The following is a 72,089-nucleotide window of genomic DNA, read 5'->3' on the forward strand; positions in this document are numbered from 1 at the left end:
CCAGGATTCCACACGTGGGGGTGCTCTGGGGTCAGGCTCACTTGTCTAGGGTATGTGATAGGTATAGCACAGAAATAACATACCCAGACTTTGCCCAGGATTCTAAAACAAGCTACTCTTTCCTTGGATACTACTCGAAATTCTCATCTAGACATAATAATAAGTCCTACACACATTTCCATGCCTCAGTTTCCTCACCGCTTTGGAGCATTCTTTGGGCCAGCATCAGGGACCTCTGAGGTATCCACAGGGTGGCCATTCGTGCATTCTCAGAATATCAGACATTCCGGTACTTCCGGGAATGGCCTAGGCCCGCTCCCGCCAGTGTAAACCTGTTCCCACTGGTGTGACCTCACACACACGGTGAGTTTGCTGCCACACCACACAGGGGATGCCATTTTGAGGAGTGTGCTGTCCTGCATCTGTCAGTGTGACCACTCATGCACTGTGTATGCAAAGGCAGGCTGGCAGGGGGCAGAGGGGGCGTTTCTTACAATGGTGTTTCCCATCCGATACGGAACAAAACTAATTTTGGTTTTGTTTCAGTCCCTGGCAGGGGACAAACTACCCAAAAAGAGGGCTGTCTGGTTCAATAGCAGATGGGTGGCTGACCTCCCAAGGTATCTGGGATCCTTCTCCTGCAGCTCAAGGCTTGTCATCTGAATCACGGAGTCTCTCTCTCAGTCTTTATGCTCCAGGTCAGTTTGTTTTGACCTTGGCAGGTCCCATATTTAAGACACTCCTACATCACCCCCTGCTTTAAAAGCATCTCCTCTCTTCCTGCCTCCTGCCCACAGCACTTCCTGTGTGGCTCTCCGAGTCTTCCCCCTGACCCACCCAGCCTCTGTGGTTTTAAAGACTAGCATCAACACCTTGGTTTCTGTGTGCTGTGTTTGGGGATTTTCCACACTCCAAATGCCAGCCCCCAGCAGAGAGATAGGAGAAAACTGATTCTCCTCATTTTCAGCTGACCAATTGTCCCAGGATACTTCCATTAGACTAGGCAGCCATTAAGTTCTAACAATTGTCCCTTGTGCTTGTTTTGGGAGGGATCACTACTTCATAACATCAGCCATAATTCATAAGTTTTATAGACAGATTCCCCTAATCACCACATCCTCCCTGACTGGGTCCTCATATGCTGGAGCTGTGAGAGAGGGCAGTGTAGGAGCGAACAACTGTACACCACCGAAGCCCCTTACAACTGGGGTATTGCCGGGGGGAGGGGGGGGTTCCATTGGGTTTACAACCTCTCTAACCTATTGGAGCCAGTATACAGGGGCCACACAGCTTAGAATCAGGGTTTAGGATCATCATCCAAATGTATGAGTTTTCTGCACTGGGTTTTCTATGCCTGATTCAAAATTGCAAGCACCTTTGGGCAGGGTCTGTGCCATCCTTTCTGTTCATACAGAGCTGAGCACACTGATAGCACTAAGTAAGTAAATAAATAAAATAATAATAATAAACTTCAGTGAGTTATCAGGATTATACACCATATCCAGCATAAAGGCACCCTCCTTCTCTCCAGAAACTAAATACTCCAATTATTGTATTATAACTCAAAAATGAATAGCTCAGAAAGCTAAATCTGTCCCCCACCTTCATAAGCACTAAAAAGACAACCCCTTCCTCCCCCCAGATGTTAGCCTCTGAAAATGCATTTGATTTCAATTAAGCGAAGGACTGGTCATTTCCCTGAAATGTTCACATTTTTTCCAAATGTTTGTGTAAATCAAATCTGCAAGATATATTCTATCCATGCTGAACAGACTATCCGACCTGCTGGACAGAGACAGAACACTGCAACTTATGCACACAGACCCCTGCTCTAAAACAATCCCCCTGAATCAACCATGGTAGGGATCCCAATAGATTAGATGACATTTTAACAATACATTCTGGGCGGGAGAAGATTTTTCATTATCAGGATGACATTTACAAAGATTGTTATACTTTGGGGAGGGTATATTTTTAGCCTGTCAACCCAGCCAATATTACACTTGAGACAGCACTTTGTAATTCTATAGCGCCGTCTATCTGAGGATCTCAAGACGCTTGACAAAGAATCATGAATTAAGGTTCGCAACACCACTGTGCATTATGTAAGTATTATCCTCGAAGAGATCATGCAGTTAGTTCAAGAACATGCAGGAAGCCAGTGTTCGAGCTAGAAATAGACTCCAGGCTTCTTGACTCCTAGTCCCCTGCTTTAACCACAAGCCCATTCTTCTTCCCTTAAATATTTAAAAATATGAAACCACCACTAGTTGAAGATCTGAGCAGCATTTGTGTTGCCCTTTATATGAGGCACCTAAAATAGTAACACATAGATATGAAAAGATAAATTACCCTGAGCTGTCGCACTATATGGTACATGTAGTATACTTCTTGGCAAGTTAATTTTCCATCTCACAAAGCCTTAGTGGGACTTCCTGAGCTCAGTACTGTTCATTTTGTTTTAAGTTCTGTAGGCTGACTGCACCAGAGGAAGTGAAGTTGAAGGAGGATGTCATTAAGGCATGTTGGTTAACCTGCACTCTCCTTACTTCAATCAGTTAGATTTCTGGAGGAGAGACAATAAGTACACATGAGTACTTTACTGTAGATAATAGCAAAAAAAGAGACTGCAAGGAGAATGGCTACACTAAAGATGAACTTATTTGTTTGTAGACAGTCATACTTCTGCAGGGCTTAATAAAAATGTGTTACTTTATTGCAGAAAAAATATCAGAAAGATCATCCATTATAATTGTGTTTGAAGGTACCTACAGTAACAAAAGGTTGCCTTTTTTGAGCCCTAATTCCCCAATAATCTGTACTAAGAGCTACCCCTAAGGTCTCTGTTTTTAAGCTGAAAAGGAAACTTTCACAGTTGCACTGTGTAAGTTCTTTAAAATAAAACCTGTCTTCCATGTTTAAGTTGCCAACTTGGAGAATCAGTCATAAAAAGGAGGCAGTTTTGGACAAGTCTAACTTCCTTGCCCGAGCAGGGAAAAAAAGCATTCCATTCACATTTGTTTGTATTAAATAAATGTACTGGTTTCACAGAGAATCATAGAATTGTAGGACTGGAAGGGATCTCGGCAGGCCATCTAGTCCAGTACCTTGCACTCATGATCTAAGTATTAGTCCTGCCATGTGTGCAGGGGACTGGACTAGATGTGTGACTCTGGTTATTTACTAGTGCAGAGAAACTGTCTCAGGATCAAGGGCAGCCAGAAAACACATGCCTCTAGTGGGTTGCCAATTTAGGGCAGAGATCAAGACAAGTCATTAAAAAGGAAAAAATAAGTATCCATCTTTTTGCTTTTTCACTTTATCCTTGTTACAGTCTGGTGTTGGTTTTAATAAGCTTGTGCGCTGAGACACATATCCAAGCCTATGCAGAATCCTTATGACTAATTCCTGTCCTCACATTGACACTGCACATAGTAGAATTCTTTCAGTCACTAGAATACCCTTGCCGACGGCCTTCTGTCCCCATTAACAGGAATTCCCGATTAAACAGAAGGCAGGTTTAATAGCAATGCTGCTGTCCGGAGAGGTGTGGACAGGTCATGGAGCTGGAGACAGCACGCTGTACTGAGATGAGGACTGAGCCAGCTGTTTGCCTTGTACCAAAGGTAGGGGCAGCTGTGATTCATGTGGCATGAGGGCCCCTTTATGAGCACATTTTCTAGCTGGCAGTTTGTTCCTTCCACACGAATACAGTGGCGAAGCAATTCAGTTATTCGTTGTCTGTGTCAGAGTCACAAGAGGGTTTGAAAGACGATTTGGTGGATGAGACAGAACTTGGCTCAGTAGGACTAAGCCTCACAGAACACCATTAAATCATCCTTATTACCATCCCATTATGCAGCAGTCATTACTGTTAATTATAATTAGGTTTAAATTGGTTCCCTGGGATTTTCCAGTTGGACAGAGACCAATCATCTAAGGGAATTGCAGGGACAGTTTAGTGATATTTTTAAAAAGAAACTAATAAATGTTAGGTGGACAGGCAGTTGGGGACAGTTTATAGAAACCCAGCCAGCTATATCAGAGTAGCAGGCAGTGAACCTAAGGTCACATTTTCTGCGGGGAGAGACAGGACAGGGAATTTTTAAAGAGATAAAAAAAATTAAGTGATTTGGAACCATTAAGCTGTACATGTTGTAAAACAGTATAACCACATGATCTCATTACTTCTGCCCTGCGCCTTTCCCTCCCTCTGTTATTTCGTTATTTATAACAGTCACTGCATAATGTCCTATGTGAGACTGGCAGACCAGGGCCCAGCTCTTGCCAAGGCTTTAGGCTGAGCACTGACAAATTCATAGCTGGAAACCAGCTGTACGTTAGTATCGTTCAGGTTAGGTATTAGACTTATAAGAATGTATTTAGACTCTGTAGAATGCTTGTAAGTTGCTGCATGCATTGATTTCACTTGTAATGTCTGTATTCGGTGCTGTAAGGTGATATGTAATTTTGCTTTATAACTGTAAAAATGCTTGCTTTGAACCTGTGAACCTAGTATGGAGGAATGGTTCCTCCACCCATGAAGACTGACTATCAAAACTAAATGGATCACTGTGGAACATCACGATACAAAGTTTTAGTTAATGGCCCTCTTACACCCATCAAGAAAGCCAGTCCCATCAGCTTGAATGCTAGTAGAAAGGGATAAAACACCGATGCAAGAATTTTTTTCTCTCTCTTTTCCTGTTTGGACTCTCACGGGGCTAAAACGAAAAAACAGAAGCTGTGATCCCTATGGTCAACCTGGGTTATTCCTAAGAGATATTCATTGCTGACAGATTAGTACAACTCTGTCACTTTTTAGAACCATAGACTGTAACTCATTTGTGTAAATATGTTGCCTGCTGTAACCTGTAAATAACTCTCATTTCTTTTTCCTAGTTAATTAACACTTAATTAGTTTACTATAGGATTGGTACCAGTTTTGTCTTTTGTGTGGGATCTGAGGTAAAAATTGACCTGGGGTAAGTGACTGGTCTCTTGGGACTCTTGGGAAGCAACCTGAATGTTTTGTGAATTTTGGTGAATGGCGACCAAGTATCAGTAAGTTCAGCTTGCCTGTTGGACAAGATAGACTGGAGTACCAAAGGGGACTGTCTGTGACTCCATGGTAACACTCTTATAGTGCTTCAGGAGTTCACATTTCTTACTGGGTTGATGAAATCTAATTATAGAACATACAACGAGTTTGGGGTGTCTGCCCTGAGGTTGGCACTGATGGTTGTGAGCCACTCCAGACAGTGTGACATCCTAAATTACATTTTGGACCAGCTGGGGAAGGGATGAAGTCATTTTTTGTGTTTGTACAAAACCTTGCACAACAGAGCCCCCATCCTAGTTGCAGCTCTTGGATGCTACTGCAGAAAATAATAATAAAAATTCAGTGGAGTTTGTCATCTCACAGTTCCCAAGTGATTTGCATCTTTAAAGACAAACTGACTCGCTGCAAATGTCCACTATTTACAAAGGAACCCAACCCACCTGTCATAAATATAAAGGGAAGGGTAAACACCTTTAAAATCCCTCTTGGCCTTCACCTGTAAAGGGTTAAGAAGCTCGGATAAGGAGACAAGAAGACAAGGAGACCAATTAGGAGACAAGATACTTTCAAAGCTGGAGGGGGGGAGAAAGAATGGTTCTCTCTGTCAGTGTGATGCTTTTGCTGGGAACAGAAAAGGAATGGAGTCTTAGAACTTAGTAAGTAATCTAGCTAGATATGCATTAGATTCTGTTTTGTTTAAATGGCTGATAAAATAGCTGTGCCGAATGGAATGTATATTCCTGTTTTTGTGTCTTTTTGTAACGTAAGGTTTTGCCTAGAGGGATTCTCTGTGTTTTGAATCTGATTACCCTGTAAGGTATTTACCATCCTGATTTTACAGAGGTGATTCTTTTACTTTTTTTCTTCAATTAAAATTCTTCTTTTAAGAACCTGATTGCTTTTTCATTGTTCTTAAGATCCAAGGGTTTGGGTCTGTGTTCGCCTATGCAAATTGGTGAAGATTTTTATCAAGCCTTCCCCAGGAAAGGGGGTGTAGGGTTTGGGGAGGATTTTGGGGGGAAAGACGTTTCCAAGCGGGCTCTTTCCTGGTTATATATCTGTTAGACGCTTGGTGGTGGCAGCAATAAAGTCCAAGAGCAAAAGGTAAAATAGTTTGTACCTTGGGGAAGTTTTAACCTAAGCTGGTAAAAATAAGCTTAGGGGGTTTTCATGCAAGTCCCCACATCTGTACCCTAGAGTTCAGAGTGGGGAAGGAACCTTGACATGGTGGCAGAGTGGTGGGATTAACTTGAAATCATTTTGAGATCAATTTGAGATTTTTTGAACAAGAAGCACAGATTTTAAAAATGAAATTTTTTTTCCTTTGGACTGCTGGAAAGCAGGTTTTAAGCTGAAAGCAGTTAGAGGTTTGTTTTTTTTTTGTCTCTGCTTGGGGGCCAGAGTAGAGACAAAAGGGAATTGTCTTTTGTGAGCTGGATTTTTCTCTACCTAAAGGCAGGGGTAGTTAACCTCTTGCAGGGAAATTCACAAGTCTTCACACAAGTCTTCCTGAAGAAGTTTTTTTTTACCTAAGAGCAACTAGAGGGGTTTTCTGCCTATTTGCCTGGAGACAAAGGTGTTAGGTTGTTTTTTTTTTTTTAAGGATTTTTCTGTAGGCTGACAATCACTATCAGAGAACATAGGTATCCGGACAGCACAGCAAAATTTTACAAGCCAAGTTTTTTTGTTTGTTTTATTTCTAACTCTCGGGTGTAAAGTTAGTTAAAAACAGAGAGGCAAACATGACAGAGCCCCAGACAGAAACAGCCAACGAGGCTGCCCACAGGAGAGCTATGGAGGGAAAGGAAAAAGAAATGGAGGAACAGGAAAAAGACCAAGAGGATGCCCACAGGAGAGCTATGGAGACAGAGGAAAAAGAATGGAAGCATGTTGAGGAGGAAAGGGAGGCTGCCCACAGGAGAGCTATGGAGGCAAGGGAAAAAGAAATGGAGGAACAGGAAAAAGCCCAAGAGGATGCCCACAGGAGAGCTATGGAGACAAAGGAAAAAGAATGGAAGCATGCTGAGGAGGAAAGTGAGGCTGCCCACAGGAGAGCTATGGAGGCAAGGGAAAAAGAAATGGAGGCAAGGGACAAAGAACTGGAGGAGAAGGAAAAAGAGAGGAAGCATGCACTGGAGATGGAGAAGGCAAAAGCTCAGCAGAATATACCAACAAACTCTAGCAAACCTTCTCCAGGTACCACTTCCCATCCCAGAAAGTTCCCCACCTACAAGGCAGGCGATGATACAGAGGCCTTCTTAGAAAACTTCGAAAGGGCCTGCCTTGGGTACAGCATCTCTACAGACCAATACATGGTAGAGCTGAGGCCACAGCTCAGTGGACCCTTAGCTGAGGTGGTGGCTGAAATGCCTAAGGAACACATGAACCAGTATGAACTGTTTAAAACCAAGGCGAGAGTCAGAATAGGGCTAACACCCGAGCACTCCCGTCGGCGGTTCAAAGCCCTAAGGTGGAAACCAGATGTGTCATTTACCCGACATGCCTACCACATTGTGAAACATTGGGATGCCTGGATATCAGGAGCAAGTGTTAAATCTCCAGAAGGTTTGCCCTTCCTAATGCAAATGGAGCAGTTCTTAGAGGGTGTTCCTGAGGAAACAGAAAGATACATCCTAGATGGGAAGCCCAAAACTATAATCGAGGTGGGGGAGATTGGAGCCAAATAGGTGGAGGTGGCAGAAAAGAAAAAAACTGGTCGCAGTTGGAGCTGATACCAGAAGGGACAACCTCAGACCACACCCTACTACCGGGGGCCACCCAAGGAACCCTCCAGACACCTTATTGTCCCGCCACACCATTCTCCAGCAACCCACCTCGCCCCAGTGATCCGTCAGCTGGATGATGTTTTAAATGTAACGAGCTGGGGCATGTGAAGGCCAACTGCCCCAAGAATCCCAACAGATTACAGTTCATTGCACCGGAATCACACCAGAGGTCATCAGGCCCAGATACCTCCCAGATACCCTGGTAAAAATAAGCTTAGGGGGTTTTCATGCAGGTCCCCACATCTGTACCCTAGAGTTCAGAGTGGGGAAGGAACCTTGACACCACTTCAAGAAAGAATTTCTTCAGGACAAGATTCCCCAAGACCTGCCTACACATGATCAAACTGGCATCACTTGCCAAGACAAGCATTTCAGTCTCCACAGATTGATATCTATCAAACATTAGCTTCCATGGGGCGTCACTGGATACAAAGAAAAACAAGCCCCAATATATTTTATTTAGGGGCTCCTTCCCCACCTTTCTGTTTTCCGGTCACATAAAATACTTTCGGGAGCTGTTTGGTCAACACTTGTGGCTCGTGGTATTTGGTATGTGATTGCTGGTGTCTTCCAAACCATGAATGAAGGGGCTTTGTAACACCACAAACAGAACAACCCTTATGAGTATATTAAAGTATCACTGACTTTATGGGTGTTTTTTTAATTTAAAATTCAGAACACCACCACACCAAATAGTGACAAACAAACAGTGTGTTGGATTTTTCATTCCAAGATGTCAACTCATATAAAAGGGTAGAGTCTGACAGATAATCAAGGAGGATTGACTGGGCAGTTTTAGGAGTTTGATAACCTTGTGAGTATAGAGATGGCTCTATACTGTACCTTTGGCACATGTTCTGGTCATGGCTTGGTCAAAGCACAAGCTCAATGGCAAACTCCAAGATCTGTGAACGGTCTTCTGCAAGTGTTATCTTTTCTCTAGTAAGCCCACAAACCCTCGCTGTAGCTGGCTTAGTGGGTTAGCCTCCATAGCTTCTATAGCCTCAGTCTGTGAACCTAGTGAGATTTCTAGATTTGTTTTCTTTTTCCAAAGATTGTAACTGTGCTGTGGCCAACTTGGGTAAGGGTTTGAGCTTCTGAACTGGGGTTGAAGTTTTGGGATAGAAGGAATACAGGGCTGACTGTGACAGTGAAAATCAGGGAGAAGAATCTCCTTGGGAGGGAGCAGACAGGAATCATTCAAGTTAGGTAGAATGAAAGGTTTGGAGGATCATTCCCAGTGGGGATGCTTACCTGAACTTTCCAAATCTCTTGGGCCTACAAAATTGGAATCAGACTCCCATAAGAACAGGCTCACTCCAGTGAGAACCAGCATTCCCTATGTTCAGTGGCGTCACACATTTCTTTTGAAAATGCTTATTCTATTTTGGCATTCTCCTGCCCCCAATAGGTCCTGGCCAGAACTAGAATTTATTTTATGTAGTCCACAGTCCACTTTCCTAGAGCAATGTGAATAAAATGTCAAATCTTAAAGGATTTACAGTATTATGGTTTCTAAAGCTATATACGGAATTGTGGTTTGCTTTAAAAGTGGCTCATAAAAGTTCTTATAGTTTGCAAAAAGAACAGGAGGACTTGTGGCACCTTAGAGACTAACAAATTTATTTGAGCATAAGCTTTCGTGAGCTACAGCTCACTTCATTGTTTGGATAGTTTGAATAGTTTGGATTCTGCAAAATTCTGCATCATTCAAGGGTCATAGATCAATTGCCCTTATCATACAGTCTGTAGATGAGGGGGGAAAATGCTCTTTTTTTCTTGGCTTTCTCCTTACTGCACAAGCTTATTCATACCTTGGAGCTCTAGGTTCATTAGCGTTGTGCAGACGGATAATACACTGAAGCCAGGGTCCATTTTTGCATAATGGCAAACTGAGTTACTGTGTTTACTGAGATCTCTGCAGCAAATTAGTCCAGGCTGTTTGTCAGGACAGGGGGGGATTAGTCTGCCAAAAATTAAAACAGAGCTGAGCCTTTGCCCAGAATACACAGTAAACCTTGCGTGAACATGTATTTGCTTTTAATTTAAAACATTTCATTACCATTTTCCCAACTATCTAATAATGGTACATGCTTGTCTCTCCATATTATTAGTAAGAACATGTACCACAAAACTAGGCCAGGCTCTAACACACCCAAACAGAGCACAAAACAACAACAACAATACCCCCCCCCCCAAAAAAAAAAAAAAGCTAAAGAAATAAAGAATGGTCCTGGAATCACAGTAGTTGGAAGCATTAAGGGACAGGCCTTTCTCTGTGCTGGGGATTGAGTCACTGACATGCCAAACTCTCTAGTGCTGCTTTGGTCTGTACTTTCACAGGGGAGACTGAGGGCATCTCCAAGTGACAGTAAGGTACATCAGAGCCAATATACAGCAGTGAGTAAAGGTCCCACTGTATCTGATTGAAAACAATACCAACAGGAGCCCCATTGTACTTAATGGAACTCGGCTGAGTGGATAGGTGGTAGGGAAGAGAACTCCCAACTTGAGCAATTCACAGTCAGACACAAAGACCTGTTAATTTTTTTTGCCACTGTCTAGTATTCCAGTAGAAAAGCATCAAGCACTGTGAACCAGTTCACATGGAATTCTTCTTCTTTATCCCTAGTATATCCTGAGACAGCAAGGGGACAAATGGGCAAACATGTCCTGAGGAAAAGGGAAGCATGTGCAAAGGGAGAAGAGAAGGGGACAGGAAACTCTCAGGTCTGGTAAAGGCAGCTGATGGAGGCAGAGAGGAACAGAGGAGATCAGACACTCTTTTCCAAAAAAGACAAGATGCTTATCTCATTAGCGAGAAGTAAAGCCATGTACTTTGCAGTAGCCGTAGTTCCCCCATGGGTAATAGTGTGTGAACGTGCATCAAAGGGAGGCCTCCAGGAGAACCTCTACTGAGAAGTGTGCCATGCTGTGAAGGAGTTTGAGACCTTCAGTAGGTTCTCCTTCAGGAAAAAGAACAATTGCTGAAGAGAGAGGCACTCTCTGCAACAAGTAATCCTCACTGATAACTATGGGAGTGAGGCTTGCGGGATTTGACCCTGAGCATATAACTACAGAGCTGGAATCTTTACACTTAGGGCAAAATTTATGACTCCCCCCAACAAAAAGTCAGTCGATGACTAAGTGGAAGGAAGGTGCAGTATATGCCATGTTGGATCATTAAACTCTGCTTGTTCTGTTTCCCTGAGTGGTTTTGTTTCTCTTCCTGATGTTTCCCATCCTATTTCATTGCAGAGTGTACCCATGTCAGCCCCACATCTGGAAGATGAGTTGGTGGAGCTTTGTTTTTCCTACATATATTAGTGATTACCTTGCTTCAATAAATGCCGGCCTCTTTAACAATAAGTGCTGTTTAAAAGGGGCATCTGTTTTCCTCGGCGAGAGCAGGACAATGAGTCTAACTCACCCCTAGTGTAGCTACACTGAATTCAGTATATATTATCATAATGCCCTTACCTGTGTGTATATATGTTAGAGTCAACATGGTTTTTGTAAAGGGAAATTATGCCTCACCAATCTGCAAGAATTCTTTGAGGGTGTCAACAAGCATGTGGACAAGGGGGATCCAGTGGATATAGTGTACTTAAATTTTCAGAAAGCCTTTGACAAGGTCCCTCACCAAAGGCTCTTAAGCAAAGTAAGCTGTCATGGGATAAGAGGAAAGGTCCTCTCATGGATTGGTAATTTATTAAGACAGGAAACAAGGGGTAGGAATAAATGGTCAGTTTTCAGAATGGAGAGTGGTAAATAGTGGTGTCCACCTGGGGTCTGTACTGGGCCCAGTCCTATTTAACATATTCATAAATGACCTGGAAAAAGGGGTAAACAGTGAGGTGGTAAAATTTGCAGATGATACAAAACTACTCAAGATAGTTAAGTCCCAGGCAGACTGTGAAGAGCTACAAAAGGATCTCTCAAAACTGGGTGGCTGGGCAACAAAATGGCAGATGAAATTCAGTGTTGATAAATGCAAAGTAATGCACATTGGAAAACATAATCCCAACTATACATATAAAATGATGGGGGCTAAAGTAGCTGTTACCACTCAAGAAAGAGATCTTGGAGTCATTGTGGATAGTTCTCTGAAAACATCCACGCAATGTGCAGTGGTAGTCAAAAAGGTGAACAGAATATTGGGAATCATTAAAAAAGGGACAGATAATAAGACAGAAAATATCATATTGTCTCTATATAAATCCATAGTATGCCCACATCTTGAATGCTACGTGCATATGTGGTCGCCCCATCTCAAAAAAGATATATTGGAATTGGAAAAGGTTCAGAAAAGTTCAACAAAAATTATTAGGGGTATGGAACAGCTTCCGTACGAAGAGAGATTAATAAGATTGGGACTTTTCCGCTTGGAAAAGAGATGACTAAGGGGGGATATGATAGCGATCTATAAAATCATGACTGGTGTGGATAAAGTAAATAAGCAAGTGTTATTTACTCCTTCTTATAACACAAGAACTAGGGATCACCAAATGAAATTAATAGGCAGCAGGTTTAAAACAAATAAAAGGAAGTATTTCTTCACACAACACACAGTCAACCTGTGGAACTCTTTGCCAGAGGATGTTGTGAAGGCCAAGACTATAACAGGGTTCAAAAAAGAACTAGATAGATCCATGGAGGATAGGTTCATCAATCGCTATTAGCCAGGATGGGCTGGGATGGTGTCCCTAGCCTCTGTTTGCCAGAAGCTGGGCATGAGCAACAGGGAATGGATCACTTGATGATTACCTGTTCTGTTAATTTCCTCTGGGGCACCTGGAATTGGCCACCGTTGGAAGACAGGATACTGGGCTAGGTGGACCTTTGGTCTGATCCAGTGTGGCTTGTTCTTATGTTCTCACTTCTGCGCTCTTCTGTACACTTCCTAATTTCAGCCTGAGCTGTGAGCACAAGTACCAAAATACCACAAGCACAGCTGTGGTCATTGGTTTTAGGCCACTATACACCAGAAGTACTGGAAATCACGGAATAAAGGATATTCCCTTAAGACTTCCATATGAAAATGCCCTGGGTATATTTGAACAAACAGCATTAGGCTATTTAGTCAAACCTTTTGGTGTTTGCCCATTACTATTTAATTTACAATAAGTATGTAGTAACTCACTGAATACCATGGTAACTAATGAAAATGCTATTGCATCACTTTGTGGTCAGGCTCTCAATAATTTCATGGGGAAGCAGTAATTAACTTCTTTTACCACTGACTCAGCACATGTTAAAGTTTCCCTCCCACATTCTTTGTGATGATTGACCTGCACCTTCTCACCACCAGATATCTGACTTTTTTAATAGTTAGTATCAAACTGACAAAAGCAGCAGCTAACATACTCTGCGTTTCGGATATCTTATTCCTGAACACCTCCAAGTAAGATCTAGTATGGTACCTAGTAGATATCCACTCTTGATCACAAAAGATAGGGCAGATGTCACTCTTCATCAGAGGTTTCCCAGATGTGAAAAAGAGCTCTGTGTAAGTTCAAAAGCTTGTCTTTCCCATCAACAGAAGTTGGTCCAATCAGAGATATTATCTCAGCCACCTTGTCTCTCTAGTCTTCATCAAAACATTCCAGCCTCTGGTGGGCCCTACCTTATAGTCATTGTATATGATGAAAAGTAGCATTTTTAATGTTATCTGTCACTTGAGTAATTTGGAGTGCATGATCTATGGACTGTCAAAGGAAAATCTATTATTTGGTTCCTCCTTGGGCAGGATTCTGCCCATACCGCTATTTGAAGGTTACTTTTTAAGTAACAGCATTCAAAATACAACAGTGACGGAAGTATACTTTACCCATAAAAGAATTGCAGACATGCCCATCACTATGTTTGATCTTTTTAACAGTGGTGCCCACTTGTGAACCAATCTATCATCTATTGTACCCGAAAATCATTACTACCTAAAAAAAAAGAATATGAATATGTAATTGGAACACCACCACAAAACCTCTCCAGAACATAGTCATCTCTACCTGGCCTGGGATAACACATTTTCTGTTATTTATCTCTTTATCAAGCTAAACTTCCCTGTTGGTCTGTCTGCATCCATCTGTTGTCTCTTGTTTTATACTTAGATTGTAAGCTCTTTGGGGCAGAGACTATGTTTTTTTGTTCTACGTTTGTACAGCACCTAGCATAGTGAGGTCCTGGTGCATGACTAGAGCTCCTACGTGCTACGATAATACAAATAATAATAAGGAGAAGAGGAGCCAGGCTTATAGCCTTGAAGAGGTGACTCCTCAAGCCCAATCATTTCTGGTTTTGCCAATGCTGAGAAAAGAGAGATCAAAGGAAACATCACATCATTATAGGACTCTGGCCCTAGAAAAGGGAGGGGGGTGAGTGAGTTGCCCTAGGCTGCCCAGGGCGTCATGCTGGCAAGGAAACACGCAGACAGACAGCGTGCTGCAAGGACAGTCAGTTTCTCCCAGCCGGAGATGGTAGTTAGCTGAGCTGTGGGGAACTTACAAAAGCAAGCAAGGAAAGATCAAAGTGTAGGACCCATGGATAAAGGCCTTTTATTGCTTTTACCCTTTGCTCTATGTGCTTTGTACCTCTGGGGGAATGAATAAAGAATGATTTGGTTGGAAGATTTTGAGTCCCTTTAACCACCTCACTGGTCACAGGTCCTTGGAGTGAACGGACTCACACATAACAAATGCAGCTGGGTTACCATGGTTGGGAAACAGGGATTGCAGCCCAGCCACCCAGTCCCAGAGCTGTTGGACTGCATGCTTCTGCCCAGAGGCAGGTACAGGGAGCCAGGCCTGTCCCATAAGAGGTGGTCTTAAGAAGGACTATATGGGGGTCTAAAGTGCAGTTCGTCCTGTAACTGTGACATTTGGTATTTAGCATCACCTCTTGAAAAATTTAGCAGCCAGGCAAGAGGTGTCGTGTTTTATTGTAGACCCGCTCTACATAGCTGGGAGTGGTTCTCATGTCACTGTAGTTAATCCGCCTCCCCGAGAGGCAGTAGCAGGCAGCTGCTATTTGCATATGTGCAACACAAGCACGTCTTTCTGAAAGTTTAGTCCGTCTGAGCACAGCTGTGCTTAATAGCAAAGAAAGCATTCAAAATGTAAACAACAAGACAGGAGACGTGAATTTCTGTGTATGTAAAAAGCAAGGGTGAGCCAGCTGTGACAGAATAAGAAGTCACCAGTTTCTAAAACCAAACTCAGCCCTTTTTTAAGTTTCTGAATTGTGTGGATTGGAAATTGATCAAACTTTGCAGCTTGCTTCTACCTTCATAATAGGTCAAATCCAAACCCTGGAAATTATCAAAATTCAGTCAGTGAATCATGTCTTCATTTAACTACGAGGCCAAATGGAACAACCGCAAGTAAAAAAAGTACCAACAAAATAATCATCTACAACTACACCCTTCCTAAAAGGAGCTGCTGTCACTGCACGCATTCACCACTGTTCTTAAACCTGTATGCATTGCACTGGGCCTGGACACCCACAAACTTTGGAGAAGTACAGATCCAAATCTAAAATTATGCAGCTCTGATTTATCTTTGGCATCAATATGTTTATTATTTTGCTTCCATTGTCTATCTAGGACTGGAACCAAGATTAGCTAAATGAAATAAGGAAAGAAGACTATGTAGTTTTTCTGGCTAGGATTGACTATGGCAGTGAAGGTAATCTCAAGAGAGATTTTCTTCTCATGTGATTCCCAGTCAAATGTGTCATAGAGGTAGATGCTCCTCTGAATTCCTGACTGTAATTCTCAGTAAGCAAGAAATGAACTACACACATTCATTGATGAGAAAATAGGTCCCTAGTTTGTTTAGTATGACAGGGTAGGTCTCTTGGCAGATGAATGCAGCACTGTGGTTTACCAGACCCCAAATAAACCTGGCCCTCAGTGTCTGAATACCAAACTGTTTGCACACTTCCACCTAGTTAGCCAAGGGCTATTTAAGCCTTACAGAGATAGGCTTAAGGCAAAACCTGGATCTAAACTCACCCCAGGTGAGCCGGATCTAGATTGAGAAATTCTAATTCTTTTCATGTACTGGAAATGTTATTTCTGGAGAAGCCTTTAGTATTTTTTTAAATCCAGACACTTTTTACCCTCTGATTTTAATTCTTCGAACTGCCCCACCCTGCTCTGCACTCTGATGTCTTGCTTCATGCACACAAGACGTGCTTGTACTGCACATATGCAAAAAGCAGCTGCCTGCTACTGCCTCTCGGGGAGGCGGATCAACTACAGTGACATGAGAACCACTCCCAGCTATGTAGAGCGGGTCTACAATAAAACACGATACCTCTTGCCTGGCTGCTAAATTTTTCAAGAGGTGATGCTAAATACCAAATGTCACAGTTACAGGACGAACTGCACTTTAGACCCCCATATAGTCCCTCTTAAGACCACCTCTTATGGGACAGATTATTATTCTTTACACTTCCTGGCCCAGCTATGCTTATTGCTAAGTGGCAGAGAGAATCCAGGCACATCTAACCCCTTTCCTTCTATTGGCAAGTTGATGGGATTCTGTTTCTCCAGTCCTGATGCTGGACCCTTCCCCCTGACATTAGTTTGGGCTCAACAATAGTTTTAAAGAAAATAAATGTGGAAACACAAGAAAACCAAAATGTAACATATGCTCAGGGCTAAAAAGAAAAGCCAAAAGCGGAAGTGAAAATATCAAAGAAAAAGACTCCAGTTAAAAACTGGAAATATTAGAAAAGAAGGATTGTACTTTCACTTGATACAGGTCAAGGAAGACACTAAATACTTATTCCCCTTTCTTTTAATGCAGAGCTACTAGAGGTTTTGTTTTACCACATGGCTGTCACAGAGAGACTCGAAGATATCGGAGTCATTGATCCAGGGTTGCCTTCCTCACTCTCTTCTCTTGCTATTGAGAAGAAGAGGGATGTGTTATAGTCATCTTTGTAGTGGATTATATTTTCCGTATATACCTCTGTTTGCCAGAGTGGGTTGAATTATTGGTTAATCAGACTAATTTATCCCACTTTTTCTACTCATGAATTGATCATAGCTCCAATTCCCACTGTCTCTTGCAGACAAAAGGATGCCAACGACAACACCCAAATTCATCCTGATTTCTAGGAGTTAATCATGAGAATTCACCAAACAGCTTATACACATACACCTCAACTGATGGGCTGTTCATAAACTGTTGTCTTTGCAAATACCCTTGTTTGTTTATTTTCCCCAATGGTATGTAGCGGGTCGCCTAATTCACATGCTATTGTTTCTGCTCTCTGATTGAATGGCTGAAACTTTTAAAACAGGAGTATAATGTATGAAGCATATTAGCTAATGAGCAGCTGCTAATGCATCTCTGTTATGAGTTACCAGATGAATAATAATTTGTGTTAAAATTTACAAAATGCTTAGAATTCATAAATAGACTGGCAATCAAAATCCTAAAATAAACATGACCCCAGAACACCAGCAAAGACCTCTAATCATGAACATAGTCATGAATCACTTTCTTCAATTATTAAACCAGTGCTGCTGCTTACTAATTTGTCTCACCTCTGCAAGGTTACTTTGAAAAAAAAATTAAGATTTTAATTGATTAGAACACATAATACAAACTCCATAGGCAACTAACCATGGACATTTGACAAAAGCTTAATCCGAGAATTTGACATAACAAGGGCAAATAATATGGGTTAGCTGGTGTTTAGAAACGGGACACTTAATTTTTTTAAACATTATAAGGAGGCAGCGTTGCCTAGAATGGAAGACTGAGGGCTTGTTTACACTTACAGGGCTGCAATGGTGCAGCTCTAGTGTTTAGTGAAGACGCTACCTACACCGACGGGCAAGCTTCCCTGAGAGGTGGTAGCTATGTCAACGGGAGAAGCCCTCCCATCAACATAGTGCTGTTTATACTGGGGATTAGGTTGATATAACTATGTTGCTTAAGGGTGTGAATTTCCACATCCCTGAGTGCATAGTTACACCAGCATACGTTAGTAGTGTAGACCAAGCCTGGGAATCAGGAGACCTGGGTTTCTCTTCCTAACAATGTCTTGCCACCTCTTAGAGGTGTTGTGAACCTACTTATCTGTCTTGGTAATTCTATTATGCACATTCACATGGCATCTGGGTATTAATTAAAGCATGTGAAATGCTTTGAGCTCCTTGAAAGGAAGGCACTTTTAAAACGGTGTATGTGATGCTTTTAAAAAAACTAGTATGGATTCTCCAAACCATCCAGATTTCTCAGGGTGGTAGGGTTTATTTTTGTACACTCTCCTCTAAGGAATATTTTGAAAGAAATATTTACATGGTGAGTTAAGGCAGGATTCATTTTTCTAAGAAGCATCCAGCTTAAAATTAAGAAGGACTTCTCAGAATTTTGGTTGCTGGTTCCCGAGTGGAAATGTTTGAAGCTGTTGCTAGCATATTTATGGTGTTTAATATTCCATCCCAGAAAACATTTCTAATTTACTATGACTCAGTATTTTTCTTTTTTTTTTTGCAACAGAAAAACAATAAAACTTCTGTTTCTCATCGAATTTTGGCAGAGAATGACACTGCAGGCTGGCTTTGGCAGAACCACAGTCTGAGAAAAGGTCACTCTTTTGGCAGAAAGTTGTTGAATTTGGACATCATCTAGGTTTGCCCAGGCCTTTGGAAGCCACTGTCTTCAGGTAAAGAACTCATGTGAAAGTGCTTATTCTACAAGTTACTCTTTATTAGTGTCAACCAAAATAATCACTTCCTGTGAGGGACACTCAGCATGAGGTAATCCCAAGGACAATGTTCCACTGTATTATCAGGCTGGGCTGTTTACCAGCTCCACAGATATTTCTTTAAAGGGGACAATAATTGTATTGCACAACAAATTCTGACTTCATAAAGAGAACTGTTTGTTCCTGAGTTTGTAAACAGGGGGAGAGCTGTATAGGGAAGGTATGTCAGATGGGTGCTGTATATATTAAAAAAAAAACAACCCTAAAAAAATTCAGGAAACCCAAGAGATAAGAAGGCACATGATTCTCCTAGCCTGGGGTGCCATTTGGTCTAGGGCTGGCCCTGACTGAAGCCAATGGAGCTCTGACAGTTCACACCAGCTGAGGCTCTGCCCCTGTATTTATGCAGTGTGGCTAATTCAGGACTACTATAAAACCTTAACCTTGACATAACCTGAGAACGGGTCAGATTTTCAAAAGTGCCTGCATGACTCAGGAGCCTAAAGTCCATTTTCAAAAGTAACAGGCACCGTGGAGTCTACCTGTCATTGCGAGCCAGTGGGATTTAAGGTCATGAATACTTAAATTGCTTCTGAAAATTTTACCCTTGATGTCAATGGGTATTGGACAGCTACATTCCTTTGAGGTACATTTCAAAGGTGTTTTAATATATTTCCAATTTTCCTCTCTTTGAAGGCTCTATATAGATAGAAGAATGCAAAGATAACCCCAATACATTTCAGGACTTTGAAACATTTAGTAACATTTTTTTCTGTAAAATATGTGTGTACACAATATATTTACAGAGGTGTGCTACAATGGTTTTATTGGAAGCCAGTGTAGCTCATGGAGAGGGGAATGGGCCGGAACACAGGAGATCAATTCTATTCTTGGCTTTACCATCAGGGAGGTGACTTGTCCATGGTCACTCTGCCTGTCTCCCACTCTGTAAAATGGGAGAATTATATGTACTCCTCTTTGTAAAATGCTTCTGAGACCACCAGATGAAAAGTGCTCCGTAAGCACAAGCTTGCATAGTGAGTGGACATTTTGGCGGGAGGACTTGTATAGTTCATACAGTGCCTCATGAATAATGTGACCCTTCATCAAACCCTTTATATCACACCATATTACTATGCATTTTCTCTCTCTCAAAAAGTGCGTGGTTACATTCACACACTCCTTCTACTGAGGATTTTTAGGCAAAAGAAAGGTGCACTCTAGCACTATTCATACCAAATAGCTCTTTAGAGTTGCTTAGAAAGAATGAAGTTGTTTTGAGCTCTTTAGGTGGTGTAATGAGCCCATCTACTTGATCAGTGGAGCACTAGCCAACTAAACAAAATAAACAGAATAAGGTCCATATGAACAACAGTTCAGACACATATGATCCATATCATGATATGGTGGAAGTGGATTCCATAAGACAATATTAAATAGATTCTTTGCAGAGTATTATAGTTTAGTTCAGTAACTGAAAAGTCAATGATTTCACAGTGTATGCTCACAAGTTATATGGGCATCTGGATGACCTGCTGTTTTCCTATTGGATTGACCTGGGTAGGACAAGCTAATGCTAATATAATGTCACAACTAATGTTCTAGGAAGCCCCTGTGTTTTTATTAGTCTGAGAACAGAGCGTGTAGAAGTGCATGTTGAGAGCTGCTAGGGTGCAGGGCAATTCCCATGGAAGTCAAGGGGAACCTCTCCATTTACAGTTTAGACTCCAGCCTTACAGATTAGGCTCCTAGTTTGTTCTCTCCATTTTTTGAGTTTGTTTTCTGTGCTTTATAGAAGTTGAACATTGGAGGAGACCCCAAGTCAGTGCTTCCTGATTCTTCTTCACACAACGGGTAAAGTGATCCTCTGGCTAGGACTTACGAGGAGAGGCTGAGGGAACTAGGATTATTTAGTCTACAGAAGAGAAGAGTGAGAGGAGATTTGATAGCAGCCGTCAACTACCTGAAGGGGGGTTCCAAAGAGGATGGAGCTAGGTTGTTCTCAGTAGTGGCAGATGACAGAACAAGGAGCACTGGTCTCAAGTTGCAGTGGGAGAGGTCTAGGTTGGATATCAGGAAAAACTATTTCACTAGGAGGGTGGTGAAGCACTGGAATGGGTTACCTAGGGAGGTGGTGGAATCTCCATCTTTAGAGGTTTTTAAGGCCCACTTTGACAAAGCCCTGGCTGGGATGATTTAGTGGGTGTTGGTCCTGCTTTGAGCAGGGGATGGGACTAGATGACCTCCTGAGGTCTCTTCCAAACCTAATATTCTATGATTCTATGATTTCTTGGGATTGTTTAAAAGGTGCCTGATTTAGTCTCAGAGGAATCACAGTGGATCACATCCACAAGAGAGGAAATTCAGAAAGTTGCCAAAAAACCCAGTCCCAGCCATTATTGGTGTAGCAGGGGACTTTTCTGATGAAAATGAACAGCATTTTCAGCTTTGTGCTGAAAATCTGGAGTGGTATTTTATGTCTCATGGAGTTACTCAAAGAAAAAGACAGTGGCCCCTGAAGTCAACAGCAAAATTCCCATTTATTTTAGTGGGACCAGGACATTATACTGCAGAGGAGAGGAAACATTCACCTCTCCCAATACAGGACCAAACGACACTCTCATTTCCAGCAGTGCAAATGTGGAGTAGCCCCACTGAAACTAGCAAAATGACTCCAGATTTGCACTGATGTGACTCCAAACAGAATTTGCCAGACAGAGTCCAGACGGCCTAATCAGATGGAAATCTGAGTTAAAAATGGGTTTAGGACATAAAATTAACTTTATTGTAGAATACTACCAGCTATGTTTTCGCTATTGCTTAACAAGGGGAACACTGTCTGAATACCTGGGAAAATTAAAGAAAGAGACTTGTCATTCTGGGCCATTTCTAGATGTTTTCTGACAGGCTTTTCTGTGGTTTGTCCTGAGCTAGCAGACCTGAGCACTTGTACAACCCCTCCGCTCCTTCAGAGGAGCCTTGGCTTTGGAGAAGGACCATAGAGCTGAAGTGACAAAGGGAAGTTTCTAAAGTGTTTAGAAGTAAACAGTTTAAAAACCAGTGATTAGAACAGCATGGTCCCAGTTTGGAGGAGAAAGGGAGCCAATGCAAGATGTGTGTCCTTGGAAACAGAACAGTGGTTTGTGCTCCTGTTAAAGGCTAGGTGGATTGGAAGTGAGGATGCTGCAAGCTTGTTGAAGAGCATGCCCTTTACACTGGACCCCACAGCAGGGATCAAAGAGAAAGCTATTAGGCAGCGCTAAATACCTCACTGAAGAACATGAGGAATTGGAAAAGGCAGCACTGGAACTGCTGGTTAGCACCGAGAAAATAATACATTGGGCAGCTGCGTGGGCCTGCACGCTATGGATGCAGTTTCTCAAATTGCATATGGACTGTCTCAAACACAATTTGGTAACAGTGCACTTAGAGCCAATACTATGCGCCAGATTGGCCCTGACCCTTCTGAGTGCTACTGGGGAAGGTGGGGAATGGAAAGTGGGGAATGGGACAAGGAGCCTTACTCCCCCTCCCCTCCAAAAAGGGTCAGGGACAACTACCATCTCTGTGCTCAGGACTGTTCAAGGTCTGTTCCCTATGCTTTCCCCATCCCAAGAGTCATGAGGGGCTCAAAAAAGAGGGCAGGTAGGTACAGGGCCATGGCTGAACCACAGCCAACAGCAGAAAGGGCAGGCTGTGCATTCCCACTGTGCACCAGGGAAGGGATAGTACTTTCTAAGGCACAACCCCATCCTGCACTCACCCAGGGGTTCGCCAACATTCCCGCACTTAGGGATGTGCCTAAATGGCACCATTTTACCCAGTGTCCACAAGACAGAGACTTCAGCTTTGGGAAAAATTAAGGTAAAAGCAGAATGTTGTGTTAAACAACACAGTTCAAATCTGATTTTGACAAAGGGGTCAATTCCATCAGTGTTGGAGCCATTATAGGTTAAATCACCTATGTCTGCATTGATTCCAAGTATAGAAAGTATCCAATACCCAGGCAACATCATGTGTACAGTACATTGATGTGTTTGGGCCTGGATTGGGTCTGATACAAAGTGTGCAGGCTCATCTGCCTGTACCAGTGATAGGATGGCACAATTTTGCAAGATGAGACCAATATTAGTTAACAAGGCATTTAGGGAGACCAAGAATTCACTGAGATGTTCAACGGTGTTAGAAACTCTGAGCTCAAATTACAATACCTGTTAGCCTGGATCAACAGGAACTGGTTCAACAGGATCAACAGGAACTGGTTTAGTCATCTCACCTAAAAAACCCATCTCTTGGTGTGATGTTACACCCTATATTCTTCATTAGAAATATTGTTATGATATGAATATGGCATAACTAAGATACATTTTATGCAAGATGGGTCATATGAGGTATCATTGGAAAGGTTATGATCTACTGAATGTGTTTACCCAATTTGTATGCACGATTAATTTCTGTATCTGAAGTTAGGAATATTGACTATGTAACAATTATAGCTGTGTGTGTCCTTGGGGGAACCCCCACCAGACAGTAGCCAATCAACCTGAATGAGACATTTAAGAAGGACAATAGAACTTTGGAGATACTAATCTCCTGAGAAGCTTCCTGGGATGTTGCTTTGACACTGCAGGGTCATCTGATGATGTCACCTGGTACGTAGTACCACCTTGGACACTGCTGGTATTTTTCCACTGGAAACAAAGGGTTCCCACCTTATGCAAATTCTATTTAAGGCTGGGGAGTAAATCAATCAAGACTCGTCTTCATTGCCTCCCGGTCCAAGAAGGAAGATTGCTAAAAAACACCGAAAGAGAAAGGCAGGGGTTAAGTCCAGGCTGAGACAGGGGTCCAGTCTGTAAAGAGAAATAACTGGAACTCTCAGCTACAGAAACTCTTCAACTTGCCTAAAACAACATTTAGAGTGAGAAATTACAATTTGTAACCTGTTTCATGAGTGTATTAAGCTTTGTTTGTGTGTTTTGTTTTATTTTCTTGGTAATCTGCTTTATTTTGTTTGCTATCCTTTATAATCACTTAAAATTTACCTTCTGTAGTTAATAAACTTATTTCTTGTTTATTTCAAAACCCAGTTTGTGCAATTCATATCCGGGGATCTTTCTATACAGTGCAAGACAGTATTATTTTGGGTTTATACCCCAAAGGAAGTGTGCATGTGAATGCTGGGCACTCCCTGAGCTGGTTCCCCCCAAACAGAGCTAATCTAAGTGTCTCTGTGTCCATCTGCAGCTGGGTGTGGCCTTACCTGTGTGGTTGCTAGAGAAGGCTTGAGGGCCTGGCACAGCTAGGACAGGGTGAAGAAACCCAGGCTGGTGGAATGGGTGGAACCAGTGGGACCGCAGCACATCAGGTGGCATCCCGGATGGGGAGGGGGTGGGGGATGAACACATCACACTTGGGTTTTTCATTTTTCCCAAAAACAAAAAACTGGGCTCAGACAGAAAAGCCTGGGTCTAGCGTCATGAAATTCCATGAGTTTCCACACGGATTGTAGACCACAAGCCTCTTGTTAAAATTCTTGGACTGGCAGTGGGTAGAGCAGCTGAACTAGCTACCAGATTACAGAGCTGGGCTCTGAATGAAGCGTCTCATCCAAGAGATCTTGGGTGCATGCTATCTATACACCAAAGAAGCACTGTTGAACTATCATCCCCAGCGGCTATCAAAAGTGAAAAATCCACAACCTGATTTTTCAGAAAATCCTGGTTGGAAACCACTCTCCCTATTGACGATGAAATAAATAGCAGCAGACTGTATATGGTAGGGTATCCTTAGGACTACATAAATATCCCTGCAAGCCCGATATCTGCCAGAATTACAGGGAAACCACCCTGAAATAGTTAAGTCACTGTGCATCACAACATATGTGCCATGAAATGCCTGCCATTCTATCTTGCCATCCACAGAGAAGATTCCAATCTAATTTGCAGAGAAAAAACAAGCAAGTGTTTATTATAACAGCTGATGATAATGGTTCTAAATATTATGACCTCTAGCATAGAAGTAACTGAGAAATTTGTTTTCTGAATGTTCACGCTCTTTAGATGTCAGATCAGACATCAGTCTCCATGTTGCAGGTCAAGTCCTCTCCTGGGGCAGGGCATGAGTCTTGATAGGCCTGCAGTCGTGCCTGTGCACCCCCAGCTCAGGGCAGTGTGGCCTAGCAGCCAGAGTCAGTCACTGGCCCCTGGCTCAGGGATGTGCAGCCTAGCAGCCAGTTACTGTCAGAATGAGCAGCCACCCCAGGCTGGGCAGCAGCCAGGATGGGGGACCCAGGCCCTCCCTCTCCAGTGGGTCCCAACCCAGAGTCCTGTTGGTGGCAGGGTTACCTGCCACCAGCTCAGCAGGGATCCAGCCAAAACACACCAAGCTAGTCTCTGGTTGTCCAACCAACTCCCCACAAAGACTCCCTGGGTTACTTCTTACCCGCTTTGCCACATCTTGTGGCTTCCTAGTTTCCCTGGTTCCTTCTCCCTTGGTAGTGTCCGGAGCCTGGGGATTGAGGGTTGCTGTCAGCTAGCTGGCCTCTGCATTGTAAAGTGCCCACATGCCTTCAGCAGGAGCCAGCAGCACACCTCCTTCCCCTACAGCAGTCAGCCCAGACTGAGCCAGGCTGCTCCCTCTTATACTGGTGTTGCACTTCAAGCATGCCCAGTAGGGCCATGGGGGTGTGGTTTTGTCAGCCCACAGTGAGGGGCATGCACTCAGGACAGGACAGGACAGGACACTCCAAAATTCACATCTAAGGAATTTCAGACGTTCTTTATGGAGGATGGTAGAACGCATACTAAGTCAGCTGCTTAATGTAAACTTTAATATGAACTCAGGAATCAGTTTGTTTAAGAGAACAGGCATAGCACTATGTTACTTTTTGCCAAAATATACTCTCTCTCTTTCTCTCTCCCTAAATAGTGAAATATTGTAGCTTGAAGTCCATTCTGATGGCGTTTTGAGAGGGAAGTCAAGGCATTGTAGGCCAAACTCTACCCATGGACACAGATGTTCGCCTCCTACAGATGTCAGTGAGAGCCATACACATTCATCCATAGTAGAGTTTGGCTCTGTGATTTGTTCCTTTTGAGTGCAGGAAAGAGTTTAATAGTAAAGATCTCGAACAGCCTGACCGTGCTACTATTATGCTGGAGGGTATTAATGGCTGCCATCAAGCAGGTCTTTGATCTATTAGACAATCGCAGACCCTTATTTCAGATTAAATGGAAGGAGCAGTTAAATACTCCTTTATGACACGATAGCCGGAAACAACAGGAGGCTACTCCTATAGGCACAGGGTCATCTGGCAAAGCCTGGGCCAGGCTCAGCTGTAAGAGGGCTCCTTTGAAATGGGCAAACCTAGATGCTAGGGCATTGTTGGCAAGCTGTGTGTGCATTAGAGGCAGGAATCCAGCAAGAGAAATAGTTGTTACTGCGGCCTTCAAACGGGCAGAGAAACAGAGCTTCTTGGCACACAACTCGTTGGAGGGACAGACTTGGAAATAGTAAGCAAGGGAATGACTTGCTGTTTGTTTCTAACTGACTATGTTCAGTGAGACTGGACTTTGGGTACAGGATTTATAAATAAACAGGATTGCACCAAAGTGTATATACCTGACTTGTTTCATCCATTTCTGCTCATAACAGAAACAGGTCTACAAGTCCCCACCCAAACACTGGCTAGCCAAAAGGGGCACTCTGTTGAATGTTGGAAGGTGGGCTTTCATTTCCTTTAGCATAATACAGTTTTACCAAGGACAAACTTTCCTTTTAAGCAACAGAGACGAGACTTCCTAAAGATAAAAAGCTGAAGTCATCAAACAACTTAATTTCCGGTTTGAAATGTTGCCATCACAGTGGTTTCAGTCAGTATGTAGATCAAGTGCTCTGGAGGGGGAAAGGAGAGGAGAGAGAGAATGTGTGAGTGACTGAACAGTCTAGCCCCACCAGGTTGGCTTGTGGTTCATTCTTCAGATTTCTTTGTGGGGGTGGCATCTAAATTTGCAGCCCACCATTATCATCATGATAGTCTGGATACTCGCTGCTCTCAGCTTCATTCAAGCTGCTGAAGTAACAGGTAAACCATTTTGATCCTTTCCATTTACTTTTCTGGACCATCATTAAGATGCAGGAGAATGTATTTTGATGTAGGTGACTAGTTACTGCAGGCTGATAAAATGGATTTTGTTTTATTTTGTTTTTTTAATTGCAATCTTCTCCAAATTGGAGCCTAAGAGCTTTTTTATTTGACTTCTCTTTAGGTATTTTTTGGAGTCAGGATTTGTCCCCTGGCATATATCAGTTTTGAACATACTACTGCTACCTTGGTGGGTTCTCTTTATTTTAGGGTCCAAACTGTTTTGATGACTCCATTTCTTTCAGTGTATATGTTTCTGTCACCTCCAGAGTGTCCAATGTGCAGCCTATATTCCATTGAAAGTTCACCCTGTCTAAAGGGCTGCAGGACTGAGCCCTAAGAATACTGAGTGAGAATTAACAAATATGTAAAATGGATAAAAATAGAGGGGGTTTTTCTAGGACAATCAATGGGTTGTTGATGGTTGGTTTAAAAAAAAAAAACTATTGCTCCCTACTGAATAATCAATTTCCCTCTGAAAACAAAAAATGTCTATGTGGGAATCTTAAAATGTTACTGAATGTTTTAAATCTTCAGTTGTTCTTGCTTAGCTTACTCTATGTCTTGTAATCACCTCTCCTATGCAGTTTTAGTAGCTTCATAATTGCCACATCTTTCAAGGGGACATAGTAGAATGCAAAGCAAGGCAGGGAATGATCGTTTTTGCTAGGATAATCTCAAGTCAAAGTATTGCTGAAATCATTGGCCTGTGAATTCATGTTGTCAGCTCTTCTCTAAATGTCAGCATTTGTATATTTACAGGAAAAGAGATGAACAGAAACCTGTCCTCCTAACAGAACTAGTCACATGTAGACCATTCTTACATTGCTGCTGTTGCCTGGCAGAAGAATTAGAAAAAAGGAGTTAGAAACAGTTCTTACATTTTTCTGCAATTCTCTTCCCCGGTTAAGGATATTGTAATTTGCATGAAATCAAGATCGATATTGCTTCAGAGTTCATCAGCTTCCGCTTCTTATTCCTCCTCTGAAGTTATAATTCTCTGTTTGTAACATCATAATTATTTCCACAGCAGGCAATGGGGTTGTCACAAACAGATGATTATTACTCTAGGAGTGGGGATAAGCAAGAGGAGTAGGTGAACAGTGTGGGGGGTGGGAGTGGGGGAATAATCAATGAGGTGCCAGCAGCTTTAAGCAAATCCTTTGAACTGCAGTATATATTAATGATGCTCTGACACACTGCCGTTGGCCCAGATCCTACAGACACTTGCATGCTTGCTTAACTTTAAATACTTGAGGAGTCCCATTGGTTTCAGAGGGACTACTCAAATGTGTAAAGTTAAGCACGTGTATGAGCTTGCAGGATGAGAGCTTAAATGAGCATTTGCCATAGGTTTCTTCTCCACCTTGTCTTTATATTTAGATCCTCAGATCAGAGATGCTTAATAAATGGACATTATTATTGTTGGGCCAAATGCTGCAGTCCTTATATAATCCAAATGGCCATTAAAGTCAATGAGAACATTGCCTGACTAAGGCCAACAAGACTGTCCCATTATTATTATGGTATTACAACACTATCTCAGAGAACGCTGTATGTTGACCTGAATCACAATCTTTGCATTAGTGTTGACAGAAAGGTACTTTTTTCTTGCTTCTCTTTCTGGCAGAGTAATTATTTTACTGTAATTTAAGAGGCAGCTAGAATATTCTGTCTGCAGTGTGTGTTTCATAACCAATCCTGGTGGGTTCTCCGCATATGGTGTAGCAAATGATCCCATCCTTGTACTACAGGAAATCTGCTGGCTCATGGTTTTTCTGGGTTAAAAACCGACCTGTAACCCACCCAGGTTACTAGTCCGTAGAATGATCTCTGGTGTGTATGCAAGGTGAGCAGTGGTTTACCAGGCACTAGGATGACATCAGCACATTTCCTCTTCTTCGAACAAGTTAAACAGACCCCTGGGCCCTGCAAATTAAGAAATTGCGCTTAACTAAACCAGTAGTGCATCTCCTGGCATTTATTACCTTTCTTCATACAGTACTTAATGTAAGGAAGGGGAGATTAGCAAGGGCATGAGACTCTCATGATCAGGAGAAGTGGATCAGAGTAGGATGTTTCATTTCAGGGGAAGCTGCATATCATAGACAGCTGGTTGAATTAGCCAATAAAAAACCCCAAAAGTAACAGAGAAAAGACCCTTCTGAGCATCTTAAAAAAGACTGGAAGTAGCTGAACAGCACAAATTGGTAAAGTCAGAATTGCTTTTTTTTGGTACCATATCTGCGTATGTTTCTGTTTATAGGTTTTTTAGCCCCCTTCAGTTTCCTCCCTTCCCGAGGCATTCAAATGGGCCTTTTCTCTATTATGTTTATGCAGAACAACAGTTTAGCTGTTCAAACGTCATCCCTTACTCCTAACAAAGGCAAAACAACTACTGTTTTCAATATCAGTACTGTATGGGAGAAAAGAAGGAATAAAATTATTTGCTTCTCTGGTCTACCAATCAAGCGCAGGACGTTTTTAATCACTTGCTGGCTATGCATGGAAAATTTTGGAAAAACAATTATTCTTCCTTACTTTTATGTTTTCTCTGTTTCTCTTCCTGGGCCACAATGACTTCAATGGAGTTTTACTTGCGTAAGGTGTATGAGATCAGAACGTCGGTGTTTTACAGTTATTAAGGATGGTTAAGATTTTTTCGTGATGAAAAGTCCTAAATTCTATTATAATATAAATTTAATATGAAGAATGTGCTGTGAAATGCTTTATGACAAGGAGATCTTACACAGACTATGTGCAACAGTAGCTTATAAAACTGAAGGCCCCAATCCTGCGAAAGCTTATGCATGTGCTTAATTTGCTACAGAGCGTGGTTCCACCCCAGGCTTTAAGACTTTTATGAAATTGTAGACAGTGATTTCTCAGAACTGTTGCTTTCTGGGCTGGGTAAGGTCAGGTGCAGTCATGGCTCTATATAGATGTTTATTATTATGTAGCACTTACAACGGAACATCGCCTTTGGAAATAGCAATCATAGCCCTATTTATGGGAAACGAGTCACAAATGGAAACACCTACTAAATGTTTCAATGTTTTACCATTTTAACAAAGCCCAAGTGACATTTATAAGAAAAGTGTTTTCATGAATGCAAGATAAACTTGAACTATGCTTCGGCAGTGTGTTAGTACACCAGCCTCTTAGAGACCGAGGTTCAAATTCTATTTACTCGCCCAGATTCAGCTCCTGTTGAGGATTTATTCAAATCCTGTTCTGGTCACAGGTGACATGAGAGATTGATGGGCTAATCTTATTGTCTTGTGGACCGAATATACATTTTGGCATGACTGATTTTCTCCAACAGACAGAACCACAAGAGAGGGATAAGAGGCCTTGCCGGAGGCTGGGAACTCGGGTGCTTTGGTAGAGCTGCATGCTGAGGTCACACAATGCTTGCTTGCATTATGCCCCCATCAATGCACATAGCTTTCATGAGGAATAATTTGTTCCACATAATGAAGAACTAAACCGCTCAATCTGTTTAGGTGGTGATGTGATTTAATATAGCTAACCCTGGTTCTCAGCTTGAACAAAACATTTGTAAACAGTCCTCATCCACTGACCCATGCAATACACTTTGCTCATGCTATTAAGGCATCTTGTATTCCATATGCTTGGCTAATGAAGAACAAGAACCTATGCTAACATCTAATCTGCATCAGAGGGCTCACAGATTTGGCTGCATGGCCAAGAAAGCAGGAAATAATTTTGGGTAGAAAGGCCAATAGATTTGAATCTCATATTGTCAGCAACACATTGCTGCGGGTGCAAAAATGATCCGATACTGCAGTTGAATAGGGGAGTTCAAGATATTTGGTGTTACATACCGCACATCTGAGATTAGAGACCAGCCTATGGCAGCAAAGCACCAGGGAAGGTTACTGGGCTCCTTAGAAGCGTCTAAACAATGCCTGAGGGGCTTGCCTCAGTGATGAGACTTCAGAGGGTTCCCCTTTGCCCCTAAGCAGGGCTGGCCAAAAGGATCTGTTTTTTCTTCATAAGTGTTTGTGACAGCTTTGCAGGCATTTCTCTAATCTGCTAATGTTTTTGGAAGTTTCTGATCAAGGACACTTACTTAGATTGGGAGCTCACTGGGGCAGGGAGCAGCTCTTTGTTATACATGTGTACAGCATGGACCCTGCCCTCTAGGCACCACCGCAATTCTGCTACCAATAAGAACACGTTACCCGCAACGCCTCGTTCTCCAGTTATCTAAACACTAGGCAACCCTCACTCCCAGTAGGATTCATAGGCCCCAAACATGATATATATAAAAGAATTCTGCTAGCGTCTTGCACACTCCAGCCCCGGTCATGTATTGATTTTCTTGCTAGGTTGAACCACTTCCAGCTACCATGTTTGGAAAAGGTGTTAAACCGAGGCTACAGTCAGAGAAAAAATATTTTAAAACAGAACTTAATTAAAATAGATTAGCTAACACATTTCAAAAGCAGATAAATGAACCAAACATTTAATTCCCCTAGTGAAGATAAGGCCTTAGACAGCCAAATAGTGCTCTCAGCTGTCTTGGGACAATGGGACAGAATCCAAAATCTGGACCACTTTCTGCCAGCGTAAGGGAACTCCCTGCTCTAAGTTAGTTTCTCACTCTCCTGGGTTTTGCAGACACAGGAAAGCAGGCAAGGTTTGCAGCAATATGTATAAGTTTGTCTCCCCCGCACTAGTACACACAGTGCTAGTCAAGCTGAAGCAAGGGGCCTCAGGAGAAATGACTGGAATCTTCCTCTCCCTTGCATTCTTCTCTTGCTAGAGAGGGGGCTCTGCAAAGCCAGTATGCAATGCCTGCTCTCTTTCTTCTTCCTCAGAGAACACAAAAAAACCAGAGGCTAGCAAGCAGTTCCTGGAGTGGGAGAGTGGCTAGCTTCTGCAGTAGTGAGTTAAGTTGGCAATCAAAGAACTAATGCTGGCTGTAGGGATGCACCCGTCTTACATATATTCAAGACGCCAGTTGGCAGGTTGTCTCTGTTATCCACCCCTAGATCAGTTACTGGCCAACATGCCCCTTCCTTTCCCAGATTCCTCTGCGTGTGTTTCTCTCCGTCCAAGTCCTCCATGTTTGCTCTACCCCCTCCCCCAGTGCTTCCTCCCCATCTCCGGCTGCTCCCCCTATCCTTTTCAACAGATGCTTTCCAATTGCTGTTAGGCCAGTGAAGTTCCTGAGGGCAGTTTCTGAACCCCTTCTTCTGCTAAGCCACTGGTGCTCCACCCATTTCTCTTCTTCCAATCAGTCATTTGACGAGTGGGGACAAGGTCTTCTAGACTCCCACTAGCTTAGAAAGGACCTTTGCCCCCACTCCATTTATTCCCTAGCCCTTTTAAGAGGTTGAGGAGAAGGATAGAAGGTTTTGAAGCAGAAAATTGGAGGGGGACATAAACTGGGGCAGAAACAGTTTCCCCCCTCAGCATCCCCTGTGACTGTGCCTATGGCTCGGCCGGATAGAGCCCACAAAGGCCTAATGTAAAAGATGTGCACAAAGACTTGTGTGGTCACACACCTGCACTGTTGTGAAAGCTTTGCTGTTGGTGAGAGTCGTTCTCCCTCTCACTTCTTTTCTCTGCTCTCCAAGAGAGTGTAAGGTCTCACTTAAATAAGCAGCCTTCTATGCAGTCCATTTCAGCGATTCAACTCCTTTTGGCACCTGGTAGTACAGAGAGACCCCAGTGATGTGGGAGACAAAAACCACATCGTTCTTATGTATCAGGCCAGTTAGATCAAGAAGGATTCTGTCTCTATAGGAAGTGTATCTTCAGGCCATTAGTGTGCTAAATGCTATGGAACTAACTCTTTGTCACCATCTTATGGCAGGTCCACATAAGATGGTTAAGAGGTTAAGAGGTTACTACAGCACCTAGCGAGAGGAATTTTTTTTAACTCAAGTTGTAGAGGCTCATGCCATGCTGAAGGTATCAGAGTCAAATTCCAGTGATGGCCCAACTGGGGTCAGTTACACCATCAAGCTATTTGCCCTTTGATAAGGTTGTTCTTGGAACAGAAGGCCTATGTATAACAGTGGTCCTCTTTTTTTGTTGCTTGGTAAGCTAGATATTAAATATATATTTCAACTTAGTGGTGTCCACTAGGACACTCTATGCTAAGGAATGAATACACTGGTGTGTCTATAACTGGGACAGAAGTTAGAGCTTCAGTATTAAATGTCACACTTGTAATCCAAAATACCCTTGATCACACTGGTAGATACACAGTCTCAGTGGGTACCGGTATGTTGAGCAATTGCACTAGCAGGATGTGATATTTTTTAAAAATCATATAATGTATTTTATAAATAAGTGTTTTTTTCCATCCTCCCTCCCAGAAAACAAGATTTTGGTGGAACAGCCGCCTCGAATCATGGCATTTAATAAAAATGCTACCTTGGCTTGCAAATATGCCTATAATGGAACTGGGAACGAATTCAGAGCATCACTGAATAAAGGAACAGACAGAGCAGTTGAAGTCTGCTCTGTTTCCTGGAATGGTTCCTTCCACAACCATCATTCAAATAAAGAATTCAACTGCCTTGTGGCAGTTGATAGCCATACAAAGCAAGTGAATTTCAGTCTTTGGAAGCTGAATACCGACCAAACAGATATTTACTTCTGCAAAATTGAGGTCATGTTTCCACCTCCTTACATCTACAATGACAAGAGCAATGGGACTGTCATTCATGTGGCGGGTAAGACACAAAATCATAATTGTCCAATATCCTTTCCCTTACATGTACACCTTAACGTTAGAGCTCACAGCATTGAGGTTCCCTGTCAGGTACGTAATGACTATTTCTCAGTGAAAGGCAAATTCCTCTTCCCCCAAATAATGGGTCTGGCAACCTGCCACTTGCCTCTGATGGCCCACATCATTTACAGAAGAGTGTTGGAGCAAGGAGTCAATAAATGGAAATTAAAGTTACTGCTTTTATGTTCTCTGATGTTTTTTTCTATTCTGTTTCTTTAAGAGATGCTCCTCCAATCACCAGAAATTGAATCTGCAACACCCTTCTGGGCTCTGGTGGTGACTCTTGGATTTCTGGCTTTCTACAGTGTGCTAATAACTGCAACGTTTGTTATCTGCTGGGTAAGAAATGAGTTTTTTTCCTTGCTTTATGTGACTCAGGTACACCCCCACCCTTCCACCCACCAGCTTTTGCCCAGCTTACACAGTCACCTTCCGCAGTTATTGGCATCTTCAGTTTGAGAACAGCGATGCTTCTTCACTCTGGTTGCTCATCCATTCACAGGGAACAAAATCTGACTGCCCACTGCACTCACATCAGTAACAAGGCTCCACACCAGAGTCCTAACCCTGCAGAACTCTGGCTGGGGCTTGAGTTGGAGATTTGACTGCGTCAGCGCTCCAGGCTCTCACACATTCCGCCCCTAGTAACACTGGCTTGGACTGTCCCCGCTCATAATAAAACCAACAGGAGAGGGGGCAGAGGCAGGAAACCAGCAAGAAGCCCCTTGTAAACTACTTCCTAGGTTATTCTCTAGAAGGATGCGACAGACCATGGAGCCCACCTACAATATGCACAGGTCCTCTGGCTCAGCAGTTAGCCAAGCCCTTCCATAGGGCTTCCTTTTGCCTCTGCAGCAACACTCCCTCTTCCCCACCCTCCCTGGTAGCCTGACTCCACTGGACTCCCTCTGGCCACTACCCTTGCTTTACCATGGAGTGGGCGGCATAGGAAAGATAATGCTGTCTCTGAATCTTTTCTTTTAAAATATCTCTGGAGCAATGACACACACCTGACACACCCTGACTCCATCCTCTTCTGCCTGATTGGACACACAGATCTGCAGGGCCAGGGAGAAAGGAGATGCAGGTGTAGAGGCAGCCGAGGTCCTCTTCTGTGCATGGATGTGGGGGCGGGGTTTGATTCCCATATTGTATAGAGTACAGCTAGATTATTTCACTCATGTGCAGGCTTGAATAGCGACCATATAGGAGAACTCTCCTCCTTCCAGTCTCTCTCTCTCTCTCTCTTTTTAAATATATATTATCAATGAATTACAAGGTAATCTGCCTGCAATTCCCTGACCCCTCCTTCAGATAAAACCCTACATTTGAGTACAGAAACCCAGTTCCACTGCCAGTCAAGGTCACTAAATTGCATCAGCATTGTCATACAGAGGCCCAAAGCTCATTGCAATGAGAATCCCTGACGATATGCAAGCTGGATCAGGCATGGCCATTAACAAATTTAAAGCCAGCAAACGCTCTCTTCTCCCCCACCCCCACTGAGGAGATTTGCTCTGATTTTATCATAGGAAAGCTAAAATGGTACAACCAATAGGTGAAATTGCTATGTAGCATCTGTGCCTTGATGAAATACTGTCATTTCAGATCCAAAAGTTCGAGTCTGAACAATTTTCTCTCTGCTGTTTGGATTTTCTCGCTCTTACATCTCAGATACAGATTCTTACTAAGATGACACACACTCCTACGGACAATGGCAGTGTAGCATTCTGATTCTGTGCTGTGCTTGCTTCATCCATTTTTACCTGCTGCTGGTATCCTCTGAATAACATGTATTCAGAGGGCTGACATACTTACAGTGCTGTTGGATGTAAATAGAGCTGGCTAATAAAGATTATGGGTCCAAAAAAGCTACCCACAATGACAGTTTCAGCTAGGCCAAACCCTAATTCATTCTGTGTTCTTACACAGTTTTTGACTTCTGTTGAGAAAAAGTGCTTTGCTCTCCAAAACTATCAGTCCTACACCTTCATCTTTGTACAGTCAGGCATTTGTTCAGGCTACTTAAATATTTCAATAAGCCAAAAATAACTCAGACTTAGCTAGAGGATTTTAAAATTGTACATTTGTCTATCCACACACACACACACACACAAGTTTATATCTATGTTATAGATTATATACATGTACAAGCACACATGTATGTATCTAATAATTTAGATACGCACTGCACAGTTGATAAGTAATATAATTTACTTTTCCAAGCTTGAATGAATGAAACTTGATCACCCTTTTAAAGTCAGGAAATATTAAAGTTGTTAAAGTAACCTTAATTCCCCCCATGTTGCACATATCGAACACAATTTTGCACCTCCAGGGATATCTGTACAACTGCCATCCAGATAAGTTAGATTAACATATGCATATCTGAAGGTAGAATTGCACTCACTGTATTCTAAAATATTATGTAGCAGTAAAGCTAGTAATCCAAAATATTCCATCTGTGCCTGTCACTAGATGAAATTTAACATTTCTTCACTTCAAAGAAGGGAAAATAATCTCCTTAACATTATATTTATATAAGAGTGTTTTTTTAAAAAAAAATAAATAAAAAAGGAGATTAGAACTCTGAAACCCCAATCTTCCTACTGGCTTCCCTGTGCACCTCAATTACTGCAGAGTCAGAAGTACACAACTGAGGAACTCCACAGTGAAATACCAGCATACAATATGTAACTAACCTTTATGTATATTATTCTATAGAACTGACATTTACTACTCAGCTGAGTTCCTTATAACTCTAGATGTAAGGCCTCTCTCACGTGTGTATATATAAATGGGCATACACACTTTACATGCTTTTCAGGCAAACTGTTCTGTACACTGGCCTTCAGTGAGGTCTAGCCATTTGGAAACCTGAGCAGATTGAATTGTGTTTGTGCATGTGGACACATGCATGCACACACAAGAAGAGTCACAAGTATTTTGGAAAAATTATATGTTTAGGCCTTACTCAAGTAAAAAATACAGACTTTGCTCAAGCTTTTGAAAATATTTCAAATGCAAGAAATTTCAGCAAAAAGATGTTTTTAGCAAGTTACAGCCATAAAGGTGTGATAGAAGGGAGGCCCACTACACAGTCGCTAATTCACAAGGGACTAACCTAGGTAGGAATAATGGTCTAGAAGATAGGACACTGAGCTAGACTGCAGAAGCCATGGGTTCAGTTGCTTGCTCAGCCACAGACTTCCTCTCTGACTTCAGGCAAGTCGCGTAATCTACCCTGTGCCTCAGTTTGCTATCTGCAAAATAGGGACAGTGCTTTCCTACTGCACAGGTTACTGTGAGGCAGAAGTCCATTAATGAGTGTGAGGTATAGTACTCAGGGCCAGGTAGATGAGAATAACCTCACCTCTGCTTCCTTCACCCCTCAACCAGCAGACTGCAGATAGTTTGGGAGATGGAGGACAGGACTTCACGGTTACATACAGGCAGGAGGAGTTTTCTGTCACTCTTATTTTGTTTACATTAGCAATTTTTAAAGATTTTCTAGTTAGAAGCTAGGAAAACCCCTTGCTGACTGCACTTGCTTTAATTCTGCTGAGTCATTCCTCCAGCTAAGAAGGTGGTTAGAAGAGAAGTTAGAACACAATCTTAGTTTACAGCATTCAACCGGGAGATCTCTCTAATAGTATAGCTTTCTCTGCAGGTGGGCTGCTCGGCCACTGACAGGAGAGGAGGGAAAATTTCGCAGAACATTTTATCTGACTACTCATGCTGTTGTTTAGATGAATTTATTTAACTTTAGGCACTTGCTTCAGTGCTTTCCTGAAAAAGTCTTGGGGAATTATTCTGAGTGGTGAATATGTTTGATAATATCATGACCTGCTTGGACAATTCATTAATTGGAAAGGAGGAAAAATGAATCAAGTCCTTTATTCATTATGAACGCAGCTTTAACAAACACTCTGGACTCCTTGCACAAAGGCTTTTAAAAAATTATTTAGCCTGTGGAGGAAAAACTAATTGCAGAAATGTTTTCATACTTTCCCCCCTGTAGTGGAAAAACAAGAGGAACAGAATCCTGACGAGTGACTACATGAACATGACGCCACGCCATCCTCCTGGCCCAAAGAATAAGCATTACCAACCCTACGCGCCAACTCGGATACACACTGAATACCGTTCTTGGGAACCATGACTATCTGCTTACCAAGCTGCTAATACCCCTGGTGTGCTTTTACTCTGCCGTGTGCACTTGGACGTGAAAGGACAGCCTGCCATTAGTTTGTCATATCTGTTATATTTGATGACATCTCTACATCATAGCAAGTACCGGTCAAACTTTAATTGATGCTGTGTAAAAGCAGGTTGTTTTTGCTGATGGCTGAAAACTAGCTACAATTCATGTTCACGCTTGATGGTGGGTAAGGGGGAAAGATAACACTGGATCCAGTACAGGGTATATTGTTCACTGTTGCAACTACTGAGCTTTCCCAATCACTTTTGCCTTATATTGAACGTTAATTTCTACTTAGAAGTATGTTTGACTTGAAGAATTATAAATCTCTGAATCACAGCCCTAGTTGGTTACCATTAAATATGGTACCAAGCAAACTGTTGATGCAAAAATTGATCCCCTCTCACTTCAAAGAGGAGAACGCAGTTTCAAGTTCCAAACATATGCTTAAAAGAATAGGGGAGGGTTTCAGCTGAAGGGAAAAGTCAGCTGTGAGCCATGTGGACCATTAGATTATTCCACAGGTGGGCTGTAATGACAGATCGAGCACACTTGAAATCCACTATACATTAAATGTGTGATTCTTAAGTTCTTAAATTGATAACTGTGTAATATTTGTAAGGGGAGAGGACCCCCTATGAAACAATTTCATACAGTGAGAAGGCAATCAACCTGCAAGGCAGGTCTGGAACAACAGGGGACGAAGAAAGATCTGCAGTCATCATGAAGAGAACCCTTTTGCATTATGTTGGCCTACAACAAGGAAACACCAGGGCTTGGCCAAAGTCATAGGAGAAGCAGGTGATAAAATCCTCATTAGAGCTTACTGAGGGCTGATTTTCAAAAGCGGGCCAGATTTTTGAGTGCTCAGCACACACTATCGGGGACCAATTTTTAGCTCAGCTGAGAACCCAGTGTGCACACAACATCTCCTGAAAATCTGTCCATGTAGTCTGGTGCCTACATAGCAGCTGAGCTTTTTTTAAAATCTGGCCACAATGCTGAGTGATCAGATCATTTGAAAATTTGCTCCTAAACACCCTATGAACTCCCTCAACTCCCACTGCAGTCAAGAGGAACTGAAAGCTCAGCACTTTGCAGGAGCTGTTCAGTACCTTGAAGGATCAGGCTCTAACTGGGGCTTACTGTTCTTATATAGACTTTTCTCTTGGCATGTTCCATGGAGGAGTAAAACAAGGGCTAGAATAAAACTCGTTCACTGATTTTCATGTGGCATGTTGCCTTTAATGATGACTCCCAAACTGCAGTAGGGTCAGCTCAACACAAAAGCTACTCCCAAGCTTAGAAGAAGAGGTTCCTTTACTGGTTCTCTCCATTCCTTCTAGAGCTGAGCAAAAGACAGAATTTATGTCCGTGTGAAAATTCTGATAATTCTACATTTGTTTTCGTCTTGAACCAGAACAAAAAGATCCCTGGCTTCGATCTTCCACAAAGCTTACGGGCAACCCTAAACCACCTCCGCACAAACCATGGCAGATGCGGATACTTGATACACTAATGGGACATTAAAAACTCTCCAGTGTGCAACTGAGGTCACCCAGAACAGTCCATGGAACATAAAACAATTCAATGCCTGATTCACAAATACAGAGGAGGCATCACAGCAATATACTCCGCCACTCTTGATGCAATTACCAGACAACCACCTAAATGTAAAATTATAGTTGTTGCTCTAAAGCTACACATCAGCCATATGAAGAAGGACAAAAATCTGAACTACCAAATTTTTTCACAAAACAGAAATTCCAAAAAATTTTGATTCAGAAATGGTGAAACAGTCCAAGTCAACATTTTCAATAGAAATGCAATGTTTTGACATTCCTGACTCAAAATGTTTCATTTAATTTTGTTGATCTGACTGGAAATGCATAGTTTTAGTCAGTTCAACATTAAACTGCGTTTTCTTACAGAGCAACATTGCCTCATGGGAATTTAGTTCAGGAGTCTGATGCTCTTGTTCTCAACTATGGACCAGGCTCTCTGGCTGGACTACATTTCCCATGATACAACTGCAGTAATGTGAGTCCCATGGCAGACTACTCAGCTTGGTCAGAGAGGAGACAGTGTTGCATCATGGGAAATATAGTCAGGCCTGGGAGTCCAATCCATTGGGCGGAGCGGAGGCTGGAGGCAAACTCCGAGTCCCATGAGCCAATGCAGCAAAATAGGAAAATGCAGTTTAATTTTGAACTGACTCAGAATGAAACATTTCTGGTCAGTTTAATAAATGGAAATATTCCAACTGAGGTTGAACCAACCGTGAGCTCAGTATTTTGATTTGGGTTCCAAAGGGAAGGGAAAAAATCAGAAATTCAGGAAAACTGAAATTTTCCTACCGAAAATATTTTTGCAGAAATTGCATTTCCTGTCAGAAAATCATTCTGACAGAAGATTCCTGATCAGACTTAATTCCATCCTATCTAATTGAAAACTGTGCAGGGTTAAGTGCTTGAGTATGCCCCAGGGAATAATCTTGTGTTAATAAGGGAGTTCATAGGAAGACCTAACGGGGCTTTTCCTTCTTCCCTTTCTGGGCTGGAGTTGTATCCCTGGCAGAAGCAGGTAACTCCATTGTCCCGAGCGCAAAGCAGGAACTGTGCTGAGATGCTGAGCGTCACAGCCTGGGCCCTGCTTCTTCCTTGTGCCATGGAAGAAGTGAGCGGTGCCGCTCATTTTGCTGCCACAGCCTACTTTGTCTCTCTGACCTAGTTCCAGTGCAGTGGCTGGTGCCTTGGGAGGGGTGGAGCCAAAGCGCTGCCCACCCCCTGCCTTCGCAGCCTGTCCACTGCCTGCATGGATGGGGGGAATGGCAGGCCAGTGGCAGCTACCTGCCCCACTGTCTAGGGCCTAGCAATTTGGGTGGCCTGTACAGCGGAGTAAGGAGATTCCTTACTCCCCTGCAGCAGAACTCATACGTGAGTCCTCCATGGCAATTTTATGGATATCATCATATAATCACTGACTGCGTCATCTTACTGACCTTCTGAGCCACAAATCACTGCCAAGGATTTCATCCTGTAATTTAACAGAGTGCTGCAATCAGAATATACTGTGAAAATAACGTCTTCTACTCTGGCACAAGTATAGCAGACAAATATGTACAGAAAGCAAAAATACACAGGGGCAAAAACTTCTGGTTTAAAATTGCATATGCATTTCCAGACGCGAGAAGCGTGTATATTTCATTGTGTCCCCATGCCTTGGAGTTTTTACTGTACTTTTATAATCTTCTTTTAAAACTGTTAAATAGATGCTGTAAATTAAATTTTGAATACGTTGTAAGGCCTGACAGTAAAAGACAAGTGTTACTTCTTAATGCAATTGTTAATATTATTTGTTTTCTCTCCACTAACACTTCATTGGATTTCAGTTTACATGTACAGACAGTAGCCGTGTAGTATTCTAATGCACAGTGCTTTGTACTTCATGTATTCAGTAAGTATTTGATAAACAAGTGAACCCATCCTCAATATTTACACACTGGAACGCTACGGGCCCGTTTCCAAACAAACGTTAATTCATGTGGGTGACCAAAAAAGGGGCACAACTAATGAAGACACAACAAAAGTATACATGTGTGGGGAGGACGGGGAAGGAAAGTGCATGAGCCCTGATGTTGTGTTGAAAAGGACATCAACATAATAGTAAAGTATTGTGGGGCCATAAATTACAGGCTGTTGGGAATGCATTTTGTGTGGCTGAAATACCAGTTTTATCGACCACTGGTGATGTGCAGGGCACTAAAGGGCTATTGTATCTGGAGAAGTGGGCACGTTAAGCCCACAGACTGGCCCTGTGAATAGTGACTAGTATCCTCTGGTTTATATGTACTCCTAACGGATTCCAGCTACTCGCTGGCTTAACTCCTTGTTCAGCATGCCAGGGCAGCCATTGCTTCTACTGGCCCTACATTCAGCAAGTCAGCTGGCTGAAGTGTGAGGCAAAAAGAGAATGCTCCCTGCTATGCTGCCCAGGACTGGATAACAGGCCAGTGGAAACAGCGTCATCTGCCCTGCAGAGAGGTTGAAATTCAATCACATATGCCAGCGAGCTAGACTGCAATTTCACTAGTCCCTCCCCCCCATTCCCCCCCAAGAACACCCCTCTGGAACTTGAATTTCAATGTTAATGAACACAGGGGCTGAAATTGTCATTTCTACCCATCGGCGGACATAGGGAATGGGAGGAAGGCTCCTTGCCTGCTCCCTCAACCCACTCACCTATGGAAACCCTATCAGAAATCAGTGAAATATCTTTCTCAGTTTTTGCTGTTCTAAGGATTCTCTCTTTATTATACTACTGTGATGAGATGACTTGTGGTATCTCCATAGGTACCCTGAACCTTCAGAATGGGGATTGTCTGGATTGCCAAGTCAAAAGGTCCAGATCTTCTCTAACCATTTGAATCCCAAGAATCCCGATATTCTTCACCATTAACACATGCTCCAGAATTTCTGTTGTTTCTTCTAGGACTGTCAACACTATCTTCGCATGTTGGCTAAATCATTTAGTCTCTGCCTAATTTATTTAATGTACTGGCTCTTTTACTTTCATTAATTGCTATGCAAAGCTCTGTAGTTCAAGTGCCCACCCAACCTGCTAACCTTTTCCAGCAAACTGAAAGTTCCGTTTTCATGTTTTTCTGTATAAGCCACTGATATGTCATTGGTTTCGTGGCAAAGATAGCTGTGTGCCATGGTTCTCTCCAGTTTTAGGTTCCAGGTAGCCTTTGAAGACTGAAGCCTTGCAGACGTTTGAGATGCATTTGTTTTAGGTTTGAAAAATTCAGGTTCCCCACCCCATCCCTCGGCTACGCTGCATCCTTTCAGATTTTGAGTCTCCCTAAACTACTGATCCTCGGCAGCCACACACTCTGCATGGCTTCTCTTGTTGCCTTTCATTTGTTTACCTTTCAGTTCGTACATACTATAGGTTTTGGATCATTGCAAAATTGTTAAGTCTGTAGAGATTAGCCCCTGCAGCTGGAGCTATCCGACCTGTGAGTAGCAAGTGTGTTATTGACAAATGTCAGTAAGAAAGTGGAGTATGAGGAAATACGCACAAATCTACTTCAAAGCTAAAGATCAAATCTTTCCACTTTTGCAAGGCTTTTTGCTGCGCTACTGGAAAAAGTTTATTCAAGATGAATCACTGATAGAGGTGTGATTTTGTTAGTTACTCACTATACTCAGAAAGCAGACTATGGTAGGAAGTACACTAGTAGGCTATTATTTTTCTCTGCCAGTGACTAGAAATGAGTTTGGAAAACAATACAGAAGAGCAACGTGCAAGCCTTATTTAGAGTCTGGGAGTTACAAAGGGAAGGAAACACTGAAAACAGCTTATCTGGATGCAAGTGGATTGATTTTCACAGTTAGGAACTTTGTGCGAGAGCATCACATTATAGTGTGTTGTTATTCCAGCCTGAAGGGCGCATGGATAGTCTGATGTGGCCAATTTGATTGATGAGGTATTAGGAGGCTGCCAATTTCATGTAAACCCATTATCAGAGGGATAAAAAAGCCCAATGGTGTCGTTCATATTTTTACATGCATTCCAAGATCTGGGCACTAATTCTTCATACATTTTTTAAAATTAAAGATGAAACATAGCTCTCCTTCCAGAGTTCATAAGCCTACACCTAATAGCTCAGTAGTGGGGGAGGGGTGAGGAATCAAGTTAGTCTTATTTGTTTTATTTGACCATTGAAGTGGCTGACAGTTTTCAAAGACAGCTGGTTTTCTAGTTATTATATCATCATGTGGCTTTTTCCTACTTGGCTTTTTGTTTCTAAAAAAACCTATTTTGGATCAGGCTGATACATTCTCATAGGTTGGAACACTTACACAATCTGCTTTTTCACGTACATTTCATAACCAAGGACAACATTGCATATGCTTCTGGGTAGGAGTGGCATTACATTTGTACGGCCCCCTGCACAATGCGGCCTCTGGATGATACCATAATACAAAAACAAGGAGGCAAACAAACAACTTGCAACAGTACAACAGCTTGTAGAAGTTCACAGATTGAGCTCAACGTTATAGGCAGAACAAATAGAAGTTCTTTGAACTTTTCCTTTAAAATAGCAAAGCCCTAGGAAATTATATTAAAAATACCTTAAAGAACATTTACAGTCGCAGAGTCAAGAACTGAAATTTAGGAAATGCCAAGTTTACAGTTGCCTGGGCACCCTTCATCCTGCCCCCTTGTGCGTATGATTATGATACAGTCTTTAATTACATGATCACATGCTCTTTTTTCCACAGGACACCTGCTCACTCAGTGTATGGCACAGGATGGGTGCACAACGGGGCAGAGTGAAGACTGCATGGACAGCTGTAAAACTGGCACTTCCTTAACTTTACAGTCTGAATAAAAGTTCTTTTTATATGATTTTTGTATCTAATTAGACATACGCTAACCTATCCACGTATAAAGCAGGGGATGTCTGGAATATGACAGGAGGCCTAGGATGCTTTCAGACAGCGGGTTTGATGCATAAACTGAAAATGCAGCTCAGATATTAATAACAATCCCCATTCTGAAGGAGATATGAGTGTTTCATAACAAGAGCGGCACCTGGGATACATCCCCATTCTGTCAGCTTGCTAACCCACCTTTGACGAAGCCAGCAGCTAGGTGAATGAATACACACTGAACCATTCCTCTCTCTGATGGGGCTGTTGTGAATATCATTAATTTGCTGGCTAACAAAAATGGAGGGTTCAGTGCAGGGGATGAGGCACTGTACTCTGCCCAGCTTGCCAAGGAAAAGAAAGATCAGAGGTCTAAATTTAAGCCCAACAGGCCTTGGCAGCGCCCCATTAAATTAGCTCTCCCTGTTGTGAGTCAAAATAAACTAGTGCTTCTACAGTGCTTGCTGTCCATGACAACCTTTGGGCTACATTAATCTCCAGCCCCAGTGGTCAGACTCAGAGCTCTGAATTTTTGCTCATGAAAGTGATAAGGTAAGTTGTTGAAATTCAGCTGAACTGCTCCTGGGCTTCTCAGCCTTCCCTAGGCACATGAAAATTGGCTACAGAGAGGAAGTTTCTGTCTTTACTTGAGCAGTTCATCCACTCCCGGTGGACAGAGACATGGGCTGAAGTCCAGGGCAGAATGTTGACTTTGGGAGCATTTACCCCGTTTGCTCTTTCCTCATTAGCAGCATGCTGAAGTAATGCCAAAAAAAAAAAAAATTATGAAGATACTAATTTGGATAGCTAGGAAGGGGAGAAATAGTTTTTTCTAGCTGATGTTGTTTGAGTCCAGCCTATGTTTTTATGCAATCCACCACTGGGGATGAGAGAGACCAATGGGCAGGGGAGAGCTAGTAAATGGTTAATGCAGAAAGGTATCCCTAATCTTAAAAAACATGGAACTGAAACCTTAGAACAATCCTTCAGGGGACAGAGAAGAACAAATAAACTGTAAGGTGCACACTATAAGGCAGGCTGTTCTTTCTTTTTCCAGCCACTATGCTACAAAAAAAGAGAGAAACCTTCTTACCTCAAGGAGTACATTTTACCCTGATGGGGCTCCTATACACCCATGAGAAACCAACTGTACTTGGTGGTGGTAGTCATCTTAGATCACCTATGTGGGCTTGGGACTACTGCTGATTTCAAATGAGAGCCCTCCTCAGCACCCTGTGTGGTAGGAATGTAGCATGGCAGTTTCCCCCGAGGCAGGGGAAGGTGCACTGTGTTTGGTTGTGTGTTGTTTTCTTTGGTTTGCCTGTTGTCTTTGTCTTCCCAGCGTGGCAGGTGTCACCAGCCCCTTCCTTCCGGTGAGGTGAGGCCAAGACAGCAAATTGTTTTTAACAGCGAAAACAAGCAAGCAAACAAAAATAAGATGTATAGAAAAGTTTAAAAACCCCAACCCTGTGGGAAACACCTCCTGAAGAGGTGGAGGGAGCTGATTAGCTCCACCTCTTTTGGTTTCCGCCAAAGAACTATAAAGCTGGTCTCAAGCAGCTGGGCAAATCAGTTATCCTGAGCTTCAGGTCAAGTGAGTGTTGTCTATTAAAGCGAGGCCTTTGGAAGGGAAGCTCTGGAGTTTTATCGGTATTTAAACATCTGAAGATGCAGATAGGTGCCTCACTGGATTTTCAGAAGTGCCTCAGCATCGAACTTGTAGTTGTTTTTAATAGCAGTTAGGAGAGTAGGCACTTTTCAAAATCCCACTGGACACCTATTTGCAGCGGCAGACACCTAAATACCTCTAAAAATCTGGATGGATATCTCCTGAACTGGTTATTTTTGCTTACAAACACACATATGCATACTTAAAATAAACATGCCATATTTTTGGAGGCAAGTTTATTTCTGCCCTTTCTTCTTATTGAATGAAATGGGATTTTTTGGTTTCATTTTTACCAGACTCTTCCTTTTTAAAATGATTTTTTAATTAATCACTTTCTGTTGTAATTTGGTAGCCTGACTTTAAGTCATGAAGGCAGAGAGGCAAAATGAGGACAGAATATAAATAGAGAACTGTGCTTCTGAACTATCTACTGTGAAAGACGCAGACAGAGCAGTCACAAAAATAAGTTCAAAGAGTCCCTAGGTTACACAAAACACACGGTCTGTGGGGAAATGTCAGTTAGAAACGAGCAGCAGCAAACAGCTTTGTTTTCCCATTGTTGTGGCTTCGTACAGTGACGATGACACATAAAGATTAAGTGAAGCAGCATGAGCTCCAGTGGTTTATCGCTGCTATTGTCATCGGCGGTAACGAAAGGGGATGTGTGGGTGTCACCTGCAAAAAGAGGTTCTGTTTCCAAAAGGAAAGTATCAGTATCAAAGATCAGTGAAGACTAAATGGTCTTGTTTAATTCATACAATTTCCTTCCCTTCGCTGACCTACGACACTGAATTTAGTCCCTGGATTTCCCTAGCTTTACCCTACTGGGAGAGAGAGACTTGAGCAACATCCAGTGCCTAGGACAACTGCAGAGTGTCAACGTCATTTGTAAATCTCCAGAATGTGTTGGCTCCCACAACATGGAATTTGATTTTTCTCCCCCTTTCTCCCCTTTCACTCCTGCTCTTCTATGAGGATTTGCAGCAAGAAAAGCTATTTCCAGTGCAATCAATTTATAGAAAAAACATTCTGTTCAGACTGTTATTCACATACTTAGCAGGGACTGGAAGCAACGGGTCAATGCACTACAGCACAAGGCCTTACTGATGGTTATGAATTCTCAGAGATGTATTTATGTGTGGGAGGGAGTCTTTATATATGTACACACACTTACAGTTTGCTTTCTGCATAAATATGATAAGAAACAAAGGTTCCTATAAATAGTTTAAGAAGGATTTTTAAAAAATGTTTACTATTTAGGAAATTATTCTCTTTTTACCTTTTCGGGTCTCAGGTACCTTTCCATATATGTTTAAGTTTTATAACATATTTTAAATTAATTAGGACTACGGGCCTGGACTTAAATGAAACCAAAATATTTGCTGTCCAAGAACCAGATTTGAATAGTATGGGTACATATGGATCTCAGAATTCGGAGCACGGACCTGTCACATTTAGGAGAATTCAGGAACAGCATTTGCCTATTCTGAGCACCGATGACAGGTTCTTTACTTACGTATTTGCACGTGTGCGCACCCATGGAGTTGTGGGTCTTCTCGCTGCCTTCCACAGGGTTAGCGTATGCATATGAGGGAGAAGAGAAATCCTTGTTAATTCTCCCTCTTGGATTCCAAACATCAGCCACAATGTGTACATTTGGTCTCACACGCCACAAAATTCATGACATTTGACTTACCTTTACTGTTTATTTCTCCTAGGTTGCCACCAACTTTTGAGACTCGAGAAGTACCAGATGATTGAAAAACAGTGAATTTATAGTGTCAGTATTTTAAAAGAGGATTCCTCCTGTCCCCCCTCCCCCAATTTGCCGAACTCTCTGTACCCCTGTTTTGAGGCATATTAACAATAGTTTCCCTTTTATCCTTAGCAAAATGGAAATGCTGGTGTCAATTTCTTTTCTATTGCAGTTTAGGGGAAAGAATTTCCTGTGGTTCATTTAGAACCATCAAATGATTCATCCTTATGAAGAAACAAGGATTACTTTTGTGGTCCTCTTGATCCCCAGGTTTAGACCCAGCAAACATAGTGCCTCAATAATCCCTTTCACCCAAGCCGATTATCTGGATTTCACCTTCCAGACAATGAAGTTCTCTTTAAAAGATCACCATCACCACCACTTTTCCTGGGTGGCTGCACATAACACTCTTGTTCAATACTCACTAAGAACCTGCTCCTGCAATGGTTTCTACAAATGTGTGACTTCACGGAATGGAAGGAATCCCATTGGAGTTGATGGGTTTACTCTCAGGAGAAAAGCGACACCTGTGCATAAGTCTTTGTAGGGCTGCGGGCGACATTTCCGTAGAGCAGCAGCCGTGTTAGTCTGTATCCACAAAAAGAAAAGGAGGGCTTGTAGTGAGCTGTAGCTCACGAAAGCTTATGGTCAAATAAATTTGTTAGTCTCTAAGGTGCCACAAATACTCCTTTTCTGTTTCTGTACAGCGTTTTTCTCCTTCATGTAAATGTTGGGCTGCTCATCTAGGTCAATGAGCAATCAGCACAACACAACACAACACAAGCAATCGGCACAAACGAGCAATCAGCACAAATCAAAATATCAGAGCCAAACAGCCACAAACAGTCTGGATCTGGATCTGGATCGCCTGGCGTGAGCCTCTATCTCTGCTCTCAAATCCTCAGTAACATTGTCAGATCAGAGCCTTATGGTTAGACTGCTCCAGGACTGGCTGCGTGTTCTTCCTAGAAACCAAACGACTCCTTTCTAGTGTTAGTATCTGTCTTGCAAGTAGCTCAACTGCAAAAAATAGTGAGGCACAAGAGAGAGGGAAAGGAAGTATGGAGGGACATCAGGCCTAACTCTCTGGAGGGAGACTGGGGTTTGGAATTGGGGCAGGGACTCTGCAAGAAAAGGGGCCCCAAAGAGCTGCCTACGTGACTCAAGGTCACTGAGAACACTGATTTGGGTGACATCTCTTAAGTTAGCCTTCCTCTTTCCCCTCAGATCAGTGAGCCCATTGCAGTCTGTTCAGACTGGACTCTTTAATAATTATTTGTAGAAGAGCAGCACCTAGAACGTGCTTCAGCCCAGCTTAGCACCCCATGCTGTACATATACATAGTAAGAGCCTGACTCTATCCCTGTCCCAAAGAGCTTGTTGCACACACAGACAAGACCGGCAAAGGGTGGAAGGGGAAAGAGAGAGGAAGTGACTCACCCAGGGTCACAGGGCAGGACAACGGGAGGGAATAAAATCCAGGCCGCTCAAGACCCAGTCCAGTGCCCCATCTACTAGATCACACTGCTTCAGTGCTCCTCAGGGGTGAGCTATGTGCCACAAGGAAAAGGGACAGATCTGTGGCCTGATCCTGGAAAGCCCACTCAGCATACTACTGCTGTTTCCCTTCCTTTGCCGTAGCTCACAGCTTGAGGATGGTCTTCCGAGATGGCCCCTACAGAACTTCAGTGCTGCCTTCCTGCTCTATGTTCTCCTCATTTCGCCCCATGCACAACGTTACCACCTGGATTATTGCAGAGATTGTTTTTTTTCCCCTTTTAAATGTACTTTTGTGACAGTCATGAAGGCACCGATGGACTAGGCCTTGTTTGTGGGTTCTTGAGGGCCCTTGGAGGATGAGACATGGAAAGCTGTTCCAGGCTTGGAGCAATGGGATGTTAACACACATGCAAATTATAGCAGGTAACACAAGTGGCAGTGGGGAGCAGGGGGAGGGAAGCCAAAGAAAATCATCTCCCCTTTGACTCCCACAGAATAATTCATAACAGAATTCATTTGTGTTTCTGGGGGTAGGTCTTGTGATAATATTCATAGCACTTGATCCACAGCTACACAGATGTACAGTTCTCTGTCATTCATTAGACAACTCTGGGTTGCCATAAGAGTTGGCACCCCGGCAGCATGTCTTAATTTATAAATGAGACTACACACATGGGCTCCAGTGGGAGGGAAGAAGTTAGTGGGCAAGTGAGCGAGCATTGTGGTGTCTTCTGTTCTGGGAGAGTGGTAAAGTGCAGACAATGGAAATTCAAAGGTCTGAGTCAGAATGTGTCTGTGCCCCAGGGCCTGGAACATGCCAAGACTGACTGTCCCTAGTACCTGTTGGGGAAGGATCAGGAAGATGCTTCCTGAAAAAGGGCAGGGGCGGCAGGGAAAGAGATGTGGCTGGCTTAGGAGCTGAAGAACTGAATATATTAACCTGTTTTAGTCCTCATGTGCAGTGTGTGTATGCACACAGGTGAACAGTGAGTGTGTCCCTGTGTGTATGCTCACTGTCTGTGCCCTGGGGAACTCAACCTGGAAGTATCTGCATACCAACAAGAATGCCATGATTGAGTGAAATGTTCAAAATCACCGATTTCTTGCAAATATATACACTGGATATTGACCAACAAACCCAGAAGATCCCAATGCCATCGTCGAGAATGAGCACTACCTCCTCTGTTACTGTACACACAGTCACTATTCTCACCTAGCTTAGTACCTGGCCCTATGCAACTTGTACCATTGAGTAGTTTTCTCATTACCGGCCTGATCCAAAAGCCCATTAAAGTAAATGGAAAGACTTATCAGAGTAGGGGTATGGAACAGCTTCCATATGAGGAGAGATTAATAAGATTGGGACTTTTCAGCTTGGAAAAGAGATGACTAAGGGGGGATATGATTGAGGTCTATAAAATCATGACTGATGTGGAGAAAGTAAAGTAAATAAATTTACTCCTTCTCATAACACAAGAACTAGGGGGTCACCAAATGAAATGAATAGGTAGCAGGTTTAAAACAAACAAAAGGAAGTATTTTTTCACACAAAGCACAGTCTGTGGAACTCCTTGCCAGAGGATGTTGTGAAGCCAAGACCATAACAGGGTTCAAAAAAGAGCTACATAAATCCATGGAGGATATGTCCATCAGTGGCTATTAGCAAGGATGGGCAGGGATGATGTTCATTCCCTCTGGGGCAACTGGCATTGGCCACTGTCGGAAGATGGACCTTTGGTCTGACCCAGTATGGCCACTCTTATGTTCTTATAGTGGACAGGGCACTGGACTGAGAGTCAGCAAACTTGGGTTTTATTCCTAGCTCTGCCACTGAACTTCTGTGTGACCTTGGGCAAGTCTCTTCAGCTCTCTGTTTCTCTTCCCATCTGTCTCATTTATTTAGATGGTCAGGTTTTTGGGGTAGGGACTGTCTCTTACTCTGTGTTTATACAGCACCTAGCACAGTAAGATCCCAGCCTCTAGGGGCCTCTAGGAACTACTACCATACAAACAAGAATTTAATTGGCTTTGGATCAGGCTGTCTCTCCCTTTCAAAACTAGCATCAGTTTTATTCCTGCACTGAGAACCCATGTAATGAAAACGTATGGTCGGAACATGCACTTGTGTTGTTGCAGCAGATGCGATGGAAACACAAAAATCTTTGAGTGCCTCTCTGTGCTATTTTTACTTCCCTTTTGGTGGGCCTCTTATTTACCACTTAAAACACATCTGGCCTTAACTGCTTGAGTCTCACGACAGCTTATTTTAACTTTGTTACTTTATTTTTATTGCTACACTAGGCAGCCTCAAAGAAAAGCCAAAAGAGCAATGTGAGCGGAGCATTATGTAACCCATGTACCTCATGTCAAGCCCCGGAAACCACAAGTAAATCCCCTCTCACTAAATTCAACCAGTGCAGCAGCATTCTAGACTGCCTCTAGCAGAGGGGCAAAGTTCACCAAAGCCGTTGCCCAGAGCACATTTGCAGCATCAGTAATTTAGGGGGGAGGGGGATTCTAGGGGGTGATTTAATGGTCCAAACATATGTGCCATACAACAGTCAAATGTATCTTCAAGGCAAGAGGGAACAGTGCTATTGATCCATCATAAACCAATACTTTGCCAGCTGCTGAATACGGGGAAAATCCTGCTCCCGACTGCGTAAGGCTCACAGCCCTGAAAAGCAGCAGAACGACATGGTCACCTCTGAGGCAACCCATGGAGGAACTGCAAGCTTGCAGATGCTCTCTTGGCGTGCTGCAGGAATAGCTGGGTTTGCCTATTCTCAGTCAGTGGTGCCCCCCACAGCAACAAGGAATTGGCCAGAAAGAGGCAGAGCATAGTTGCTAGAATGTCTGTGAATTGAGTGGCCCTATACATAATTCATATATATGGACAATATATAAAAACGGACCTATGATCTCACTCTAAATGATCCCCAAATTTCTCCCTATTTACTTTTTAAGCTACAATACCCAGCCAGTCATCAGAATCTATGAGGACTTTAGCCTCAATGGTATGTTTTCCCCATTTCTCTTGGCTTTTCTAAGTGCAAGGGCTCCACCCTGAACAAATAATAAAGGATGTTCTCAGCAACTGCCGATCTGAGTGGGACAAGCCTAGCTGTGCCTAACGGAACGATCATGCGTGAGGAGACACGTTATTCCAGTGTTTCAGTCAGGCCACCCGTCACTATCCTTTGCAGGCTCCGTCATGGAGGCCCACAACAGTGAGGTTTTCCACATAAAGCCAGCGGGGTTGATGTAGCCGCACGGATCAATGGTCCATCTGGAGTAGTCTCCTGTTTCCTGGAAGCTTCACAGGGAGGCATAAAACCTCCACCATGCACTTAACTGTGCAGGACTCCAGCATGGATGAAATGATTCCCTCTCCTCAGCTAGTGATCACCTTTTGTTCTTCAGCAGGAGGCATACCATGTAGCTCTTAGAATTAGCGTAACTGCAGATTCTAATTTTAACCCAATAAATTATTATTAGCAGTAAATATGCATATTATGGTGGCACCCAATGACTCAAGGGGGATTGGGGCCCCATTGTGCCAGGCACTGGACAGACACGGAAAGTGACAGTCCCTGCTCTGAAGGGCTTCCAGTCTAAAAGATGGACAGACGAAGGGTAGGGGATGGGGAAATGACACAGAAGCACATGAGCTCGGGGAAGAATTGGCATGGCTTTGACTTCAGCCAATAGGAGCAGAAGCCACCAAAGCAGGGACTGCTGCATTATGGCAGGGAGCGGGGGCATGATGGGGGGCCTCCACCTCTTTCCCCAGTACTCCTTGGATGCAGAGATGCTCAGGGGGAGACCCACCCACTCTCTGGGGGCACTAGGATGTATCCAGGTGGTGCTTTCCCTCCCCACCCTCTTGTGGCTTTGCGGGGGGATGCTGCAGAGAGGAGTCAGCCAGAGAGTCCAGGTGCTAGGAGCAGAAGCAGCCAAAGCAGGGAGCTGTTACCAGTCAGAGAACTTTCCACAGTTTTGACTGGACGTCCCCTGCCCTGCGCTGATTGGCTGTGTGCTTCTACTCCCTGCCCCCCTCCCCAAGTCACTTCACCTCTGCTTCACTTCACACCTGCTCCTCTTCTCCCCTGCCCTGGCCCTCACCCCCCCCCCTCCCCCCGTTTCCTTCCCTTTTCTTTCCTTTTAACTGATCTCCTCCTAAGTAACCTCTCCACACACACACACACCCCCGCCACCCAAAATGATAGAATAAGCTGCTATTTGCTGCCACCCATTGTTCACTCTGCTGGTGTGTTCTATCCCTTCCCCCTGCCCTGGGGGTGGGACTGTTTGTTGTTCTGTGTTTGTAGCACAGTGGGGCCCTATTTTTGATTGGCCCTTAGGCACAACTGTAATAAAGATTATTAATAATAATAATTGTATGTATTGTGGGATTTTTTTTTTTAATTGGGGGTAAAGAATAAGAAAGCAGGGAATGAATGTGTGTAGAAAATGTCTAATCCCTTTACTGATTCTCACTGAGCTCACTGATTTTTCAGCCAAGTCAAAGTTTAACTTGAAATCCATAGGACGAGGGGCCCAATCCATCTCTCAGCATATGTATACAGTACAAGTGCTATGGAGGCAAAGCTGCAGCCAAGACACTGTAGTGTAGACAATACAGTATGGAAGGGGTTTTTGTATCCCTGTAGTAAATCCACCCCCTAGAGAGGTGCTAGCTAGGTCAATGGAAGAATTCTTCCATCATGTTTACAGTGGGGTTGACCTAATTGTATCATACAGAGTGTGAAATTTTTCACAGCCGTCAGACAATAGCTAGGCTGACCTAAACTTCAGGTGTAGACCAGGCCTCAGTTACACTACTGTAAAACTGGAATAACTCCCAACATCTGTGGAATTATTTAGGATTTACAGTGGTGTAAATAAGTGCAAAATTTAGACTTTAGGTTACATGTTTTTTCCATAGTAATTATTTTTTCCCTCCATCTCTAGCATTCTGTAGAAGAATTCCTCAAGCTTTTTGGTTAATTGGTTAGACATTCTCCCATAGGCACGTCCATTAACTTCTTCACTGCTTCATTGTTTCACTTCTGGAATTTTTTTTTTCATATTGAGCAGTCATTTGTGAGCAAAGACGACAGACCTGTACTTAAAGATGGCAATAGTTTCTGGGCTGCTGTGAGATTTTCAGGAAAGTCGTCTGTGGCTTGGAGGTTGTTAAACTACTTTCTAGGCATAACGTAAAAACTCCAGGCTTAAGCTGTTGGTTGATACAGCAAGTGCCAGGAAATCTGAGGGCAAACATTTGGAAAAGAATCAAAGCAGCTGAGTGCTGAAATAAACCTGTTTCCCTTCCTTGCCTCCTGCTCCTCAGTTAAATTGTATGTAGAGGTAAATAGATAACTGTTAATAGATCTGCACCACTGTCGCAGAAGGGGAAATTTGATTGACTTTTCCTTTCTTCACAAGCCAGGCTGAATTCGAAAGAATTGCAAGTGTGTGACTGAAGGGCAGTATTTAGATCTGTGTTCCCATCATGTCCTACAAGGAACTTAATTTTAGGATTGTATTGACTTCATTCAGCAGTGCCCATGGCCTATCTGTTGGCCACAATGAGTGATTCTTCTCAATAGAGTGTTCTGATAGTAACAGTCCCCTTTGTTGCAGGCTGCACTGGGGAATAATGAATCTTAATGGCATTGTGTTCTGTAGTCTCTAACTCATGTTGTTATCTATTGTCTCATAACCAGAACCCATCCGTAGAAGAGGCTGCTGCTTAATTAGCTTCTATTTTCAGTGATAGGGAACCTTGCCAATAGACTCTTGTTAATTCAGTATCAGATATGTTGTCTCAGTGATGCTCAGTTATTCAAAAATCTTTTATTTCAAATTACTTCCCCTCTTTGGAGCAACCATGGAGAGGAACACATCTTTCTTTTAGCACATCAGTATCCACACACATACTGTGCTCTCAAATATTTTCAACAGTATAAGGAGATCAGCTGCTGTGATGCTGAGTTAAAACAGAAGGTATAATGCCCTGTGCTCTGCATTTGCAAGGGTTGATAACGCAAAAAGAAGAGTCTGAAAAATATCAAGTAGCAGTGTTTACACCTCGATGAAAGTAATGTGGTCTCACTAATTGGGTTATAAAATATAAATCACAGAGCCTGACAAACATTTCCCTTCTTCTCCAGTCCAAATTCTCTACTAAGAAAGCGAGCAATCCACTTGATGTAGAGCAGTGGTTTTCAAACTTTTTAGGCTGTATACCCCTTTCCAAATAATGTAATCTACTGCATACCCCATCTGAAATAGGGTCATCATATGCCTATGATTAGATTGCCAAGTCTTACTAAATAAAAATGTGTTGTCCACCATTATGACAGCTCACATACCCGGAGGTGTACACATACCTCAGTTGGACAACCACTCGATGTAGAGCATTCTTTGGTACGTACTGCATATACAGGTGAAGATGAAGTCCCAAAACACACTAACCTCTGAGTGAAATAAACCACATGGCCCATCAGTACCATTTGGCTACTGTATGGGCCCTGAGAAAATATAAAACTGCTAACAGAGAGTGGAAAAAAAATACATATAGAGCATCTGTGTCTGAAGAATAAACTTCATTTACAGCAGAGGAAAAAATACACTCTTCAAGGGATCAGATACTGTGAAGCAACAAAACATGAATCAGTATGGACTTCTGATTCCCAACTGACAAGCAACTGAAAGTGATTTAAATAAGACAGGTTTCAGAGTAGCAGCCGTGTTAGTCTGTATTCGCAGAAAGAAAAGGAGTACTTGTGGCACCTTAGAGACTAACCAATTTATTGGAGCATAAGCTTTCGTGAGCTACAGCTCAGTTCATGCATCCGATGAAGTGATCTGTAGCTCACGAAAGCTTATACTGTAATAAATTGGTTAGTCTCTAAGGTGCCACAAGTACTCCTTTTCTTTTTTTAAATAAGACAGGCACCAATCAGAGCCAAGCTTACCAACAGAAACCATTGCACCATACAAAGAGCTAAAGGGATAGATTTGGGCACAGCACCTAAATAATTAAGTAAGTCATCAGGACATTGACTCTGTTAAAAGCTAGTGAGTTTCCTTATGTACCCTGAGAGAGGCCCAGCTGGGGCTTAAATGCTGGATCATCCTGTATTTCTTTGCTGAATAGAGAAAATCATTTGCAGAAGCTCTTATTTAAGAAGTCTTTAAGAGCACAGTCTGAAGTCACTTAATTTTAGTGGAGGGCCTGATTCTGGACCTCCATTCACATGAAAATGAGGAGGGGAAGAAAGGAGGGACGTAAATTATGATAGAAGGCAAATGGAAGTTTCTGCGTTATTTTAAAGCTAAAGTGGAAACCCATACGCACGTATGGGCTGTTTGAATTTTTTAGTGTATTATTGTAGCATATGATGAGTTAACCTGGCAGTACCAGGCAGTTCCAGTGCGGCAGAACCTCACTACAGAGCTGTTAGTGATGTATGGTTAAGGTCCTACCAAATTCATGGCCATGAAAAACACATCACAGACTGTGAAATCTGGTCTCCTCCTGTGAAATCTGATCTTCTGTGTGCTTTTACCCTACACTATAAAGATTTCACAGGGGAGACCAGTGTTTCTCAAACTGGGGGTCCTGCAGAAGTAAGGATGGCAATACCTTACCATGCCACCCTTACTTCTGCACTGCCGCTGGCAGCGGATCTGCCTTCAGAGCTGGGCTCCCGGCCAGCAGCCGCCGCTCTCCAGCCACCCAGCTCTGAAGGCAGCCACCAGCAGCAGTGCAGAAGTGAGGGTAGCAGCACCACAACTCCCCCTACAATAACCTTGCTTTTTGGGTCAGGACCTCTACAACTAAACACCATGAAATTTCAGATTTAAAGAGCTGAAATCATGAAATTTATGATTTTTAAAATCCAAATGACCAAAATGGACCGTGAATTTTAGTAGGGCCCTATGTATGGTGAAACATTAAACCTCTGGTGCTCAGTGATTATTTAAACATGGGCCTTTTTTTAAAAGAAAAAGAGTGATAGAAGATGAAGCACAATTCCGCCCCCCCCAGCTTTCACATTGGATAGGGAGGGGGAAAAAGACTGTTTTCCTCTTTTGGGAATTTTGTTTCTCAGAAGATGCATGTGCCCGTATCTCTGTCCTCTGGTGAACAGTTAAGTAACATCCTGGCTGGGAAAATCAGAGATTTGCTGTGACAAAAATGAGGAAATTATTTATTTATTTGTGTTACCATAGCACCTACAAGCCCTAGTCATGGACCAGGATCCAATGGCAAAGAGCTCTCAATGAAAATACAAAGGGCCAGATCCTCAAAAGTTTTTAGGCAACTAACTTCTTTTGAAATCAGTGGTGCCTAAATAGCTTTGAGGATCTGGGCTAAAAAGGCTAAAGAAAACATTGTGGGACATGGCACACTCTCTGGGCTCTCCCATTTCCTCATGTTATAGCTATCTTCTAAACCTGGACCTCTTGTTCCTATAAACTTTTTCCCCAAAAAACATCAGTGTGCTCTTAGTTGCTGCTTTGTCCACCCCACTCTCTTCCTGCACTCTCTTGTTGGTTAGTGGTTGGCTGTTTAGAAATCCATAGTCCTCTTGTTATCAACCAACAACGACCATATACCTATCCACTTCTGCATTGTCCCGTTCACATTGTGTAGTCACCCAGGCTGCCCTGGTGTGTCTGCTACGTCTGCTACTGTAGATTTTCACTGATATATTCAGACATATTTCAGCATAGAGGAATTGCTTTTGAAAATATCAATAATTAAGCATGTCATGCTATCTCCATCTAAGGTGACTGAAATACCACACTAATGGGTACACGAGAGAGAGAGAGCTGCCAGAGGAAGAACTTCCTCCTGTCACCTTACACTTGGTTCATCCGTGTCTCTCCTGCTAGGGCTGAGTGGTCCATATGAGATCTTACAGCTCGTTGGGCTTAAACCTACTTCATGGCCCCTACTGGCCTCATCTCTAACGTTGGGCTGAAACCCAAAAATGACTTGGGCATGGACAAGAGAAACATCACTGCTAACCCCGTCCTGTAAAGGGGCAGGGGTTTCTCTTGTTAGCTAGGGAGCGGAGACTAGAAGTGCCTTCCCCCAGCAACTAACATGGTGACTGGACAGCTCCTGCCCCCAAAGATCAGAGTGATGGGGCCTTTCCCCCCTCCTCAGAGGGTCTCTAAGAGGAAGCTCCAATCTACTGTCATTCAGAACTATGAGTTTGGGAATTTAGCTATCAGGACAAGGGCTCATCACAGGTGTAAGATTTTGGTTGACTTGCATAGAGCCAGATTGGCAGAGATGAAAAGGCTGGATGGAGCAGGCCTACTCACCTGCCCCTTTCCAATCAAGTAATTCCCTCTACTAAATTCATCCTGTCTCCATGACATCGAAAGAGAACATATTTTTTTAACAACAAAAATGACTTGCCCACATCAGTGACTAGCCACATTTATTGTCATTTAAATTGTTTTTATCTAGAAGTTGATTTTTAAAAGTGTCTGAACCTGGATGGAAACTATTTTGAATGTTCAAATGCCAAACTAACAAGCGACGAAGAGATTGTAACATGGAGAAACCCCTGAATGGGTACCTTGCACCCTTCAGCCAAGATGTATTTTGGTATGGGTTGGGCTAGTCAGTCCCCAGAATAAGATTTTTATAATGGAAATGCCAGCTGACTCATAACCACAGCAGCACATCTGCTCTGTTATAGTGGTTGTGTAATTGTTTCATGCAGTTTTTAACTCCGCCTATCAACCAGCACTGTGGGCACTTTCACAGCATAAAAACATGCAATTATCCAAACAAATCAAAATGCTAATGACTTTTCTTGAAGGGCAGATACAACCCCAGTATGCATTACACGATCTCCTTAAAACACCCACCACAAGCCAATTTAAAACAAAGGGCAGGGGGAGAGACCCCTCTCTGGTGTAAATCAAAATAGCTCCACTGATGAACTGGCGCTGCTTCCGGATTTACACCACTGACATCAGAGAACTGAGCTGATGTACTGCATGGAACCGTGCTGATTTACAGCAGCTGAGGATCTGCTCCATAATATTTAGAACATTTTCTTCCTAGCCCAAAATGGAGTGCCTCCAAACTCTAGCCCCAAGTCCCAGATACACCCAAACATCTCCCCCAGCCAGCTCAGGAAAAGCCTGGCAGAACATGTGGCTTTTGAAGCCTGCTTCTGAAGGCCACCAATGCTGGTCTGGCAAGCCAAGGCAGAAAGCAAGTCTAGCAGCTAAGGGGTCCACAGCAAGAATGTCTTGTCACCACTGGTCTCCCACAGGACTTAGATGGCCTACAGATGTTACATAAACAGAGATGTATCTGACAAATAGCCAGGACCCAAACCATTTAGTCTGCTTCAGTGGGCTGTGAATCAGACCCTTAGTGTTTTACAGGACAAAATCAACATAAACGACCCAGGAAATCAGCTGACAGTGCTACGCTTGAAGCACCCAGTATAATATGTTCTCTGTGGGTAGCATTGCTCATCTGGTGCTAACCATTCTGCACTAACTACAATACCCAGATGAGTTTAAGGTGTTGGCCCAGTAATCTAGTCTCAGGGTGGGAAGGGCACAGATAAAACTTGTACTTACTCCCTTGACTCTCAGTCAATAGATTATAAATGCAACATTTGCATTGCCTCAGGAAACTAAGTAGGGTTCTGACTATAGAAATGGTACCTAAGTGCAAAACTGAGATCCAGAATCCAAAATCTCAACATTGTCTGGCTCCATGGGTTTGGTTGGTCTGTTATAGACATAGAATCCAACTGGAAAATGTGGAGAATGCCTTTACTTTGTTCAGAGTAGGGGTTCTGGTCTGGTCAGTTGCTAATTTCAGTTGCTAATTTTGGTAGTGCAGAAATGTTTGGAGGGGGGGGAAAAAGTCAAAATATACCAGATTTTGCTCTGGTGACCTTTTAAATATAAAAATAAAAGGCTCAGGCAACATGACATTTGGTTGAAAGGCAGAAACTATTGTGTTGCTGATGTACTTTTGGTTATGAAATGTTAAAAGGAAAAACCCTCTTAGAATTATAAAACAAACGGAGCTTCTGCACCTGGGCAGCCTGTGCGGTGTAGGGTGATTCAGAAAAAAAATGCTTCAAGAATTAAGCGTGGCCTCTATTAAGAATACTGGCAATGCAAATATGCATAATACTGTCCTGAATTTTCACCGTTCTCCTGTGAGACCTCACATTGCCTTCCGAATGAAATGAGAACCGTCGTCTTTTTAAATTGCTCCCTGCTTGCACAAATGTCCATGATCTTTTGACTTCTTCAATAATTGTAAGTCACTCTACACAAGGCAGGTTGATTTACGTGGAAGGGAGCTTTTTTGTTTTTGTTTTGAATTCCCCAGATCAATTTTTTTTCTTGAAACCTCATATTCTTCTGCAGCATAACTGGACAAAAACTTTAGGCTGCGTTCTTGAACAGAAACATCAGACTAGTGGAAATGAAATAAGAAATGTACATTTGTAGTTACAGAGATGAAGTTTTTCTCCTCAAAGATTTCAGTTTGGTAAAATCAATATACTTCAGAAAACTCTGGATATATTTGGGGTTCATAGGAAGAAAAACTCTGGATTTTCATGAATTTCCTTGACCATCCAAAACTGGTATAAAGGCATTACACATAATTTCCACTCTTTGTCCTTTTAATAAGTGGTGATGAGCCACTGGCCACCAGCCCATCCTTGCATCCTGGTGGCATGGTCTCACCACATCCAGCAACTCATCTCCCCCACCCTTCCATGCTCTTGTCCTTCAAGGATCAGTAGAACTGGGTTCTTCTCTCCAAGCTGTGATGATCTAGGGATACCTCTGTAGGACTTCTGAACGCTGAGTGAGATTGTGAATCCGATGTATGCATCCGATGAAGTGAGCTGTAGCTCACGAAAGCTCACGCTCAAATAAATTGGTTAGTCTCTAAGGTGCCACAAGTACTCCTTTTCTTTTTGCGGATACAGACTAACACGGCTGTTACTCTGAAACCTGTCACTGTGAATCCTGTGTATCTATATCAGGTTGCAAACTCCATTCTGAATGTGCAGCCTTTTGCCTTCTCTCTGGCCTGTCTGTTTGCTTTTGTGTTGGCTTGAGGTTTCAGAGGGTGGCGGCAAACATAACAGGAGAGTTGTTGCAGTTCAGTGCTTTGACTATTGAATGTAATTGCTCTACAAAAAGGACGGGCTCCCAACCCAGGGGACCTGGATTAGCCCGAGGGAAGCCACCTTAGCAACAGTCACCTGGCAGGAGTTTGTGCGCATGTGGGAAAGCTGACAAGGGCATGACGCCTGATGCATGGGGCTGGAGATTTTAAAAGAGCAGAAACTGGTCTGTTCAGGAGTCATTTTCTTCCATCCATGAGGGAGGAGACCAGGCACCATGTGATAGTCTGCATGCAGAGGACACTGATGGTCCTGACTCCCTAAGGATTCCCAAGGAAGGGGTGAGATAGAAAGGGATGAGCGTGGCATCTATTGTTGCATAGGATATATACTCTCCTGTGCTTTATTGATTAATTATAAAAGAGCATAAAGGTGTTAGACTGTGAGAAGTGTGTGCGCTGACTGCTTTACAACTACTGTGTGCTCCTGGAAGAGATAAACTGTAACCAGAAGCTTTATATCTTTGGGGTGGAGTTCTGGGAGAGAGTGTGTTTAAGTACCTGGGAAGAAGAAAGGTCAGTGTTGCATGCAGAGGGGCTAGGTGGCTGGACAGCAGGTTCCAACATTCAGAGGGGGATGCCAGATAGGAGGTCTGCACCCAGAGAGTGTGCTTAGGGACCCCAAGATTAGGGCAGTGCCTCCATTCAGGCTCCAGGGGCCTGGAACACCTAGGGGTCTAGAGCAGAAGAGGCTTGGATGCCCCTTATAGCAGTCCTAGTGGATTGCTAGGATCTGTGACACAAGCCACTGGACATATTTCCAAGGATTAATTTCTTCATTTTAATGTTAATGAAAGAAGAGGAAGAATGATCTTGTGGTTAACTTCTAGAACAGTGAGATAAGAGATTTGCCTTCCGGTCACTTCTCTGCCACAGACTTACTGAATGACCTTGGGCCTTCACTGAATCTCCAGGCCCCCAATCACCATCAGTAAAAAGGGGAGACCACCAAACTCATGGGGATGGTATGGGGCTTAATTAATTAATATCTGTAAAATGCTATGAGATCATTGGACAAAAAAGGGCGCTCCCTTGTATCAGTGCAAAGTAAAAATGTATTGTATGAAACGTAACGACCTAGGGGATCTCTGTAAATACAAGCATGGGCAGTAATAGGATTTTATATTGTATTTCACTGACGTAACACCAGCAACACTTTACCGGTGTATTGCCCTTACCGTGCTGTGCTGATTAGCACATTTATTTACAGCCACCTTGCCCCATCTATTGGTCACCGTTGTGCATTACATTTTGACAAGGGAGACTGACTGTGAAAGAGTATTTTTGCCACTGACACTGAGGGTATAGGTACATGGCAATCAGAGGTATGATTTCACCACATGTAGACAGAGCCAAGCTAGTTTTAATCTCACATCAGGTTATTCACATCCATCAGTGCAACGCCTATGGCTTCAGTAGAGTGATTCCTGATTTACACCAGGGTGTGAGGAGACTCAGGCCTTCCCAGAGGGGTGATGAATGAACTCATATCCGAGGACAACAAATCCTTCCCATCTTCCAGTTCAGTTTAAACACTGCCCATCACCTCTTCAGTCCCTCTTACACCTCTTCTTGGTGTCATCACTTCGGCTGTTGTTCAAAAAACCCCAGGAACAGGACCCACACAGTTATTAGAAAATTAGACTCCTTTAAAGGGTTGGGATTGGGTCCTGTCTGAACATGGCCTTAAAAGCAGTCCTCTATCGGCTTGCACACCTAGCTGACAGCTTGTCTCCTTCCAAGGATGACTTAACTGAGCTCAGTTTGACATATTAGAGCCTCCAGGCCAGAATCTGCTCTGTTACATCAGTGTAACTCTGGAGTAACACCATTGATTTTTATACTGAAATTTCACCAGGGCAACAGAGAAGAAGTTGGCCCAATGACACTGTTGCTGTATGAATAACGAAGTGCACTATTTCGTCCACTCATCTAATTGTGCAGTGGAGAATGAAATTGAAGACCTGGACTTATGTACCGCCAACAGAGTGAGTCTTGTGGGCCCCAGTTCTGGATTACATGAATATTTCAACTCATAGCTCAGTGAAAACGAGACTATCATCTATATGTGTGCATTGACATGTCAGCTGGGAGGGGCCTGCCATGAAAATAAGCCATACGGAATAGAAAATGTATGATGCGCATTTCCCTCTTGATGAAGTTTGCTAGAGAACTAACTGTACTAGAAATAAGTTCAGCAGTAGAATTATGAATCATTAATGCTGGGGTGTGTGTTTCTGTGTGCTTTTGTTTCATGATTGCACTCTGAAATTGTGATACTCATGCTATGGTATCATGTTGGGAAAAGGTTAATAATATAATGTACAATATGAAATTTGATGATACTGGGATTTATTCCATGTGGCACTAATATGTTGGGTAGGGAGAAAGGGGTGCAAGGAGCCTTCCCCCCAGCACTAGAAAGGCAGCCCTAGAAGTGTGCTAGGTGAGAGGGGACCAGATACTACCCTGACCAGTCCATCACAGCTGCAAGTGTGATGGGCTGATGGCTTAGGGATGTAGCCATCTAACTACCTGTCTAACTACCATCAGTTATGGTTGGCAGGAGGGGCTGTGTTGGTCTCCTCATTCAGGCACAGAGGGTTTGTATTTAACACATTATTTTCATTTATACTCCACCTAATGCAAGCACAACCACAGCCAGGGCCTGGTGTTGACCACAGCCAGAGCCTTACTGACAGCTGCTCTACACAGATGTGGGGCAGAGCGGGTGCCTGGGGGGGAAACACTGATTCTTTATAAAGCAGCAGGAAGGTGAGTACCCAGCATGCTGCCCTGAACCATCCTGTACTATGCTGGCACAATGGCTCTGGAATCCTTTGGGTGGTTAGCATCCACCTCTCCCCATCGACCTCCCTATCACCCTTGTATGGTTGCAAAGAGATCCAGCACAATCCAGCTTATGGTGTCAACTGTGTAATGCTGCATATGTACAAACTGATCATGTACAGTTATCTTGACCAGCCTCTGGAAGAATGTTCCTGTCCCAAGCTCTACCTCGCTATTACTTATCACAGAATCATAGAAATGTAGGGCTGGAAGGGACCCCAAGAGGCCGTCAAATCCAGCCCGCTGCGATGAGACAGGACCAAGTAAACCCAGACCATCCTGGACCGGTGTTTGTCTAACCTGTTCTTAAAAACCTCCAATGATGGGGATTTGACAACCTACCTTGGGAGCCTATTCCCTTATAGTTAGAAAGTTTTTCCGAGTATGTAACCTAGATCTTTGCCTTGCTGCAGATTAAGCCCATTATGTCTTGTGCTACATTCAGTGGACATGGGGAACAATTGATCACTGCCCTTAACATATTTGAAGATTGTTATCAGCTTCCCCCCTCAGTCTTCTTTGCTCAAGGCTAAACATGGCCAGTTTTTAACCTTTCCTCATAGGTCATGTTTTCCAACACTTTTATCAATTTTGTTGCTCTCCTCTGGACTCTCTTCAATTTATCCACATCTCTCCTAAAGTGCGGCACCCAGAATTGGACACAGTGCTCCAGCTGAGGCTGCACCCCTGCTGAGGTTGAATTACATCCTATTAATACACCCCAGAATGATATTAGCCTTTTTCACAATTGCATCATATCATTGACTCATGTTAAATTTGTGATCCCCTATAACCTCCAGATCCTTTCAGCAGAACTACCAAAGGCAAAATGGGGACTACGTGAAGTAGTTTGCACTTTCATCTTGTTGAATTCAGGTCAATTCTCCAATTTGTCAAGGTTGTTTTGAATTTTAACCCTGTCCTCCAAACTGCCTGCAACCCCACCCAGCTTGGTGTCAGATGGGGATTTTATAAGCATACACTTCCACTTCATTATCCAGGTCATTCATGAAAAGATTGATTAATACGGGACCCAGGACTGACTTCTGCAGGACCCCATCTGATATGCCCTCCGATTTTGCCAGTGAACCATTGATAACTATTTTCGGATACAGTCTACCACCTCATGAGTAATTTCATCTAGACCACATTTCTCTAGTTTGCTTATGAGAATGTCATGTGCAACGGTGTCAAAGCCTTACTAAACTCAAGAGATATATTTCACGGTACTTGCCAAATTGGCCCTGTCTTCATCTTTCTGCTGTCGGAGTGAATGTAGCGTTTTCCTATACTTAAATACTGGAATAATTGCTTGAGGCTGCTGAGGTCAAAGCCCAGTAAATCTCCCGTGCCCAGCCACACAACTATTGAGAAATAAATTTCAATTTCAAAGGTTTGTTCCATTGATTTATCTCTGGAGCCATCTCAGTTTCCTCAGCTCAGCCATATCATAGCTCAAATGTTTAGTATTAGATGACATGCACAATAAATTAAATATATATATGCACACCGTGTACTGGCGAGCCAAAGCCCTGAAAGACTTAAATACAAACAAAATGTGGATGACTCATGCAATAGCTCAAGGCATCTTCTAATCCTGTCCGATTGTCTTGTTTTTCCACATAGACTGTGCTATGCACATGACTGACATGATTCTTTTGCTCGGTGTAGTTGCAAATCAGGGTATTTTCTCTATTCTTGGGTATCATCACAAAGCTCAGGCATTTTACAGCTTCTCTGCTCTGGGGTCACACCGGAATACATACAGCCATAGCCAGACATTTAATGAGATAAAAGGATGATTAAGAGCTAATGTCAATGTAATGTACCATGATAATCATTTTCTGCTGCTAGATAAATGATGATGCAGGTGATCCAGTTGCAGGTTTTTTAATCTGATGGATTCTGAGACAGTCCTGCCAGTTGCACACTGTGTGTAACAACAGCTTGGACACAAAGGGTCAGATCCTCTGTTGTGCTGGGGATACTCAGTGCCACACCATCGGCAGATTCCGGCTGTAAATCTCAACCCGCTGGAGGACCACTCAGGTACAGTGGGATTCTTCTGTGACCTGCTGCCAGCTCAGCAGTCCCTATGCCTTCCCCTGGTGCTAGGACACAAGTGCGACCAGGATGATGCTATACAGCTCTGCACCCATGCAGTTTTGGCCCTATTGACACCTAGTGTAAGAGCTGCCCTCAAGCTGCTGTAAGCTACACCTGGTGATCAGGTCTGCAGAGTACAAAGGGGAGCTTTATGCCACACGAGGAGTCCTTCCCCACCCAGACATGGGCTGAGGGCAGTTCAGCTGCACGCCAAGATAGGACTCTGTCCAAAGCTCTTTGCTGATTGACTGGTTGAGCTTCACGGAGCATCTGAAGTGAACACAAATGGCCCAGGTGGTAAGATGCCGCTGTTGTCTTACTGCGTGATTCCTGCATTGCTTCAGGTTAATTGGACCAATTTAATTAAAAGAGTTAATACAGATCAACTCCTGTGCTACACAATATTTCCCATAAAACACGTTTACTGTGGCAGAAGTCCATGGCACTTGGGCAACCACAGATGATGATTTCCAAGAAACAATTTATACACTTGGTTAGAAGGGGCATAGTAATCCAGACAAGCCAACTATGATATGTGCAATGTCCTTCCTTTCAAACAAAGGGGGGAAAAGGTAAACACTGGATGTACATGAGGAACACCCATTATTATGAAGGGCTTTGGGAATGATATGAGTTCCAAAGACAGACCAGCCCACGATAGCCTAGAAACTGGTCATATAAGCACTATAGAAATGCAGGCAAGTAGCTGGAGAATTTGGAGCTCCACATGGAAGTGGCAAGTGTAAATACTACAAACAAGAGGCAGGGGTGTTGCTCTTTAAGATCAGCTGAAAGGTCTAGTAGATTGTTGGTGGATGGTGCAGCTAGGTGGGCTCTGGAGAGTTTCCTCCCGTTTTCCAACCACACTGTGATCTGCCTCAGGGATGTGTCACTTGAGCATAGCAAGGGGCTGGGGGAGGCTGTGAGCAGCTGGTTCCCCCTCCCCATCCATGACGCTGACTATGGTGCAGCCATGGGGGCGCACACAGCAGTGAAATGAGGAGCAGCGGTAGGGACAGAGGAGGGCAGCATCAGGAGGAGGAGGGAGCACAGCTTCTTCATCCCTCCCATTAGCTTGGAGCCACTGGATCTTAGCAGCTGCTGGGTTGGGGGTTTTTTTTTTGTAAAACTGTTTTTGTAACAATTCCTCAGCCACCCTCTGGCGACTCCCCTGGAATCCCAACACCCGCGTAAGAATCCCTCCTTTGCAGTGCTGAATGGATGTGCTTGTAAAACTATGGAGCAAAGCTAATGCATGAGGTTGAACAAAGCCCTGGTGCTCGCCGTGCTGCTCATTTGACTTCAGCCGAACACCAGGCCTCAGTCTGGCTCATTTAATTGCACTCTGCTACCTCAGCTGCTGAGCAGTGTCCTCAGTGTGGCTCATTGGTTTGTCCTCAGCAGAATGCACATTTTTTGCTGCCGCTCACGCTCTGCAGCCATTAGGGGGGTTGCTGGCTCATCACTTTTTTTGCTGACAAAATAATTGTCAGAGAGTTGTGTGTCGAGCAGTGCCAGTAATTCTGGTCATGAGCAAGCATATTTAACCATTTCGATCTTCCTCGCCGATCTCACCACACAGGATGGCACAATTTGATTCTACCACAGTGAGAACCTGATATTTCTGAAGATAAGGAACATTTTGAAGTGAACAAAAGGAAAACGCAGCAGAGAGAAAACTGGGGCAGAAAAGGGGGAATGGTTTTAAAGTAATACAGCTAGAAAATGATTAAACAGTCAAATGAGTGAAGATGGTTACAGTTTGTACGGGGAGCTGCTCTGAGTCACTGCAGGCATGTACTGTAAAATGCTCTACACCCCATTTCCCAGAAGGCGACCACTTTGCACAGCTTCAGGACTTTTATGAAGGGCATTCAGTATAGAAGCAACATTTTCCAAGTACCCAAACTTACCACATGCAGGCAACCAGTGCCACAGTAATCTCATTAACTCAATGAGACAAAATGTATTGGCTCCCATTCTCATTTACACAAAAATCATTTTACACCGACCTGTCATTGTAAGGTTGCCTTAACGTGAGCGTCAATTACATTTGGACTCACTTTAAGGTCCCTTTGCCCTTCCAGAGCAGTGTGGCCTAAGGCCTGATCTCACCTTTAAATTTTGTTTTTAAATAGGGATGCGACTTTTTTTTTTTAAACCCAGAATGATACCAGTACAGCCCCTAGTGTGGATGCAGTTATACTGGGATAACTGACAGACCAATGTTGTTATTTCCCTTCCCTCACAAGGATCGCTACATAGGACAAAGCACATTTATACCAGTCGAACTACACCCACTCATCGGGGGACTGTATGGTTTTATCTGTACTGGGATAGCTGAAGTGGTACAGCTTTCGTATGGAGAAAAGAATTTAGTGTCAATGAGAATCAGGACTTTTACTTCTGTATTTTTACAAGACAACGTTTTGCTGTCAGTTGAAAATACAAAAAGAGGGCTAATATCATGGCCATTTAAAATTGCCGACAAAAGGGAAATTTTTAGCAGATAAAACCTTAGCCAGAAAGATGTCTATCTACTTGCAGTTTCTTCTACCTCAAATGCAACTTTAACATTTTTCGCTCAGGCTTAGCAGTACATTGGTGAAGAAGTCGTTTCGATAAAGTAGGAGATGTTTCATTGTTGTTGTTTTTGCTAAACAGCTGATATTTTAAAAAATAAAATGCAGACACTTGAGGCTGGGGCTGGTGAAAACGTCGGAAAAAATATTTGCAAAATTCCCCCTTCCTTTTTTACTCAACATTTCATCAAAATTACAAAATTCAAAAAAGATTTCCACCATCTTTGGTTAGGGCCTGATTTTAACTGGTTTTCGTAACCTGTGACAGATAATCTCATAGAATATCAGGGTTGGAAGGGACCTCAGGAGGTCATCTGGTCCAGCCCCCTGCTCAAAGCAAAAAAAATCCCCAATTTTTGCCCCAGATCCCTAAATGGCCACGTCAAGGATTGAACTCACAAGCCTGGGTTTAGCAGGCCAATGCTCAAACCTCTGACCTATCGCTCCCCCCCCTCAAAACAAAAACAAACAAACAAACATATTGAGGGGCTACTCACAAGCCCTCCTTTCCTTTCTCCCCACCTAATGATTTAGCAGTCCTGCTTCACAAGCTCTTTCACCCTAAATACTCAACATCTGTAAAAAGAACTCTGCTTGCTTCTCCTATGCATGCCTCTGTTAGCCTACGCAGTTACCAGTTACACTACCCTACTAGCTTACTGCCCGATATCAGCTTGTCTTTATGTCAAGGATTTGTACACTCTATGGCAAGTGAGACTTTAATTCCAAGCCAGTGGCTTTCCCAGCTGGGTTTGGCACCTGAGGAAAAGTGGGAGGCCAGTTGCGATTGTGGGATAAGCACATGAGTTGGATGTTTCTGCTGAAACGATCCACAGGGAAAGTTAACCACTGGACGTCTGGGGTGTCAGATTTATCCCTGTGGGTTCACACCTCTCAGAGCTATTATTTCGGGCACTTGGTAGATGCAGGAGGAGAAGTTTAGACAACACTGCCTCCGTTTACACATTTAAGCTGTTGTTCACAATGGCAACAGCTAGTTTTGATTTGTTTTATTAATGGAAATTTAGATCCCGGAGCACAGTTATGTGGCAAACAGTGGATTTGGCTGTGTCACGGGCTCCACTCACCGCCGATGGCGCCTCGTCCTGGCCATCCTGGGGATTAGCTCTGCCAGGTGCTGCCCTCCTCTGGTGGTGTCCTTCTCCGTCACCCTTTCTCACCCCGCGGGCCCCTCTCACTCCGGGAACTGCAGCCTCCTCTTCATAACTCAGCCCTCTGGCTAGGTGACTATGTGGCTCCCCCTTCCATGGGGTTATGTAACCAAGTCTTTCCAGAAGAAATCTGGCAGTCTACTGTCCTCTGCCTGGTTAGTTCCACATCCCCAGTGGCTGGTGGGGGATTACGGACCCTCCCTCTACTCTGGATTCCAGCTCAGTGGCAAGATCTGCACTCCTATTTTCTGCTGGTTCCCCCAGAGCCTTCTCCTACCTTCCTGGCTTTCTCCCTCTTTGGGTTTGCCAGGCTCCTAACTCCCTCCTCCCAGGGTGTAACTGTGGGTTACCCTCTGTAGTCCCAACATACCTTCTTCCTCCCAGGGAGTGACTGCAGCGTACTTCCCTAGAGCCTGCTTCTGCTCTCAGCTCCTGGGCTTTATACAGGCCCTTCCTGTTCCTGACCAGCTGAGCCTCATTTAATCAATCCCTGTTCCCTGGCTCCTCCTCCAGGTGCAGCTTGGGGAGTTAATTGACCTATCTGGCCACCGTAACCCTTTCAAGCCTTGTATGGGGTAGACAGCCCATCACAGGCTACAAATTCCTTGACTGAGAAATTGTGGAATATGTGGGGCCCTGCCTATGCTGACTTGCGACCAGCCCTACACGCCCTTTACCAATCCCAAGCTCAGCAAAAGCCTCCTCCACTCCCTCCTTAGCTGTACAAAGAGCTATGGGAAATGGGGTCACAGGATAACAATTACACTTTCTTTACAAAACATTTTTTACACCTTCAAAAAATACGATCGTTAAAAAGTCTGGAAATGAACAGCAAAGGGATTGATCCAGCTCCCCGGTACTAAAAACGACTTCATCCCTCAGTGTTATCCTACCTGAGCTACCTTGGCCCCAAAACGTCCGTCTAACATTGACAAAAATATATGCACAAAAAACATTATCAATAAGAGATTAGAAAATCCTATATCCCATTCAAGGGATTCACTTCCAATATTCGTAACACTAAGATACACTACAAATGCTGGCCACTCTTTCCAAAGGTGACTATTGATTGCGGACATTTTACGGTAAAGACACCTAAAGGAGCCTTGTGTACTCTGTACCCAGTCAATAAAAACCAGCCCTCTTAAGGTGTTTCAAAATGGTTATGCAAAAACAGAAGCACCCAAAATCAACTTTCAAACTTTTGAGCCTGAATACAAAAAACCTACCTACATTAGTCCTTATATAATAAAATACAAACGTTCAAGGCACACACACACACACCTACATAAACCTTCAATACCACGTAATAAGCCCATTATTTCTTAACACCAAACAGATCCATCAGGCCGATTTTACTCATGAAAGTATCATTCTGCTTCACCAGCACATCACTTGATAAGCGCTCACAGACTGACATAACTCAATGTACCCTGGCACTGTATGCCTTACTGTGCATTTAATTAGCAATATGTAAAATCAACAGTATGCAGTTAACAGCAGATTTCTAGTACAGATCAAAACTCCAAGGGGGCAAAGTTAAGGTTGGGTGGAGGGGATCAGTCAGGCAGGATGTTAGTGAAGGATGATTCTATGGCAGCAGGGAATTGTCTGCATCACTTAACAGTTTATTTCCAGACTTTTAAAACCTCATTATTTTTAACATGTAGTTTTACTGAAAGAGTGTAATTTGAGGGGGAGGGGAGAGGGCAGAGTAGTAGGTGGACTCCGCTGAAACATGCTTTTATTCAGGGATCTTTTTTGTTTGGGAATGTGTCTTTAAATTCATATTATGAGTCTGAGTACATTAAAGGGGGAGATAAGGTCCTTCCCTGGTCCAGCCACTTATATTTTCCCCTTAACCATCCCTCCCGATCCACTTGCTAGTCATATTCCCCCCACTCCTAATATCTAAGGGAAGTTCTCCTACATTGCAAAAATCTTCCAATACATGCTTCTGCCTCATGCCGTCCCAACAATCCCCAGTGACAACCTCAAGGAAAGCATCCCAGTTGTGGGGTTCGGAAAGCTAATAACCACAGATGCAGGGTGCAGTCAAATGCAACTGAACACACAGCTAAATCTCTCGTCCAGCCTCTCCTCAG

General features: G+C 43.1%; 1 protein-coding gene across 1 annotated transcript; it reads left to right on the forward strand.

Moving 5' to 3' along the window:
• Positions 1 to 26,544: 26,544 nt before the first annotated feature.
• Positions 26,545 to 38,612, forward strand: CD28 (CD28 molecule). Its single transcript, XM_077830205.1, has 4 exons — positions 26,545 to 26,659; positions 33,076 to 33,435; positions 33,715 to 33,833; positions 37,516 to 38,612. The coding sequence occupies exons 1-4, from the start codon at positions 26,605 to 26,607 to the stop codon at positions 37,654 to 37,656; spliced, it is 675 nt and encodes a 224-aa protein (XP_077686331.1). The 5' UTR covers positions 26,545 to 26,604; the 3' UTR covers positions 37,657 to 38,612.
• The last annotated feature ends 33,477 nt before the right edge of the window (positions 38,613 to 72,089 follow it).

The sequence above is a fragment of the Eretmochelys imbricata genome, chromosome 11 (genome assembly GCF_965152235.1).
Source record: "Eretmochelys imbricata isolate rEreImb1 chromosome 11, rEreImb1.hap1, whole genome shotgun sequence".
Lineage (NCBI taxonomy): Eukaryota > Metazoa > Chordata > Testudines > Cheloniidae > Eretmochelys > Eretmochelys imbricata.

Coding starts and splice junctions, on each gene's coding strand:
- CD28 (XM_077830205.1), top strand. CDS start 26,605: ATGATAGTCTGGATACTCGCTGCTCTCAGCTTCATTCAAGCTGCTGAA. Junction 33,436..33,714: donor GACTGTCATTCATGTGGCGG/GTAAGACACAAA, acceptor TGTTTCTTTAAG/AGATGCTCCTCCAATCACCA. Junction 33,834..37,515: donor CAACGTTTGTTATCTGCTGG/GTAAGAAATGAG, acceptor TCCCCCCTGTAG/TGGAAAAACAAGAGGAACAG.